This window comes from Miscanthus floridulus, chromosome 10, assembly GCF_019320115.1.
Source record: "Miscanthus floridulus cultivar M001 chromosome 10, ASM1932011v1, whole genome shotgun sequence".
Taxonomy (NCBI): domain Eukaryota; kingdom Viridiplantae; phylum Streptophyta; class Magnoliopsida; order Poales; family Poaceae; genus Miscanthus; species Miscanthus floridulus.
This window is the reverse complement of record NC_089589.1, coordinates 124,267,944-124,339,095: the sequence shown is the minus strand read 5'-3', so window position 1 is coordinate 124,339,095 and position 71,152 is coordinate 124,267,944. Positions and strand designations below refer to the sequence as shown.

The window sequence follows — 71,152 nt, the reverse complement described above, 5'->3', positions numbered from 1 at the left end:
GTCAAAACCGCTCAACGTCGGTCAAAACAGCCTTGTCCCCGTCCAGGTGCTAAAAGTGAATGGTTTTGACAGTTGGGGTACCGGTAGTAGCCGTTTTTATAGTTGAGGGTTAAAATTAGACCAAGACAATAGTTGAAGGGTCAAAAGTAGACTTAATGCTATATAATAACATATTAACACGAGGCAGGCAATGCATGCAACATGGTGGGCGCGTAGGCCCCGTTCATTTCGCTTAAAAAACAAGTTGAAATAATGTTCTGACTCATTTGATAAGAGAAAAAAATACTGTTCTGGCAGATGAAACGAGCTGAAAACGACGATCGCTTCCCCGGACCCCCTCTGAAAAAGACGATCGCTTCCCCGGACCCCCTGTGGTTTTCAAACTGCATCCATGTGCGCGTGTAGTGTGTACTCCGATCCTTTGTGTTTCTATTTAGGTATAGCTAGGCTGGTGATGCTAGCTGCGAGCGCGAACGTACGTCGTAGCTAGGATGGACTGTCGTCGCATCGGGAGACGTTCATGCAGAGACGTTTGTTTGCGCCATGCTTGCGTTGGCAGCAGGCACATGCACGCAGATTCGTCTCTCGCTGCCTCCGGCACCAGCAGCTACACCTAGCGCACCGGGTCTCCCCTCAAAAAAAAAAAAAAAAAACCCAAGCCGCACCGGGTGGCTCCATCAGACGATTCAGACCATGCATGCATGCGGCCGCGGCCGCCGTCGTTGTCGTCGGCACCGGCGGCGAGCGCGGCAGCCGGAGGTGGGAACGAAACCTCCATTCCATTACTTCAGGGAGTGTTTGGCCGGACTGAAAAATAAACCAAAATACTATTCCATTTAAAAACACTGTTTATATGAACAGTGCCCGTATGAGTGCGCGCCACAGCCCCAGCCGAGCTGTCCAGCCAGCCGAGCTGTCGGCCAGCTTGCATTGGCTGCATGCTTTATTTGAAACCCGTTCAGATCGCTCACACGAACAGAATACGGCGGAAGACTCGTACGCGCACTGCCTCTGCCCTAGCTAGTGGCCGGCAAAGCCGAGCCGAGCCGGCCACCGGGCCCGTCCGAGGTTGTGAACCGGAGCCCGGCCACGTCGGAGCCGGCGGACACGCGTCGGCACGAGCCTGGAACGCACAGCTGTCGTCCCCCACGGCCCAGGGCTTCGGTGACGCGACGGCCACGCTGGGAGCAGAGCACTGCGTCGACAGGCGTGTCGGGTCCAGGTCCGGGCACGCGGGTCGTCCGGCCGGTCCCCCTGGGCCGGTCAATCATGCCCCGTTGGCCGTTGCTGGCTTGCTGCTAGCTACTTACTACGGAGTAGTAATAGCCTGGAATTGCTCGCACGCACAGCACACCGCTGTCTTCTCCGCCTCTCAAATTCTCGACACAGCTCCGTGGTTATCAGTTCCCATTAAGGGCCACGGCTAGCTCTACTTCACCGCCGCCGGCGAAGTAACTTGTTTCTTCTTTGGGCACTATAGATAATTTTAGTGACGAAGCAAAAGCTGTTCTACTAACGTTTGCTAAAACATTTTCTTATAGTCGATGAAAACATGACCATATATAATACTCTTTTTCCTTTTCCTTTTCTTTTTCCCCTTTATTTTTCCGTCCTCTTCCACTTCTTTAATTTGGAGATGTTCGGCTCCAACACAAGTTGCTGCAGCTGCTACTGCCTACTGCTGCAGCGTGACGGACAGACGAAGAAAGGGGATATCCCTGCTTTGACCAAATATTCTTCATAGGGGACGGATCTTATCCTCGATGCACACCATATGGCCTCGTTGAACGTCGAAATTAAAGTACAGTCGTTATACTGAATCTAACCTTTAACCTCAAAATGTTGGACATACCGTAAAGATCCAACGTTCTCAGGTAACCCTAAAATACATCTGAAAATGATGAAAGAACAGCGATAATTGCATCACCAGTACAACATAGGTGGCAGATTTATCACAGAAATCTTTGATTCGTCATGTATCCTTGCTTTCCTCTCAGCAGAGTTACTACCCCCCTCATGGAGCGTGCCTAGGAGCACCCCTCGGATAATGGCCATACTTGGTCATTTGCCGATGAAATCAACGTCTATAACGAATCAAAGTCATCGTAGAAAACAATATCCCTACCAAAAATCATCTAAACCCTAAACAAACTAGATTAAAAAAACTGATATAAAAGAGATGTGTCCTCTTTCTCCTTCTTGTCGGTGGCATATTCACTGCAGAGGAAAATAGAGAGGGCCCTAGACTGCGGCGGCAGCGGTGAGCAAAGTCACCTGGGCAACAACTACCTACGAGATATAATGTTGATGAGATGGCATGCATAAAAACTTTCAAGTTGGGGCTGCAGGCCATTATATCATGAATGATATCATGAACATATATAGGACATTAAATAGCCTCCAAAAGTACGTAACTTCCACAAACTAGGCAACCATGCAGCGCTCATGAACTTCCACAGCTAGTTTATTATTCCCACACCCTGATTAAAATCCTTGTAGCCAGAGTATTTTTTTTTGTTTCACAAAATGGCCATGCATGCTGAGGACAAATAAGCATGGGTTTGCAAGCTGCCAATCCAAATGCTGAGGACGAACGTACGGATAATGGTTGTGTAAGACAATAGGTGTCCTCAAATGTTGCCATTGCAAGTGACTTGGGGTGTGCTTGGTTCCCGGTGAGCAAAAAATCATAAGTAATGAACGAAATAGAAATGTTGCCATTGCAAATGACTTAGGATGTGCTTGGTTTTAGGTGAGCTCAAAATCATAAATAATGAACGAAATACAAATGCTGACATTACAAAATGACTTGGGACATGCTTGTTTCCAGGCGAGCTCGTCTCGCCAGAGCTAGGTACGAGGAGCTTGTCAGGTCGTGCGAGCCGATTTGGCTCGCTTGAGCTAGCAAGAGCTAACCTCGCCCGCACAAGATTCGAGAAAAAGTTTGCTCAACATCCAAACCGCTTGGTTCGCTCATTATCCTGGCTATGGCGCTACTGCAATTCACCGGTTTTAATTTTAAAACACATCGCCACAAGTTTTTGAAATAAGAAATATGCCAACGCTATTTCCTTTTTTTAGCCATATATATGCCACGCTAAGTAAAATTATTCTACGGTTCTACCATTCGTGGGACCGTAATTAATCCACCCTGCTCACCTCAGTTAAAAAAATCATTTCAATTTCACGAAAATAGTTTCTATAACACACAATGTGCTCATGATGAGTACTAGCAATATATTGCTCTTGCATCTATTGTCTACTACAGAAAAAAAAAAAACAAAAATGGCGAGTCTTGTTTGCAAGGTTGTTATCTGGGTGTACCTACAGCATGTCCTGCCCTAATCAAGGAGAACATTCTTGGCAACCATTATAACCCACCTACTCTGCTCACCTCCCACCGTGTGATCTGTTGCAGTTGTCATGCACGCCTAGCTGGATATGTGCACACACATCAACTCCTAGCCTTTCCTGCTCCCCTCCTCCAAATCAATAAATGCAGGATTTGTTGCCTGCCAACATGACATTAATCGGAATTAATTAGAGGGCCGCAGTAAAGTTTAACCTTATCAATATTCTCACCCATGCTCCTACTTATTTTTTCAGCCATCATTTTGGTTAATTTGAAGAGCATCATGATTATGTCTCTCTGGGCACTCATCACAGATTGAAGGGGGAAAAAAGGGGTTAATAAGGTTCATGTTTCCTCCTCCTTATAAGCTTGACATTCTGTTAGTGCTGTGGTACTACCTTGTCAACATGATGTCAATCAAATAAAGAAAACTGTTGGCTAAATAGTGTACTTAAGTGCCACTCCAGACTCCAAAGTATCCAAGGAAGGAATTGGACGGGCCCCACGTGTCAGCACATGGACCCACTCAGATGCAGCACATGGACCCACATAAAAGACCCCAGCCCCACCTGTCATCATGATTGCCCCAGCTGCCTTGTGGGTCCGTTCCAAGCCTACAGAACTGTTATTTTGTTTGCGAAAATCTATACAACTATACATTTCTTAAAATTTGAGGGCCACTACATATAAATAATAAAATATGTAGTACCTGGAGTAGTGACCAAGTTTAAGCCTATTTTGTTAGATGAAATCACAAACAATGTATTTTGTAAACTTTAAATTAAACTATACACCCGTGAACGTATATTTAATAAGTATAACAAACACTTGGCAAATTATGAAATATAAGAATTGCTTTTGGATTTGTCTCTCTTGACTACAATCTTTTCGTTAAAAAATGTCAAGGGGCCAAAGTTGATCTCCGTTTTTTTTTCATTTTCATTTTCCACGAAACAGTAGAAGCAGTATCACATTCTCATCACAAAACGAAAAATGTCAATCTCTTCGTTAAAAAATGTCAATCTTTCGCTAAACTGACGCGCTCAAGGTGTAAATAAACAACTTGCAAAATTGCAACACAATTTTTCTTTTTCCTTTTTTTTTAAAAAAACTCCATGCTCCATGCTCCATTTCATTAATTATTTTTGTCTTTCTCCAATGCCCGGTGACCAACAACAGCTCATGCACACATGAGGATATCCTCACCGTGTGACAACTCAACACACACACACAGAGAACAACTACTACACCAAAAAAAAAAAGAAGATTAACTCTTTCCATCTCTAAATCCAATTTGAATTTCACCTTTCCTTTGAATCCCCATCCTATTGGCCAATCATCAACCAGAGCCGCCTTGAAAATCCCAACCCAATTTTCTCAAAACCAAAACAAATAAATAAATGAAATAATAACAAGGATAATCAGAGCATGCCAACTCATTCCAATACACCTTTTTTTTTGCCGAATTTAGTCCCCCATTCACCTCCTTCCGGTTTCAGTCCCCAATTTCAAACCTTTCTCCTTTTATAATCTCTCACTCACATTTGGAAAATATATAATCAGGAGAGGAGACGGAGACTTGAGGCAAGAGGAGGCGAAGCAGAGTATTGTTAGTTTGTTACTGCTGGTAGCCTCCTCTCCTACTACTAGTAGTATCAAGTACAGAGCATTGTAAACATCCCCTCCCCTCCCCTGCCGCCGCAGCAGGCGCTGCAGCTTCTCCCCTCCTCAGCTTCTCCCGGGGTGGCGGGGTATCTATCTCAACCGATTCTCCCGGGAGAAAAAGGAGCCTCGTTTTCGGTGTCCGCGTGTTCCGCTGTGGGGGCGTCTTGCGGCGGCGGCGGCGGCGCCTGGGATCGCCGCTGCTTCAGCTTCACCTCCTCCCTCTCCATCTCCATCCTCCTCTTCCTCAACTCCGGCGGCGGCCAAGAGGGGAGGCAGAGAGACGGACTCATGAAGGGCCTAGTAGTAAGTACGTTCTCCTCTCGTCATTAGATTGATGGCTTGCCTGATGATTTTCCGCCTTCTTCTGGGATTTTTGTCGCGCCAGTAAAGATGGCGCTTTCCATGCTCGCTCCCGAATGGGCGGGCGGTTCTTGGATTCTCGTTTTCGGCTTTATGCGCATGGGGGCGCATAGCTTGGTGATTTCACTGTGGCTGTCGAGCGCCTGGCACCCCGTGCGATCCGTACTGGATTTCGGGATCTTGGTCAGGGAATGAATGGCGGGCCCTCTCGTTGCCTCCCCTGATCGTTCGTCCCCCGCGGAGATCTTGTGGCAACGAAGATGGTTTTGGTTCGAATGATTTTAGCTTCCAATTCAATGCGCCGTGTTTGGTTGGGGTGGACAGATTGATTTGCTAACTCTTGCTGCGGCCATGACGACGGCAATGCCGCTCTGCCGCTCTGCTCTGCAGGTCGTCCTGGCATCGGTGGTGGTGCTGGCCGCCGCCGCGCGCGGCTCGGCCTGCGCCCGCGGCGAGATGCGGGACCAGGCGCCGCCGGGGTCGCGCCCGCACAGCGTCACCATCACCGAGTTCGGCGCCGTCGGGGACGGCAGGACGCTCAACACTGTCCCGTTCCAGAACGCCGTCTTCTACGTCCGCTCCTTCGCCGACAAGGGCGGCGCGCAGTTGTACGTGCCCAGGGGCCGCTGGCTCACCGGCAGCTTCAACCTCACCAGCCGCCTCACCCTCTACCTGGAGCAAGGTGCCGTCATCGTCGGTGTAAAGGTAATGCCGGCAGTGGGGTGGGGGGCATTGCCTTGCCTTCGATTCCGTTTCTTGTCACGGGTTGTTAAGGCAGTAGCAGTTACAGAGATTCTTCTCTCGTTGGCATTCAGAGTGTGTGCCTATCCTTTTCAACCTGCATTGGCTGGATGTGAGCCGGTAGGAAACCAGTATTTTTCTCCCACACCAAACCCGTCAACTGACTTATAAATCAAACCAGCCCAAAAAAACAGGACGTTAGTCTCTTTAGATATGGTTGTTGGATGTACCTCAGGAAGGAGTGATTTTGACATCTGCGAGGTGAAAGTCACATGCCATGGATTTGGACGCCATCTTTCTTGCTCTTATGTTCTTTTTTATTGCTTCATATCATGGGGAAAATCCTTTGCAGGTATCACGATAAGTAGTATTCAAGTTTTGTTCTGGATGAGAGGATTGTAGGTGTTTCTGTTTGCTTTTACTGTATGGAGTGAGTTTTTGGGAGGTGAAACATAGCTATTGCTGCGAGGCAGGTAGCCAAGAATAGGCAATTTCCTTTTGCATAGTTTTGAAGTCAAGCTTACCTCATTAATCTTGTGTCGAAAAAGGCTAGGCGTGTTTCTTAGGTCCTGCCATGCAGATTGTGATCACTTCTCTGTTGTTATTCAACCTTTTTTCTATTTCGAGACATGAACGACTCTTTAGAAACATGTCTGGCATATCACATTGTATGCCACATATATATTTTGGGATTTGGGATGTAAAAAGGCAATGCCATGTTCTTCATATATGAATATTTCTGTAATTTTGCAGTAAAAAAAAATATTTCTGTATTTTTAATTATTAAAAAGGTACTGACATAAGTATCTTTTCTTTGTTTTGTTGCTCATTGTAGGACTCATCACAATGGCCGATCGCTGAACCTTTGCCATCTTATGGCCAAGGGACAGACCTTCCTGGTCCTAGACATCGAAGCTTGATAAACGGATACAACTTAACCGATGTTGTCATAACCGGTAACTGCTTTGTTCTGTCTTGTATATAGATTTTTCAGCTTTGTTGTGTTCTTTAGTCAAAATTTAATGGCCCTTGCATGTCTTGTCCATTTATTCCAGGGAACAATGGGGTTATTGATGGCCAGGGCTTGGTATGGTGGCAGTGGCTGCGCTCCCATGAGCTGAACTATAGTCGACCTCATATTTTGGAGTTTCTGTATTCTGAAGATATCGTGATCTCAAACTTGACATTCTTAAATTCACCAGCCTGGAGCATACATCCGGTGTACTGCAGGTGCAATGCCATTAACTTAGCTTTGTGTGTAAGTTGTGGTTTGGTGAATATTAGTTGCATTGGTACTAATGCATATTGTCTTTGTATTCTCTAGTAATGTAAAGGTCCACAATGTGACGATTGAGACCTCACTGGACGCTCCACTGACCGATGGCATAGTTCCAGGTATGTTCTTTTCCTCTAGTCTGAATACATTTTTTTTATGTTTTATTTTCATATAGCATAGATATTTTAATTCATTCTTGCTGGTAGCATTTAATGCCTTAGTGCTGAATGCAGCAAAAACATCCTGATTCTTGAAGAAACTCTCTGATTCTCTTTTTCCCTTTTCTTGTTTTTTTTTAACATCCAAGCCTGTATAATATGCCCCAACGGTTCCTCCATAGCCTTAACAAAGAATCTGAACTACTCATACTTTGTAACAGTTAAATACACTTGATAGCGATGACAAGAAGTTTTTACTTATTTCACTAATTGTTCATTCTTGCTCCAGATTCATGTTCAAACTTATGTATTGAAGACAGCACCATAAGTGTCAGTCATGAAGCAATTTCACTGAAAAGCGGATGGGACAAGTATGGCATTTCCTTTGGGAGGCCTACGTTTGACATTCGTATCAGCAGAGTGGATCTGCTATCATCTTCTGGAGCTGCTCTTGCATTTGGGAGTGAGATGTCTGGTGGGATTTCAGATATTCATGTTAACCACCTTCGGATACATGATTCCTACAAAGGTATTTCTTTCAAGACATCACCAGGCCGTGGGGGTTACATAGAGGAAGTGGTCATCTCGGAGGTACAAATGGAAAATGTACATGTTGGCATTGAGTTCACTGGTAACTGTTCAACCCACCCAGATGACAGTTTCGACCTGTCTGACCTCCCGACGATCGATCAAGTCACCATGAAGAACATGGTCGGCACAAACATCTCGGTTGCTGGAGTTTTGTCAGGAATCGATAGTGCCCCATTCACAGCTATCTGCCTTTCCAATCTCAATTTCTCAATGGCTGCTGATTCTGGTTCGAGTTCCTGGTCTTGTTCCAATGTTTCTGGCTACTCTGAGGCGGTCTTTCCTGAACCTTGCACAGAGCTCCGTGATCCATCCTCCAGTCCTTCCATCTGCTTCTCCCTTGGTAGCTACAGTGCCATTGCAACAGCATAAATGCATCCTTCCATTTCTTATTCTCCCCATTTCTTGCTGCAGTCCTTGCACGATCCAATCGAGCCTCCATCACCATCTTTTTCTCAATTCTTTCCCAATAAACAACTCAGGAAAAAAGAACAATATCACTGCCCCCTCTCATGGCCCTGAGGCTCGGATTATAAGCTGCATGATGACCTTGAAGGGGAAGAATCAAGTGGGGTTGTGTGGACAGCTAGGTGCTTGCTTGTACAGCTAAATTTCTTTATTCAATCTGTAAGAAGGATTTTTTTTTGGTAGGTGTTTTGTGCAGAACAGTTGCTTCATACTATTGTCATCTGGTTATAAATTATCAAACATCATGATTAAATTATATGTGTATATTCCATCCCCCCCTTTGAGCGTTCATTCAGTCTGATTGATTGAAAGGCATGGCATGTTATCTTGTAAGTTTGACAGGCTGGCTGTGAATGTAGAGCTAGGGTGCTTTGGTATATATAAATAAACAACTTGCTGTCAATTGGGTTGTTAGACTGATGTTCATTGCTGCTTTTGTCCTCTCTGGGGGACATTATTAGCTTGGCACAATTGGCATGGTTTGCTCCAATGAGGGCATGCATGTTAGGTTTGCCAATTGTGCAAGCCTCTTCAACTGCCACCTGCTGCCGAACAACTGATAGAAAGTTGTAGAGACTTGAGAGCCGGTGACCATGTTTGAGCTGTTCATCATGGCCTTCTTCTTGTACCCTTTAGAGGAATCTCTTGGTATCGTAAAGGTTGTTGAAGTTTTGTTATGTTCCTGTAGGGCTGCAGGAACTATTATATTATATATATGAAATATGAACTAAACTTATACAATAGGTTTGTACTTACTAGATTTTCATTCAGTAGGTTTAGTTGCTTACCAGGCAGGGTAGGGTCTGGAGTTATTTTTTTTTCATTTTTTTGGGTGATTTGGTGTGTGTGTCAGGCTGTTTTGCTGTTGTTTTTTCTTATTGATTCCGTCTCCACACAGGTGAACTTATATATATTGCTGTTCTCTAATCCAAGGCACTTTTTGTGTCCGGATCTTCATGCTACCATTTCAGATTATATGTTTTTATTTTTTTTAATCCCTATCCCCTCTACTTCAATTGCTTCCTCTGACGACACAACCTAACTCCTAAACACCGCCACAGCAGCCAAGCCGCCATCTTTGTTTTCCACCGCGATGCAACGCTGAGTTTATTCACGAAACACATAATTCATATAAAAAAAAGACAATACAGTCAATGGTGCAGCATGCCAGAAAATCAAGGGGGCACAATTTGAGTTGCTAACCGGCCAAAACACGGTCTTTCTCGAAGCCACCGCCACGAGAGACAGGCGCCACCGCCGCTTGTAGGGCCCTCTCCTTCCTCTCCGGCGCATTTGCCAGGATAAGAAGGGAGGGGATCCATTCTTTTTTTTTCGTAATTTTTCTATCTAGTTGCTTAGAGTTTAGTTAAATAAATCTTTCGGTAAAATCTGATGATTTTTTGTCGGTATCATGTTTCCTGCGATGACTTCGGTGATTGCCACGACGAGATCGCTGCTGCAGGCGTTGATTTCATCGGCAGACGACCAATTTGTGGCTTTTATCTGTAAGAAGAGAGGTGATTCTGGGAGCCCCTATGAGGAAGCGACTCTAGGTCATCGATCTCATCGTTGATAGTCACAGAGAGGATTTCAATGTCCCCAGGTGATGAATCTGCAGCCTATGTCGTACCCGATAATGCAACTACCGATATTCTTTCAACGATTTAGATGCGCTTCGAACTGGTTCTGAAGCGTTGGATCTTGCTGCTTGCTCAATGTTTTGGAATTGGTCATTGGATTTGGTATAAGAACTGCACTTTGACTCCGGTGTTCAAGGGAAGCCATTGGGGATGAAAACAATGGAATAATCTGGATAGAATATTATGTATTTTTTATTTCAGATTTTTTTCATGTGTAATTTAGAGATAAATTATGTCAAAATTTAATATAAGTCCCCTTCCCTTTCAAAAAAAAATTGAGTTGCTACACTTGCCATGCAGATTCACTTTATTATCCTCTAGCTGCTTGTGATTAGACCACATGTTTGCACCGACTTCGACGCCCTATTTATCTTGTCCAACAGCAGCCGCGTCATCAAACACAGCTGTCGAGGTCAGTAAAGCCACGCGGAGCAAGGAGATAGGAGCCTAATTTTGCTCTACTTGGCTCTACCCTGAATACAGTAAGGCAACACTCCTTAAGTCCACATACATAATTAAAAGTATAAAATTGCATCCCACAAAGTCTAAATCTACATATACTGAAATTAAATCCTAAAAATATTTATTAAATTAATTAATTAATTTTGATGTATGATCTTGATCTATGTGAATCTTGATGGTTGGTACATGGAGTGAAATTCTATAGCTTGACCCTGCGGATACAACTCACATGAGTGGAAGTGGCGAGTAGCGACTCTGGGGACCTCTACATGACCCAGGGGTTAGCACCGTGTCTGTCGAGAGGATAACCCGAGGTGCTAGCCATGTGGGCCAGGGCAGAACCCTCGTGGTGGTTGTTGTGACATTGCATCTCTGTCTCATTTAGCTTTCGCATTTTCTATCGTGTACCTAGGTTGTATATTTACTATTCTAGATAGATAGCAACACACTTAGCAAAACCTTAGATGCACGTGTAGATAGCTTACTTTCTTACATGTGTTTTAATAAGTGGAATTAAAAGCCAAGTTTAGAGTAGAAGTTTTAGAAGCCTAAATCACCCTTCTTAGGCGTCTGGTTCCTTCAAGTAGGATCAAAGCCCATTGGCTAAATTTAGACCTTTGGTTTAACCGCCATTGAGTGAACACTATTTAGAGTGGTTAGGATGATGATTACCCAAGGCCCTCTGCACTGTGACGGCACTAATTTCCTCTATTTGAGTGCTAGAATGAATTGCTATATACGTAGAAGCGGTTGATCTAGGTGTTTGGAGCGTCACTCGTGGTAGGATGAAACACCTAAAAAATCCCCCAAAAATCCACCACGAGTGATGAAAAAGAAATTCTCTAAATGTTTGAGCTAAAAATTGCTTGTTTGAATCAATGAGCATATACATTTTTAACCGTGTTCACTTTAACTAAATTATATAAAATTTGGTTAAAATTACATGACCTCCATGACAGATCAAGCATCATCTGTGAGAAAAAAAAAACATTGCTTAACTTAACAAACCTATGATTCTTTCACTATGAAATAGAAGTCTGTGAGCAAAAAGTTGAATAGGGATTTTCCGCCTCCCATTTCATTAAGGAACATATCTGAACAAACTTCATATGTATGATCTTTCCAATTCTTTTTTCTTAACTGAGCTGTGAAAGTTAGAAGTCCTTGACTGCACGCTCTTGGTGATATTTGATTCGAGTTGGTCATGCTGTAGCGCCTTTTAAGTGCCCAATCCTTTTATGAAAGCTATACCATAGTTTACAGGAGACGAATTTACAGTTACAAGAAAGAATTGGCTACAATCAATAATGTATATTTTACATTGGTAGTTTGCCTATACGTACAATAATATTTCCTACACATTTTGCATTGCTGATTAGTTTAGTGATACGGATATGGTAGCGCCTTTTGGGAGCAATATTGTCTCCGATTTTTACCATAGGAGGATCATCCGATCATGACTTGCTGGTGCTGAGATGGACCGTGATAAACAACGGCGTGATCGAATGAGGCAGTTGCTAGAGTTGTTGCTGCAGGAAGCTGATGGTCAGAGATTCAGTCATGGTCCACACGAGAGACCGAAATCAGTTAAACACATAATGCCAAAGAAAAAAAAACTCATAACTGCCCATTTTTTATAATCTCAACCATGAGGAGATGACATTCCCTGGATTAAACTTATTTAACAATGGAGTATACATCTATCAAAACAACTCAAACTATGAGGCTTGAGCAAAGCCATGTTGATCTATGCACCATGCTGTTAAATGTATTAAGAAAGAAGAGGAAAAGAAAAGAAGTTTACTTTTCAAACCTCAACTATGAAACGATTCCTTTGACACCCTGCACTATCAAAATCGTTCACGTTTGGCTCAAATTTGTTTTTCTAGTGATGTGGAGACATGAGCAACGAAATAGTTTTGGATTTTAGAAAATTAGGGGACATTTATAATTTCTGATTTTGTCTGCACTTGTACACATATAGATTCTATATCCAAAATATTTTATTCACTTACAGTAAAGCATATTTTCTTGAAAAAAAATTAAACTAAAATTTCAAATTGATTTAGGTTTTCAATGCACTTAGCCATATATTAATTTTTGCATGATTACCATATTATAAATACTAATAATTGAATTTAAACAAAGATTGAAAGGCTCCTATAGCCCATAGTATTGGTCAGAACTTAAATCATTTTGATATGGACTACGGAGTGAATTAAATCTTAATCAACATAATGAAAATGGTTTAGTTTTAATTTTAAACACATGTATCTTCGTTGTACTTTAGTGTCACCCATAGCAATTTTTATTGAAGTTAAAAATGTTCCGCAGGTGAGAATTTTTTTGAGTTTTTATAAAGTCGTTTAAACAAGTTCACATATGGCAAAATGGACAGTTATGAAAGTAATCATCACTATAAAAGAATGGTTTGTACTTATGCACTCACTTGTGCAGATGAAGACTGTGGTTGCTGGTGATGCTGCTGCTGCTGCTGATGGTGGTGGTCAAACATGGCTGCGCCACATGCCGCCGCCGACACCCAGTTTTGGAAGCTGGCCTCGTCGCCAGGCCTGGGCAGGTCGAAGTGGCCGCCGCCAACAAAGTCCATGCCGGCGCCACCGTCTTGCAGCTCAACTGCGTCTGGCCTGAACATCCGGCCGTTGAAAAGGCTGGGGTGGTCGAAGCAGGGTGCGTACGGGAACTGCACGCCCAGGTGAAGCGACGTCAGGCACTCGGCCTGGCTGAAGTCAGGCGGCGGCGGTGGCGGCTGATGCACCGCCGCCTGCCCATGCTCGCTGCCACCGCCGGTGTCCGTCTCCTGCTTGGTCATGCCGAAGTAGCCTGGGTAGCCCTGCAGTGACGTGCTCGTCGAGCAACCAGCAATGTCTCTGCACCAAGATCATATCAGTTTATTGGGCCCGAGATCTCCCGCTCGGGTGAGCCGATCGCTCACTGGTGTTCTCGTACACACTATGGCTAAAGGTAGAAGAGAGAGAGAACAGAGCACACATACACAACACAAGCACCAGCGTTGGTCGGAGCTCTGCAGAGAAGATGACAAAACTGAACTCTGTGCGAAGCTATATATACAACTCTACCCATCTAATCCTAATACACAGACATTTCAGTCTGCCATGCTGCTACAGTGACTAATGTGACAGCATGGTTGACTTTGGTGCCTGCCCCTGCTGTGGCTACAGTGCCGCAGGGGAGCCTTACGACGTCTGCCCCTGCTGCGGCAACAATGCAGTAGCAGGGGAGCCCTTTCGGCGCCTACCCCTGCCGCGCGTACAGAGGGAGAGCAGCATATTACTTTACATTTCTTCCCCTACTTCTGCTGCTAACCCTAGAACCTCCACTATACCGATCATCTTCTTTAGCTCCGTTAACCAAAGACGGCCGATCGGCTTGGTGAAGACGTCCGTGAGTTACCGACCAGTTTCGGCGAACTCAATGACGATCTGCCCTCCATCGACACAGTCCCTGAGGAAGTGGAACTTGACGTCGATGTGCTTGCTCCGGTCATAGAGAACCGAATTCTTCACGAGGGCGATGACATGCTGGTTGTCCACCATTAGTGCTGGTCGGTGAGCTTCCACACCGGTCAGCTCGCCTAGCAGCCGGCGCAGCCACATAGCTTTGCACACCGCTATGGCTGCCGCCACTTACTCTGCCTCGCACGTGGACAGTGCCACCACCTTCTGTTTCAACGATAGCCATGAGATTGGAGCCAACCTGAGGAATATGAGCACGCCAGAGGTGCTCCGCCGTCCGTCGATGTCCCGCGCCATGTCTGCATCGCTGAACATAGTGAGCTATAACCCACTTCCGCCGATCTTGGGGAAGACGATCACCTGATCCACCGTCCCCTTGACGTAGCCCAGCAGCTGCTTCACCGCGACCCAGTGATCCTCTCGGGGATCCTCCATGAAGCGGCTGACGTTGCCCACGACGAACGCAATATCCGGCCTCGTGTGGACTAGGTACCGCAGACCGCCGATGATGCTCTGGTAGAGTGTTGCATCAACCTTTATCGCGGTACTAGCCTTCGTCAGCTTCAGCCACTTCTCCATCGGAGTCACGCAACTTGCACTCAACCATGCCGCTCCGCTCCAATAGCTTCGAGGCATACACGCTCTGACCGAGCGTGAGCATCTCCTTCCCCTGTCTCACCTCAATGCCGAGGTAGTAGGAGAGCGCGCTGGGATCGCTCATTAAAAAATGAGCCACCATCTCACGTTTGAAGCTGTCGATATCCTCTGCACGCGCGCCGATGACGAGCAAGTCATCCACATACACGCTGACGATGAGCTCCTCCTTCCCTCGTCGTCGCGTGTAGAGCGCATGCTCGGTTGCGCACCGCGTGAACCCAAGCTTGCCCAGCGTGGCGTCAAGCTTGGCGTTCCACACTCGCGGGGCCTGCCGCAGCCCGTAGAGTGCCTTGCGCAGTCGGAGCACCCTGTACTCCGCTCCCTTGATGGCAAAACCCAAAGGTTGCCTGATGAAGACCATCTCCTCCAGCTCGCGGTTGAGGAAGGTCGATTTTATGTCTGGGTGATGGATGCGCCAGTCCTTCGCTGCTGCCAAAGCCAACAACAGTTGAATAGACTCCATACGCGCTACCAGCGCAAAGACTTCCATGAAGTCGATGTCCTCGTGCTGGACAAAGCCTCGGGCGACGAGGCACGCCTTGTGCTTGACAATGGCGCCACGCTCGTCCTGTTTGACCTTGTACACCCACTTTAGGCCGATCTGATGGCATCCTGGAGGTGGATCGATGAGCTCTCAAGTCTCATTTTCCTCGATCGCCTTCATCTCCTCCAGCATCACCCGTCGCCAATTTACAACGCGCTCGGCCAGCGCGAACATGGGTGGTTCCTCTAAATTGACAAGAAGCAGCTCTGGGTCATTGAGCAGCCGACCAGCTAGGCCTGAGGACCCTGTGCCACCGACGATGTCATCCAGCCTATGGAATCGCACCTTCGCACCGTCGTGGAAGGCATCCACGAACTCGGTGATGTCGCTTGGAGGTGAGACGAACTCGATCAGCGTCGATAGAGTTCCCTGTTCCACCGGAGTGGTTGGCACAGCACCTAGAGTGCTCGGCACCTCGACTGTAGTGCTTGGCACTACTCCTAGACTGCTCATCACCACTCCTAGAATGGTTAGCACCACTATAGGAGTGCTCAACACCAGTCTCGGAATGGTCGGCACTACTGCAAGACCTCTCGGCTCTGCTACGGGAGCGTTTGACACCCGTCCTGGAGTGGTCAACACCACTGTAGGACCGCTCGGCACCACTCCTGGAGTGCTCGGCACCGTCCCAGGAGTGCTCGACTCTGTTGCTAGAGTGGTTGGCACCTCCTCTCCAGCGTCTCCACCACCGTGGATGACTAAGTGCTCGACGACGAAGGTTCTGGTGAAACCACCAGCTTCCCCCATGCCTGGACTGTCCTAGTCCTAGGCTGCCTCTCATCGAACATGATGTCGTGTGAGACAACCTCCTTGCCTCCGCATGGGTCGTAGAGTCGGTACGCCTAGGTACCTTTCTCGTAGCCTAGGAGCACCTTCGGTGTGCTCCTGTCCTCTAGCTTCGTGAGGACTGGCTTTGTCTTCTTGACTGATCGATACAACCGAATGTCCAGAGGAAGGACATGCTCGGCTTGCGCCCATACCAAGCTTCGAACGACGTCATGCCCTTCAGGGCCTTTGTGGGTGTGCGGTTGAGGATGAACACCACCATGGTCACCGCCTCACCCTAGAACCTTACCGGCATGCTCTTGGCCTTCATCATGGATCGAGCCATGTCAACCACAATCTGGTTCTGCTGCTCCACCATGCATTCTACTGTAGCAAGTACGGTGCGGTGTGGTGTCGCACCACACCTCAATCTGTGTAGTACGTAGCGAACTCCACTGAAGTGAATTTGCCGCCACGATTAGTCCGTAGCATGCGCAGCTTCTTGTCGCTCTCCGCCTCCACGCGTGCCTTGAACTTCTTGAACGCTTCCATCGCCTCGTCCTTGCTTGTTAGGAGTTGCAGCCACATATAGCGACTACAATCATCCATGAGCAGGAGGAAGTACCACTGACCACCGTTTGTGGCTAGCGTGATTGGCCCGTAGAGATCGCCATTGACGAGCTGAACAACGTCCACCGCGTGATACTTGACCGCCTTTGGGAATGACAACCTCCTCTGCCTCCTGGCCAGGTAGCTATCACACAGCTCGCCTACGTGCTTGACGTGGGGCAACCCTCGGACCATCTTCTCCAGCTAACCGAGCGTGTTGAAGCTAAGATGGCTGAACCGGGCATGCCATAGCCACGGCTCCTCGGTGTGCTGTGCTGCCAGGCACACCGATTGCTCCACCTTCAAGTTGAGCAGGTACAACAGGTTCCGGGACCTCGTCACCTTGGCAAGAAGCTGCTGCTTCCAGTCCCTGATCCTGAGGACGCTGTCCTTGATCAGTACTTCGCTGCCACGCTCATCCAGCTGGCCAATGCTGAAGATGCTTGAACGCAGCTACGGGATGTAATATACATCCATCAGCGTGTGGTGCTTGCCGTTCGGGCACCTGAAGATGATGGTGCTAGATCGTAGATGAAAAAGAAAGAGTGACTAAAAACAATGTGGTGAAGTTTTATAAAGTTTACTGGCAAAATCACTTAGAGGATGAAGCACCATGGGAGCAAGAAAGCTATATCTTGAAGCATTATCCCCACCTTCTTTCTAGTTCACCAAGGTAATTGTTTAAATTGGGATTTATTTCTTATCTCTTTTCCCACACTAGGCACATGAAATCTTGGGACAAGGTTTTGTTTAAGGGGGTAGATTTGTAACACCCTCGGTGTTACACCGTAAATCATTTACTAAAACATGTCATGAGCATCATGTTTATGTGTTAATGCAAGTGATAAAGTGTGTAGATCAATTTCTGTAACTCGAAACGATCAACTAAAATGCGGAGCGAAAGTTGATTCGATAGTCATGTTATATCACTTAGGGTTTAAAACCAATTTTTATTAAGCAAAAATGCTATAGAACATGTGTGTGATACTTAAATAAAGTTTGAAGTACAAACTTTATATATGATAGTGAAATACTTGCGATCGAAAAATGATATTATTAGCTAATATTTCCACTAGCTTAGAAACCGCAAATGGAAATCAAATTCAGCTATAAAACATAGAAATTTTCAAGTCTGCTGACTGCTAGACATTGCTATGTTTAGCAATTTTTTTGTGAGAGATTGGGTTAAGGAGCAGGGTAGTATTATGGCTTGTTTTAGTAGCCTAATATACCCTTTAAGTTGTAGCAAAAGTGGTTTGGGAATTGGATCAACGGTTTAGACGTCTCGAATGCTTTAAAATCCGAGCATAACATGAACTCACGTCGTCTTCTTATATTGGGCGCAGTCACCGCGCTGTCCTGCCCTGACGTCATGGCATTAATGCACTAGGCACGTGCACACGCGCGCACGTGGCCATGCTGGCCGGCTGCTGCTACCATAGCTTGGCCGTGGTGGGCACGCCGCTAGCCGCCAATCGTAAGTCACCGCGTTTGCCGCTCACCTGTGCCTGGTGATCTTGCCACCGTGCCACACTGCTACCGCTGCCGTCATGCCACCTAGGCTTGGCCGAGGCCTACCGCAGTGAGCCGCTAGCCCTGTGCCCTGCTGCTTTGCCTCGCACTACCGTTTAGGAGCCGCTGCGGCCACGCTGTGCTGCCATCGTGTCCGCACTGCCGGCACTACTCATGTCACGATGCTGCCACTACCGTCGCGTCATTGTCATGTCCACGCTGATCCGCTGTACCTCTGTGCTTTTGCTAGCCCTATGAGTGTCGCCTCTGCCACACGCACATGGGCGAGCCATCGTCGCCACGCCATTTATGGCACTGCGGCGCGCGGGCCACACTGGTCGGACGTGTGCACGTGGTTTCCGTAGCTCCGGCGTGTGGGCCTCTCATGCTCACCGCTCGCGTCTTGCCAAGGCGTGGATGAGCCGAGCCCACATGCCGTGCCATCTCTCTCTTTTCATCTTTCTCCCTCTGTTTTCCACCATCGTTGCGTCATGTCACAGTGAAGCCAGAGAGCGAGCACCTCTCATCAATTCCTCATGCTCACGTCTCTGCCTTCACACCCCCTCTCCAGCCGACCCCACTCCGCCTTGACTCACATCACGCCGAGCTCTAATTTTGGAGCTTTTCCACCACCATGCCGTTAAGGCCCATCGCCTCCCGTGACGTGGCCAGTCTCCACCACTTCATCCCGGGCCAATTCCTCTGCACCACTAGCTAGCCTTGGCTCCCTCTTCGTCATGCGCACACTAGTCATAGCTCTATGCTGCCTCCTCACCACTGACATGACTGTGCCTTTGTGGTCCGCCATTCACCTCGTAACGCACACGTGGCTAGCCTCGCTCGGGTCGTCTCCGGCCGAGTCGGCTTGTCGGTAAGGTCACTAGTGAGTGGTCGTTGCTCACCTACTACCCCTACCACCTTGTTGTTCCTGTGGCTCGCCGGAACGCCATTGCCATTGCCATAGGGTGCCCGCCATCATGGAGAGGTCCCTCTACGGCGTCCCGGCTCATGAAACCGCCACCCATCGTCTCGCGTTGAACCCTAGGTGAGTGTCGGTCTCGTAGATAGGTCAATATGGGTCCCATGTGGTTGGTGCAAGTGCCAGTGCCACCGCTCGCCGAGGACCTTGCTGTTGTAAAGAGGAGAAAGATCCGAGGTTCCATTGCAAAGTCGCTGTCTATAGAAATAGTAATGTGGACTGCGGGTTGTTTTGCTCATAGTCCAAGGGCACTTTTGTAAGAGTGCCAGCATGCGTGGGCTTCCTCGCCATGGGCCACCTCCGCGCGTGGGCCGTGCCTCGCTTGTGGGCCACCGCGCGCTCACGCGCGTGAGCGCGTTGCGCCACGTCGGGTCGAATTGAGTTTATCTTTTTTTGTGGAGAATAGAAATAGCTTTTCATTTTAATTATGAGTTGAACTTTGGTAAATCATATAAAATCATGTAGGTATCCAAAAATTGTGAAACTAATTTTGTTAGTTCCTAAAATTGTGCTCTATCTATTGGTGTATTTAGTTCATATATATTTGTTGATACCAGGAACTATTAAATCATTTAAGAGTGCTTAATATTATTAGGTTAAATATTATTGGAATTTTTGTGGCAATATGGTGATAGCTGTAGCTTTAAAATTTTTATAGTAGCTTCATGGTATTATTATGTGCGCACTATAATATTTGTAGCTTTAGAATAGACTTAACATAAGGGTAGTTAAATGCTCTTTGTTCAAATACACATTAAATCATTAATAGAAATAAAGATATATCCTTCATTTATAAAGCTAAATGTTTGTTAGTTGAACCCAACACTTTACTTGATGAAGATCATAGTTAGCTTAGTATCTTAGTCATTAGATCTAGCTTAGTAGTTTACCATGTGTATTCTTAATTTAGGAGTGCTGTTGCTAAAATACTAAGTGTTGCATCATCATCGCATGCATGTAGAGAATGAGTTGGCGGAGATCGTGACCATCGGAGACCATGAGTTTGAGGAGGTGATCAAGAAGTACGGGGAGGAGATCCTCATGCTAGAGGTCCTGAAGCCACCACTGACTGACTGAGCTGACACCGCGCCTGACCAAGGCAAGCCCCGGCGTATAACCCTTATTTTGAATAATCACTGGATATATATATATATATATATATATATATATATATATATATATATATATATATATATATATATATAGGGAGAGGCTATTCAGTAGCCGGCTACAAAAGAAGTTATTCTGTAGCCACCTCCATTTACTATAATTTTATATACTAATTTACCATAATATAAATACATATTTACGATAGTTGGGTTACTATAACACATGAGGATATTTACCATAACGTTATATTAAACCACTTAGTAAGGAGTTACTATAATCTCGTAAAATAACATAGTAATTATCGTAACTCAAAGTGGCTACAGAATAAGTTATTCTGTAGCCAGCTACAGGATAGTAGTTCTATATATATATATATATATATATATATATATATATATATATATATATATATATATATATATATATATATATATATATATATATATGTGATGTGCATTTACGTTATAGGATTTATATTGAAACTACATGCATAGATATACCTACCCAGGAGTCCTACTAGCATATGTCGAGTAGCTGCTATGCTTAGGCTATCGGTAGCGTGAGTAACCTGCTGTTACTCACAATAGGTGATTATTATTATTAATCTCATGACAAAATGGTGAAAGAAAATAGAGACCAGGCAGGGATATGGTACAGGTATTGGTGGGTGTAAGAGATTGTGTCCCATGGCCAACGGGGCATAGCTTGGTTACACTATTTTCACTGTCCGTGTCGGTTAAGGATCGGCTGTTGCATTGGATTCTAGTTAGGTCACAGACTTATTATCCTGAGCACATACTTGTATATGGGAGTAGGGAAGGCTCATTGCTCTCTTATCGTGGGTTCTGGCTCTTTCTGGACCGACTGATTGGAGGCGAGGATGGTGGAGGTTTAAGCACCACACTGAGTCCGGGACTGAGGAGTGGGGGCTTGGAGTCCAAGTTTGGACGGGGACCTAGACCCCTTGACAGGAGAGTGGTGGGTTGGTTCTGCTTGTGCCTAGGGTACAATTAGGGCATGCATTTCGGGGTACCCAGCTGGGCTATATTGATTCACAAATCGCCTTGTAATACGGTACAACTTGTCTACAATCTAGCACCGTAGTAAGCACTGGAAGATGAAAGATGGTGAAATGGATCTGACTGCTCAACTCTTGCTTGAAAGTAGAATAGGTGCTTACATAGAATGGCTAGATAAATGAACTAATCATGACTGCTAATAAGAACATCCATAAGGATTCACTAATAGTAAGGCTTTTCGCAAAAAGGAAACCCAACAAACCATATAGCTTATCATATCCTTTGGAGTCGGGAAGTTATTCCCAATAGTCGGGTAAGTCTTGCGAGTACATTGTGTACTCAAGGTTTATTTACCCCTATTGCAGGTGTAGCTTGAGGAGTAGCTATTGAGTGGAGAATTCTTCTGGTGGGCACAAATGGATCCTTGTATCTTATCGTTAGAAGTTTATTTCAATTCCGTTGTTTAAATTCCGCACTCTGAACTTGGTATTGTAATAATGTATTTCTAAGAACTCTTGATGTATGAAATGGACTAAGTATTGTAAACTCGTTCTCATTATTGGATCCTGGAGGAAAAATGTGGATTGTTCAATCTCTCCCTTGGGGTGTGCTCGATGGAACCGTCCGATGTTGCTTGCTTTCGGGGTGCTTAGTGTCTAGTAAAAGACAAGCGCCTCTGAAGGTGTGTTATTTCAGGCGGTTCTACCACAGGTTGTACTAGAGCCAATAATGACTTATGAGTTTCATAACTCTTTTCAAAACCTAAAATTTGACCAACAAAAGTTTTGCGAAAAGTAGGATGCGATAAAATTATGTAAATTAGTATAAGCCCTAGCAATATGGTCTATCTAGGATAGCAACACTGGTTTTATCTAATCAAGTTTCTGTAGGTACACTAACTTATGCTGTGTAAGAATCGTTTAGCATACAGAAAGTGAGTGTGTGATGTGCCAAAAATTTTTGCGAATGCCGCTATATTCTGGCTTGAGTGAACGAGTAGGTCGATGCATGCATCATGAAAAGAAAATGTTGCTTAAACTAAACTTCCCCCACACGTATAAATGGATTAGTGAATCGATAGGATAACTTAAAACAATGCCTTAATAAAAACCTTATCATTTCTCTAAGTCTCTTGTTCCTAATCTGGAGGGTTGTCCCTAATGGTTGGTTCGTATCTGTTTATAGATGAACCTGAGGTCGGGTCATGGGAGTACTAGTGCTGGGGCGAACCTGGGCGATAACGGCCACGGTGAGGGCAATGACAACACCAACGGGGAGAGCTACAAGGCCCCACCTCTGGCTCCTCCTCCGCCACCACCACCTCCGATGACCCATGCAGAGATGATGGTGGAAATGCTGGCTGCTCGGCGCGAGTCAGCCCGTGCCTTGGAGATGCTAGCCCAGGCGAATGGTGGCTTCAGCCGTGGGGGCCACGGAGGCAATGGCGGGAACGGGGGTGGTGCCCATGGTCTCAAGGGGCCCTGTTCTTACTAGGATTTCTTGAAGACGCACCCACCCACGTTCACATCAACTGCTGAGCCTCTGGATGCATAGCATTGGCTTTATATCCTAGAGCAGAAGTTTCAGCTGCTCACTATGACTGAAGAACAAAAGGTGCACTTTTTAGTGTAGCAGCTATTGGGTTATACCAGTGCATGGTGGGACACGTTCAATGCCATGTAGCCGATGGATCACCGTGTGACTTGGCAGGAGTTTACCACCATTTTCAGAGAGTACTACATTCCTGCTGGTGTGCTGAACAGGAAGTTGATGGAGTTCCTGAACCTGAAGCAAGGGAGCATGTCTGTGATGGATTATGTGAACAAGTTCAACCAGCTTGCACAGTATGCTAGGACCCATGTCGATACTGATGAGAATAAGAGGGACCGTTTCTATCGTGGCCTCTCTTGCAGTCTGCAGAAGGAGCTGTACACAGGGAACTATCAGACTTTTGGTGCTATGATGAATGCAGCTATTGCCATGGAGGGACTTTAGCGTGACTCTCAGGCTGAGTGGAAGCGCAAGCGGGAGATCACTGGATCTTCTAGTCACCCCTAGGCTCAGAAGGTACATATTGTCAGGCGGGTGCCCTATCAGTCTTTGGATGGGCAGTCATTCCATTAGCCTCAGCAAACCTACCAGACACCTCCCACTCAGTACCATGCACCTACTCAGCAGGTGCAACCACAGCTTCAGGGACAGTAGGTTTTGCCTCATCAGGGGTAGGGGAACAAGCCTAGTGCTTGTTTCAAGTGTGGCAAGAAGGGCCACTATGCTCGAGAGTGTCCATAGAACTAGCTTGCGCAGTCTTCCCAGCCTTCAGCCAACTCCCATCTGGTCAAGAGAACAATTATCAAGAAGAAGGTGCCCATAAGCCGCTCTAGACAAGTCAACTTAACTGAGACTGAGGAGATCTTGCAGAATGAACCTGTGATGGCTGGTATGTTTACCAGTGATTCTCGCCCAACATATGTGTTGTTTGATTCTGGTGCATCACATTCATTCATGAGCATGGGGTTTGCACAAAGGCACAATATATCTCTTATGGCTATTTCTATTGCCTATAGAATCAGTACCCTGGGTGCATAGTTGTGCGTTAATACTTAGATGGACACAGTTAGATTAGTGCTAGCCACTCACACTTACCGCCTCTAATTCATGGTGCTGCCTGGGCAAGGCATAGATGCAATTCTGGGCATGAACTATTTGCGAGTTTATGGGGTAGTCTTGGACCTAAAGCAGAGAGTTGTTGAGTTATGACTTCCTTGTTTTGAGGATAGGATGTCTCTTCTTATGCCCTCAGATCCAGCCTTACCAGTTGTTGCTCATGTTGAAGCTTCTATTGATCTTGCCTCTATTCCTGTGGTCTGTGAGTTTCTAGATGTTTTTTCTGAAGATCTACCTGGGTTGTCACCGGATAGAGATGTGGAGTTTTCCATTGAGTTAGAACCTAACACTACTCCTATTTCATGTTGTGCCTACCCCATGGCTCCTAAAGAACTAGCTGAAATGAAGAAGCAGTTAGAGGAATTATTGGAGAAGGGCTTTATCTGTCTTAGTTCTTCACCATGGGGTTGTCCAGCTATTTTTGTGAAGAAGAAGGATGGTACTCTACAGATGTATGTGGATTATCGCTCTCTCAATGTAGTAACCATTAAGAACAAGTATCCTTTGCCTCGTATTGATACGTCATTCGATCAGTTGGCTGGTGCCAAGGTGTTTTCAAAGATTGATCTTCATTCTAGGTATCATCAAATTAAGATATGGCCACAAGATATACCAAAGATAGCTTTGTCTACTAGGTATAGACTGTATGAATACCTAGTCATGTCTTTTGGTCTCACCAATGCTCCTGCATTCTTCATGTATCTCATGAATTCAGTCTTTATGCCGGAGTTGGATAAGTTTGTAGTGGTGTTCATTGATGATATTTTGATATACTCCAAGAACAATGAAGAGCATGCACACCATCTTTAGATAGTACTGACTCGATTAAGGGAACACAAGTTGTATGCCAAATTCAGCAAGTATGGGTTTTGGTTGGATTGAGTGTAGTTTTTGGGACACGTTCTGACACTTGAAGGTATCTCAACAGACCCAAGCAAGGTGCAAGATGTGTTAAATTGGAAATCTCCAAAGTTAGTGCATCAGATTCGTCAGTTCCTTGGTCTTGCTGGTTATTATCAATGCTTCATTCCTGACTCCTCCAAAATAGCCCAACCAATGATCAAGTTGCTCCAGAAAGATGTCAAGTTTGTATGGAGTCTGGCTTATGAATAAGCTTTCCAAGCCCTGAAGGAATCTCTTACCTCTGCTCCTGTTCCTTCCCAACTAGATATTGACAAGCCATTTGATGTGTATTGTGATGCCTTAAGGACTGGATTGGGATGCGTGCTTATGTAGGATAGATGTGTGATAGCTTATGCTTCACGCCAGCTGAAAAAGCATGAGGTGAATTATCCCACCCATGATTTAGAGTTGGCTGCTGTGGTGTACACTCTAAAAATTTGGAGGCATTATTTGTTGGGAAATAAAGTGCATATTTATATGGATCATAAGAGCCTCAAATATATTTTCACTCAGTCCGAGCTGAACATGAGGCAACAGAGATGGTTGGAGCTAATCAAGGATTATAATTTGGAGGTTCATTACCATCCTCGAAAAGCTAATGTGGTAGCTGATGTTTTGAACCGGAAGTTGTATCAAGTTGAAGAAGCACCTTTGTCTCTCAACCATGCTGAGGTGCTAGCCCATATTGCTTGTCTTGGATTTACTTGAGAAAATTATTATAGAGCAAAGGCAAGATGTTTCAGAAATCCCGCATATAAAGGAGTTAATTACCGAACGGCGTGGTCCATATTTTATTATTGATGATCAAGGAGTGGTGAGGTTCAAGAACAGATTGGTTGTTCCGTCAAGTGAGGAGCTTAGAAGAAAAATTTTGGATGAAGCTCACAACTCCAAGTTGTCTATCCATCCAGGAAGTAACAAGATGTACCATGATTTGCGCCACTTGTATTGGTGGTCAAATAGAGTTAAGGCAGACCATATGCGTACACCGGGATTTTTGTAGCCCTTGCCTTTCCCTGTTTAGAAATGGGAGGATATTTCCATGGCCTTTGTTGTGGGTTTACCCCGCATAGCAAAGGGGTATGACTCTATTTGGGTCATTGTGGATCACCTTACCAAGTCCGCTCATTTCCTTCCGGTGGATACAAGGAATTCAACCAAGAAGTATGTCAAGTTGTGTTTTGACCGGATTGTGACCCTGCTTGGAGTTCCTCTTACTATCGTCTTTGATAGAGGGTTAGTCTTTGTATCTCATTTTTTGGAGCAACTCCAGGAGTGTCTTGGTACTAGGGTCCTCAGAAGTTCAGCTTATCATCCACAAACTGACGGCCAAATAGAAAGGGTAAACCAGGTACTTGAGGATGTGTTGAGAGCTTGTGCCATTTCTTTTCCTGAAAAGTGGGACGAATGCTTGACTCTAGCTGAGTTTTCTTATAACAATAGTTATCAAGAAAGCATTCAAATGGCTCCATTTGAGGCCCTGTATGTCAAGAAATGTAGAACACCACTTAACTAGGTTGAAGTGGGTGACCGTGGTTATTTTGGGCCTGATTTTATCAAAGAAGCTCGAGAGTAAGTTAGCATTATTCAGAGCCATTTGAAGGTAGCTCAAAGTTGTTAGAAAACTTATGCGGACAAGCAAAGAAGGCCCTTGCAATTTGAAGTTGGTGATCATGTGTATCTCAAAGTGTGACCCATGAGAGGGGTGTATCGATTTGGTGTCTGTGGGAAGCTAGCCCCTCGCTATGTTGGACCTTGCAAGATGTTGGCTTGTTGTGGTTCTGCTGCCTACCGTATCTAGCTCCTAGATATTTTGTCAGCAGTGCATAATATATTCCATGTTTTCCAGTTAAAGAAATTTTTGCAGGTCCCTGATGAAGTGGCGGAAATTGAAGGACTTCCTCTCTAGCTCGACTTGTCTTATATTGAGCATCCTGTTAAGATCTTAGATGAAAAAGAAAGAGTGACTAGAAATAATGTGGTGAAGTTTTATAAAGTTCAGTGACAAAATCACTTAGAGGATGAAGCAACGTGGGAGCAAGAAAGCTATATCTTGAAGCATTACCCCCACCTTCTTTCTAGTTCACCGAGGTAGCCTAATATACCCTTTAAGGTATAGCAAAAGTGGTTTGGGGATTGGATCAATGGTTTAGACGTCTCGAACACGTTAAAATCCACGCATAACATGAACTCATGTCATCTTCTTATATTGGGCACAGTCTCCGGGCCATCCTACCCTGATGTCGCGACATCAGTGTGCTGGGCATGCGCGCACGTGGCCATGCTGGCCAGATGCTGCTGCCGCAGCTTGGCCATGGTGGGCACGCCGCTAGCCGCCAACCGCCAACCGCCGTGCCCACTGCTCACCTATGCTTGGTGATCCTACCACCGTGCTGCGCTGCTGCCGCTGCCATCGCGCCGCCTAGGCTTGGTCGAGGCCAGCCACAGTGAGCCACTGGCCCTATGCCCTGCTGCTTTGCCTCGCACTGCCATTTGGGTGCCGCCGTGTCCGCGCTACGCTGCCGTCGCATCCGCACTACCGGCACTACTCACATCGCAATGCTGCCGCTGCCATCGTGTCATCGTCACGTCCGCGCTGACCCACTGCACCTCTACGCTTTTGCCAGTCCTATGCGTGCCGTGTCTATCGCGCGCATGTTGGTGAGCCACTATTGCCACGCTATTTATGGCACTGCGGCGCGTGTGCCACGCCGGTCGGACGTGCGCACGCGTTGTTCATAGCACCGACTCATGGGCCTCCCGTGCTCACCTGTCACGCCATCTCTCTCTTTCCCTCTGTTTTTCGCCGCTGTCGCGTCTTGTTAGGGTGAAGCCAGAGAGCGAGCACCTCTATTCAATTCCTCATACTCGCGTCTTCACCTTCACGCCCCCTCTCCAGTCGACCCCATCCCGCCTTGACTCGCGTCACGCCGAGCTCCAATTTTGGAGCTTTGTCCGCCACCATGCCTTTAAGGCATATCGCTGCCCGCGTCGTGGCCAGTCTCCACCACTTAATCCCGCGCCAATTCCTCTGCACCACTAGCTTGCCTTGGCTCCCTCTTCATCATGTGCACGCTAGTCGCAGCTCTAGTGCCGCCTCCTCACCGCTAACGTGGGCATGCCTTTGTGGTTCGCCATTCACCTCACAGGGCGCACATGGCCAGCCTCACTCGGGTCATCTATGGCTAGGCCAGCTTCTCGGTAAGGTCACTGGTGAGTGGTCATTGCTCACCTGCTACCCCTACCACCTTGTTGTTACTGCTGCTCACCTAAATGTCGTCGTCGTTGCTGCAGGGTGCCCACCATCATGGAGATGCCCCTCTATGGCATCCCGGCTTGTGCAACCGCCGCCCATCGTCTCACGTCGAACCCTAGGTGAGCGTCGACCTCGTAGATAGGTTAGCATGGGTCCCATGTGGCCGGCGCAAGCACCAGTGCCACCGCTCGCTGCGCTGGCATGCGTGGGGGAGGCCGAGGACCTTGCCGTTATAAAGAGGAGAAAGATTTGAGGGTTCCGTTGCAAAGTCACTGTCTATAGAAATAGTAACATGGACTGTGGGTTGTTTTGCTCATAGTCCAGGGGCGCTTTTGTAAGAGTGCCGGCATGTGCGAGCTTCCTCGCCACGGGCCGCCTCTACGCATGGGCCGCGCCTTGCCTATGGGCTGCCGCACGCTCGTGCACGCCCGCACGTTGCGCCGAGTGGGCCGCATTGGGCCAAATTGAGTTTATTTTTTCGTGGAGAATAGAAATAGCTTTTCATTTTAATTCTAAGCTAAACTTTGGTAAATCATATAAAATCATGTAGGTATCCAAAAATTGTGAAACTAATTTTGTTAGTTCCTAAAATTGTGCTCTATGTGTTGGTATATTTAGTTCATATATATATATTTGTTGATACTAGAAACTATTAAATCATTTGAGAGTGCTTAATATTATTAGGTTAAATATTATAGAAATTTTTGTGGCAATATCGTGATAGTTGTAGCTTTGAAAATTTTACAGTAGCTTCATGGTATTATTATGTGCGCACTGGAATTTTTGTAACTTTAGAATAGACTTAACATAAGGGTAGTTAAATGCTCTTTTTTCAAATATACATTAAATCATTAGTAGGAATAAAGATATATCCTTCATTTATACAGCTAGGTGTTTGTTAGTTGAACCCAACACTTTACTTGATGAAGATGATAGTTTTCTTAGTATATTAGTCATTAGAGCTAGCTTAGTAGTTTACCATGTGTATTCTTAATTTAGGAGCTGTTGTTGCTAAAATACTAAGTGTTGCATCATCATCGCATGCATGTAGAGAACGAGTTGGCGGAGATCATGACCATCAGAGATCACGAGTTTGAGGAGGTGATTGAGGAGTATGAGGAGGAGATCCTCATGTAGGAGGAGGTCCTAGAGCCGCCACTGACTGACTGAGCTGATACCGTGCCTGCCCAAGGCAAGCCCCGGTGCATAACCCTTATTTTGAATGATCAATGGATATATATATGTGATGTGCATTTATGTTACAGGATTTATATTGAAACTACATGCATAGATATACCTACCCCGGAGTCCTACTGGCATAGGTCGAGTAGTTTCTATGCTTAGGCTATCGGTAGCGTGGGTAACCTGCCGTTCCTCACAATAGGTGATTATTATTACCACCCTCATGACAAAATGGTGAAAGAAAATGAAGACCGGGCAGGGATATGGTACGAGTATTGGTGGGTGTAAGAGGTTGTGTCCCGCGACCAACGGGGCATAGCTTGGTTATACTATTTTCCCTATCCGTGTCGGTTAAGGACCGGCCATTGCATTTGATTCTAGTTAGGTCATAGACCTATTATCCTGAGCACATATTTGTTTATGGGAGCAGGGAAGGCTCATTGCTCTCTTATCGTGGGTTTTGGTTCTTTCTGGACCGACTGATTGGAGATGGGGATGGTGGAGGTCTAAGCACCACACTAAGCCCGGGACTCAGGAGTGGGGGCTTTGAGTCCAAGTTTGGACGGGGACCTGGACCCCTTGATAGGAGAGTGGTGGGTTGATCCTGCTTGTGCCTGGGGTACAAGCGGGGTGTGTGTTTGGGGGTACCCAGGTGGGCTACAGTATTTCACGAATTGTCGTGTAATATGGTACAACTTGTCTACGATCTAGCACCGTAATAAGAACTAGAAGATGAAAGATGGTGAATTGGATCTAATGGCTCAACTCTTGCTTGAAAGTAGAACATGTGCTTACATAGAATGGCTAGATAAATGAACTAATCATGACTGCTAATAAGAACATCCATAAGGATTCACTAATAGTAAGGCTTTTCGCAAAAAGGAAACCCAACAAACCATAAAGCTTATCATATCCTTTGGAGTCAGGAAGTTATTCCCATAGTTGGGTAAGTCTTGCGAGTACATTGTGTACTCAAGGTTTATTTACCCCTGTTGCAGGTGTAGCTTGAGGAGTAGCTATTGAGTGGAGAATTCTTCTAGTGGGCACAGATGGATCCTTGTATCTTATCGTTAGAAGTTTATTTCAATTCCGTTGTTTAAATTCCACACTCTGAACTTGGTATTGTAATAATGACTTATGAGTTTCATTACTCTTTTTAAAACCTAAAATTTGACCAACAAAAGTTTTGCCAAAAGTAGGATGCAATAAAATTATGTAAATAAGTATAAGCCCTAGCAATATGGTCTATCTAAGATAGCGGCACTGGTTTTATCTAATCAAGTTTCTGCAGGTACACTAACTTACGCTGCGTAAGAATCGTTTAGCGTATGGAAAGTGAATGTGCGATGTGCCGAAAATTTTTGCGAATGCCGCTATGTTCCGGCTTGAGTGAACGGGTAGGCCGATGCATGCTTCATGAAAAGAAAATCTTGCTTAAACTAAACTTCCCCCGCACGTATAAATGGATTAGTGAATCGATAATATAACTTAAAATAATGCCTTAATAAAAATCTTATCATTTCTCTAAGTCTCTTGTTCCTAATCCGGCGGGTTGTCCCTAATGGTTGGTTTGTATCTGTTTATAGATGAACCTGAGGTTGAGTCACGGGAGTACCAGTGCTATGGCAGACCTGGGCGATAACGGCCGCGGTGAGGGCATTGGCAACACCAACGGGGAGAGCCATGAGGCTCTACTTCTAGCTCCTCCGCCACCACCACCTTCGATGGCCCATGCCAAGATGATGGCGAAGATGTTGGCTGCTCGGGGCAAGTCAGCCCATGCCTTGGAGATGCTAGCCCAGGCGATTGGTGTCTTCGCCCGTGGGGGCCACGGAGGCAATGGCGGGAACAGGAGTGGTGCCCATGGTCCTGAGGGGCCCTATTCTTACTAGGATTTCTTGAAGATGCACCCACCCATGTTCTTGCCGACTGCTGAGCCTCTAGATATGGAGAATTGACTTCGTATTCTAGAGTAGAAGTTTCAGCTGCTCACTATGACTGAAGAACATAAGGTGTGCTTTGCAGCGCAGCAACTGTTGGATTCTGCCGGTGCATGGTGGGACACGTTGAATGCCATGCAGCCGGTAGATCACCATGTGACTTGGTAGGAGTTTACCGCCATTTTCAGAGAGTTCTACATTCCTACTGGTGTGTTGAATAGGAAGTTGACGGAGTTCCTGGACCTGAAGCAAGGGAGTATGTCTATGATGGATTATGTGAACAAGTTCAACTATCTGGCACAGTATGCTAGGACCCACATCGATACTGATGAGAAGAAGAGGGACCGTTCCTATCGTGGCCTCTCTTGCAGTCTGTAGAAGGAGCTATACACAGGGAACTACCAGGCTTTTGGTGCTATGATGAATGCAGCTATTGCCATGGAGGGACTTCAGCATGACTCTCAGGCTAAGTGGAAGCACAAGCGGGTGATCTCTGGATCTTCTAGTCACCCCTAGGCTCAGAAGGTATAGGTTATCAGGCGGGTGCCCTATCAGTCTTCGGGTGGGCAGTCATTCCGTCAGCCTCAGCAGACCTACCAGGCACCTCCCACATAGTACCGTGCACCTACTCAGCAGGTGCAACCACAGCCTCAGGGACAGCTAGTTCCGCCTCGTCAGGGGTAGGGGAACAAGCCAGGTGCTTGTTTCAAGTGTGGCAAGGAGGGCCACTATGCTCGGGAGTGTCCATAGAAGAAGCCTGCGCAGTCTTCTCAGTCTTCAGCTGACTCCCGTCTCGTCAAGAGGACGATTATAAAAAAGAATGTGCCCATAAGCCGCTCTGGACAAGTCAACTTCACTAAGGCTGAGAAGATCTTGCAGAATGAACCTGTGATGGCTGGTATATTTACCGTTGATTCCCACCCAGCATATGTGTTGTTTGATTCTTGTGCATCACATTCATTCATGAGCATGTGGTTCGCCTAGAGGCACAATATATGTGTTATGGCTATTCCTATTGCCTATAGAATCAATACCCCGGGTACGCAGTTGTGTGTAAAGACTCGGACGGACACAGTCATATTAGTGCTAGCCACTCACACTAACCGCCTCTAGTTCATGGTGCTGCCTGGGCAAGGCATATGTGCTGACCACTCCAGCAACAGAGCCGAGCACTCCTGGGGCGGTGCCAAGCACTCCGGGAGGGGTGCTGAGACTCTAGGAGTGGTGCTGAGCGGTCCTGCAGTGGTGCCGACCACTTTAGGACTGGTGCCAAATTCTTCCGTAGCAGAGTCGAGAGGTCTTGCGGTGGTGCCGACCACTCCACGACTGGTGCCAAGCACTCCTGCAGTCGTGCCAACCACTCCAGGAGTGGTGACGAGCGGTCCAGGAGTAGTGCCAAGCACTACAGCCGGGGTACCGAGCACTCCAGGTGTTGTGCCGACCACTCTGGCGGAACCGGGGACTCCATCGACGCCAATCGAGTTCGCCTCGCCTCCAAGCGACATCACCGAGTTCGTGGATGCCTTTCCACGATGGTGAGGAAGTGCGGTTTCGCAGGCTGGACGACATTGTCGGCGGCACATGGTCCTTAGGCCTGGCGGGTCGGCTTGCTCAATGACCCAGAGCTGCTCCTCGTTAGTGCAGAGGAACCACGCACGTTCATGCTGGCCGAGCGCGATGCAAATTGGCGACGAGCGATGCTGGAGGAGATGAAGGGGATTGAGGAAAACGAGACTTGGGAGCTCGTCGATCCGCCTCCAAGATGTCATCCGATCAGCCTAAAGTGGGTGTACAAGGTCAAGCAGGACGAGCGTGGCGCCATTGTCAAGCACAAGGCACGCCTCATTGTCCGAGGCATTGTCCTGGGCGAGGGCATCGACTTCAAGGAAGTCTTTGCGCCGGTAGCGCGCATGTAGTCTATCCGACCGATGCTGGCTCTGGCAGCAGCGAAGGACTAGCGCAGCCATCACCTAGACATAAAATTGGCCTTCCTCAATGGCGAGTTGGCGGAGACGGTCTTGGTCAGGCAACCTCTGGATTTCGCCGTCAAGGGAGCGGAGCATAGGGTGCTCCGACTGCGCAAGGTGCTCTACGGGCTGCGGCAGGCCCCGCGAGCGTGGAACGCCAAGCTTGACTCCACGCTGAGCGAGCTTGGGTTCACGCGGTGCGCAACCAAGAACGCGCTCTACACGCGGTGACGGGGAAGGAGGAGCTCGTCGTCAGCGTGTATATGGACGACTTGATCGTCACTGGCGCGCGTGCGGAGGACATCGATAGTTTCAAGCATGAGATGGCTTCCCTGCTGTTGTACTGTAGCCACGGCAGGGGCATGTGCCAAAGTTAATCTTGCTGTCACATCTAGTCACTGTAGCAGCATGCCAGCCTGACATATCTGTGTACTAGGATTATATGAGTAGAGTTATATATATAGCTTTCCACTGCACCTCAGTAAAGAGAGAGAGTTCAGTTAAATATTTTTTAAAGAATAATCCAAAAAAAAAAAATTCAACCGAAACAAATTCATCAAAGAGTGAAACAAAAACTAATGAACTAGCAAGAAGCTTTGCTCCTGCATTCGCTTGGCTTGGTCCACTTGCTTCCTGCACAAAAGCTAGCGCACCATTTTTTTTCTTCCTCCATGATTGGATCCCACGGTTGGTTTCCTCCTTCGTCTAATCATCCAGACAGCTCAGGGCGATCCTCCCGCGAACAAGTCACCAAAATTCTTAGCGCTAAACACCTATCCGATGATGCGGATGCTTTGCTACCAGAAAGATGCGATTACGGTGGCAGGCGGATTCCCTGCTCAACGTCATCGCCAGCCAGCTTACTGTGAACTATTGTTGCCGTTGTTCTCTTCGGCGCTGTCGTCGCCGTCCTCATCGCCATTGCCCCCGCCGCCGCCTTCGCCGCCGTGCAGCTGCTCCCCGTCGGGCTGCTGGTGCTGCTCCTGGCTCCCACCGCGGTTGTACGCATTCAGCACGGCGAGCATGCCAAGGTTGGTGTTCGACATAGCTACGGGATGTAATATACATCCGTCAGCACGCGGTGCTCGCTGTTCTGGCACATAAAGATGATGGTGCCGCGCCCTTGGATCGCCACCCTTGAGCCTCCACCGAACTTCACCGTGCTGGTCATGTTGCCGTCGAGCTCGAAGAAGGCTGCATTGGAGCCCGTCATGTGGTTGTTAGCGCTGGAGGTGAACTTGGGCAAACGGTTCATCGAGGTTGACAGCCTTCAGAGCCTTGTCGTGCCCTTCCACCGCCATCATCTCTCCCTTCTCCTTGGCCTCAACGTCGTGCAGTGCACATAACGTCGCCATCAGGAGAGTGACCTCATTATCCTCATCAGCCTGCACTAAATGAGCCTCACCCTTCTTCTCCTGCTTGCGATTTGGGCACTTCTTTGTCCAATGGCCCATCATCCCGCAGCACCGGCAGGCGTTGAGGTCGACCTTCTTCTTCTTCTTCTCCGAAGAAGCCTTGCCGCGGCGCTTGCCATCTCCTCCTCTGTCAGCAGCAGCTTGGCGCTGTCCATCGTTGCTGTGGCCTGCTCCATGCGCTCGTTCACCGCCTGTAGACAGCCTGTCACATCCTTAATGGTGAGGGTGGACAAGTCCAGCATCATCTCTATGGAGACAGTGATCTGGATGTACTTCACCGGCACGGAGTGGAGGTCTCTTCTTCGTCGATGGTGACGTCGTGGTTCCTCAGCTTGCTGCTGAGCGACTGCAGGCAGAGGGAGAAGTCCTCCACTGACTCACCATCCTTGAACTTGAGGTTGGCGTACTCCTGCTTCAGTAGCTGGGCCGTCGCCTTCTTTGCGCGGTCGGAGTCGACGCACATCGCTGCAATGACCTCCCACGCCTCCTTAGCAGAGTTCTTCGTCCTCAACGGCTCCCTGTACTCTACTGGCACAACAGCGAGGATAGTCTCAAACGCTGACATGTCGTCTTCTTCGTTGTCGGTGCTCTTGTCAATGGCATTCTAGAGCTGTCGGGCTTTGAGCTTGATCTTCATGATCACCGCCCAATCGCCATAGTTGGTGCGAGTCAGTGTCGGCCAACTAGTGCCGCTGACCTCCCGCACCGTACGCACGACGACCTCCTGTCATGGCTGGGCAGCCACAGCAGCGCCACTGCTGTCGACCATCTCTGAACCGTCCATCATCGTCGGCGGTTAGTCCGACGACGGCGCTTGTACGGCTCCGATACCACTTGTTGGGCCCGAGATCTCCCGCTCGGGTGAGCCGACCGCTCACCAGCGTTCTCACACACACACTATGACCGGAGGTAAAAGAGGGAGGGAGAACATAGCGCACACACATAGCACAAGCACCAGTGTTGACCGGAGCTCTGCCGAGGAGATGGTAAAACTGAACTCTCTCTCTTCACTAAGTTGCAGTGCGAAGCTATATATACAACTCTACCCATCTAATCCTAGTACACAGATATGCCAGGCTGCCATGCTGCTATAGTGATTAGATGTGACAGCAGAGCTGATTTTGGCGTCTGCCTCTGCTGTGGGTACAGTGCGGTAGGAGAGCCTTTCGTCGCATGCCCCTGCCGCGGCTACAGTGCAGCAACAGGGGAGCCATTTCGGCTCCTGCCCCTGCCGCGCGTACAGAGGGAGAGCAGCAGATTACTTTACAAGTTTACATAAGATGAGTTTGTTCATGAGAGAGTAATATGGGCATTTTGGATCTTGAATTCACCTCTGATGGAGCAGGCTGGAGTCGTCCGGTAGCATCATGGCTTGTTGCCCATCGGCACAGCCGTTTTGGAACCACGACGAAGGGCCCGGCTCACCGGTCAGTCCTAGAGGCAACTGCATGTCGGTCTGGAACTGAAAAATGGCAGGAGGCAACATCTTGATCAGATATCCAAGCCTGAAAAACGTCTCACATGCACCTGAAGCTGAGGTTAGTTAGTTACCTGGGCAGCAGCACACTGTAGGCCGATCAGATGTTGCTTTGCAAAGTTCTCCTGGAGAGATCCAAATCGATGCAGAAGTCAGAACTAATCTGAGCAACTGATTTTCTTTTTTACTTAAAACGGCACTATCTGACTTGATATTCAAAATTCAGATATAGTGAATTGTTGCTAGATATTGCGATTATAAAGTGTTAATATATTTTTAGACCAAAGGCCCATTGGCCCAGCTTCTCTTGAAAGCTTAAACGAGAGATAAAGTGTTAATATATATCATCTGAAGTCAACCATAAGGTTACAGATGCGTACCTTATGGATTTGGATGCGGTTTAGAGATTCTCTGAGAGATTGCTCCATTGCTCTTATATGGTCGATATTCTCAACTTTCTCAGGATCGCTCCAATAACTGAAGAACAAATCGTCTAGCTGTTACCCTTCTCTCAATTTTTTGCCCATTATTTTTGTGATAGGCTATTATGAATTTTGTAATCAATGCCATAGATGTATAACAGGGCCACCTTTAACAGGATCATGTGTCATGAAAGGAAAATCACAGCAGCACTGAATGGAAAGATTTCAAAAGATATGCATGCTCAAGTGAGTTGATGCTATTCACCTGAGACGCTTTTGAACCTCCGCCATTTGACACTGCAATGAACCAAGATGGCCTGATAACTCCTGTCAAATTATTGAAACCAAACAACATTAGAAACATGAAGAAGGAAAGAAGAAATCACATGACTTGCTTGTTCTAGTTGTCGATTCATCATACTCTACCTCGACTGTCTGACCCCTGCGATGGATTCAGAAATAGTAGTATGTCAGTGATTTCTATGTAATTAGGCATTTCTGTTTGCTATGAGCAATCTAATTAAAAAAAATGGCAGAATTACCCAGAGCCTAAGAAGTCATGAATATTTACATCGTGGTCTAGCTTCTTGAAAGTCTTCTTTAGGGCCTTTTGAGTACAACAAAGGGAGATCATTGAGGTCATGCATTCTGAAAAGTGGTAAGGTAAGAGAGTAACCGTGTCGATAAACCTGTTGGTTGAGATAACTTACTTCTAAGCTCTCCAGTTTCCTGTTCAGCGGTAGGAAAAGAACACTAGTTAATTAGTATGTTTTTTGTAAACATGTATGCTTACAAGATCAACATATAGGACCAGAATTACCTTTTAGCTCTCTCTTGAGGGGTTAGCTGCACATATTTTGCTATGACTTCCTCAATGTTGCTGCAAAGACAACAATGTGTAAAGGAAAGATTTAGTGCAAATTAATAATTCAAATTACCATCTCAATTGTTTTGACAAATCATTGGACGAGCTACTTAGGTAAAAGATTACTTGAATAGAATAAGAAAAAAAATCGTAAAATGGAATGGCGTTTCAAAAAGGACAAAAAAGACACATTAATAATTTGCAATGGTGATCCCGATTTCACCACAACATTCACCAATTCCGAAATTCAGTAAGAAAAAGTCAATCCATGTTCACAAAACTTGTGCCTGAAAATTGAAAATCGTACTACGAACATGAATGTGTAGTCAATGTGATCGAGCAAACAGGAAAATCAGGAATGGATGATCGATGCATGCATGTACCTTCTTTCGCCGATGCAAATGGTGGGTTTGCCGGTGGGCGAGAACATGAGGAGGATGAGATCGATGTCACACAGGATGGAGAGCTCCTTGGCCTTCTTGAGGATCCCCGACCGCCGCTTGGAGTACGTCACCTGCCTCCCGCTGTTGTTCTCCAGCCTCTTGATCTTGAGCTTCACCCTCCCCATTGCGGAGACGACGAGACTGGTGAGAGGTGCCGCCGCAGCCGCCCCTCCTCAAGACCACACCGATCCCAGCCGCCGCCGCCGCAGTCTCTCTGTCCCAATCCCAACGGATCGCCGAGCTCTTCCTGAACGGATCCAACGCCAGCAGGCAATTGGATTGCGCGAGCTGAACAATTGATCCGTGCAACTGGGAGCCTAGCATATGTGCGGCTTGTGAATGCAGAGGGGAGGGGAGGGGAGGGACGGAGGAGGAGGAGGATGAGGAGGGATCGCGCCAAGAACCAGCCGGCGAAATCGGCAGTCGACCGGACCGGCGCGGGAGAGGAGGAGGAGGAGGAGGAGGAAGGAGCGGCTGTGCATGGAGGGAGAGGAGGGCAGAGAGGGAAACGCGCGGGAGGTGGTTCGGCTTCCCTCGCGCGCGCACGCAACTGACGCAACTCACTCGCTCACAAAGCGGAATTACCTACTCCTACTACCTGCTTGTCTCCTCGTTTTTACGGCGTGCGTCCAAGAGCCGTACAGAAGTACTACTACTCGGAAGAAGACGTCATCTTTGTCTCCCTCAAGTATCGCTCCAGTTGACGAATCCTTGTTGAATTGTAAAGACCGAGTATTTAGGGTCACTCAACTTGCAAAACCGTGTGCTAAACTACCATTTGTTATGGTTATACCTGACACATGATAGTGGTTATGACCGGTCAACATATGACTTGGCAAATGTTCAACATATGTAATCGGTAGTTCATGTACAAAATGATGGTAAACGGTAGTGCATGTACATACAAAATGAAAAAAAGGTACCAGACCCCACATGTCATCCTCTTCGACAGAGGTTAAGACAAGTGGATTTATACGCACAGTGGTGAACATGGTTCATGTGAGCGATGTATATATAGGCCTCATTTCATAAGGGCGTGATTGGTTGCTGGACAAGGCTTGCATCGTATATCCGGATGAGTGGATACAGGTTGAGTGGAACAGTGTTTCAAAAAAGCTGACGTTTGGTAAGATTGCATGAGCGGATGCAAAAAGGTTGAGGTGTTGTTCGACTGACTATACGAGCGGATGCAATCCATTTAGTTTGAGAGTCTGAGCAAGGGATCCTAAAAACTCGCATGGTTGAGGAGGCGTTGGACAACCGGGTTTGGGTAGAGGACATAGGCGGTGGTCTTTCTCTTAATGGTATGATAGAGTTCCACAAACTTTGGGATGCACTTCTGAATTTTACCCTCGCAAGTGACGGTGATCAGCATATCTGGAAGCGGTTCTTTCTCATCCAAGACGGCATACAAGGCATTCTTTTATGGGTCAATTCAGTTTGAACCATGGTGCCAGTCTTTGGAAATCTTGGGCACCAGCAAAATGTAAGATGTTCCTTTGGTTTGCCATAAAAAATAAATGCGGGATAGTTGATCAGCTAACAAAGACAGGGCTTCCTCATCAGATAAATGCATACTCTGTGACTAAGAAAAAGAAACTGTCCAGCATATTCTTACAACATGTGTGTTTTCAAGATAATTTTGGCATAGTGTGCTCTCTCCACTTAATTTATAGCAGCGGGTACCTAATAGAAGGGAACACAATGCAACTTTGCCACTTGGTGGAGGAAAATCACTAAAAGAGTTGGTAAACAACACAAGAAAGGAGTAAACTCTCTCGTCATTTCGGGGGCTTGGACCTTATGGAAGCATCGAAATGCCTGTGTGTTCGATGGTGATTCACCAAGTGTCATAACCTCTATGAGAAACTTGGAGCTGTTGGGTCATCTCTAGGTTCTGTGTCATACCCGATTTTAAGGATAAAATGGGATGCAAAATCTTATGTGCGCCCAGAGATCAGTCACACACATAAGCCGACAAATTATAAATAGTATCACCACAAATGTTTATTACATCACGAATAATAAGACAGAGTGTTCACATAAATGTAGCGGAAGTATAAAGAAAAGATCTCTCGCGGAAGCTCTATTTCACAAGGACGTCAACTGGTTGACCACAAGTCTAGTAATCCTTAGGAAAGTCGTCATTACCATAGCCATCTGTTACCCATCCGGGATTTTTATCCAAATAATAAAAATAAATAAGCGTAAGTACATGTCGTACTCAACAAGTGTAACATGAGGTTCATGAGGCTCAAAAGGCTTGACACAGGTTTAACAACATTCAGCTTTTAGTTGTCACAATTTTAGCATAAGAATAGCAACAAGTTATTTCAATCCCAAAGTAAAACACATGATCAATGTAAACATGAATAATGAATAGCATAAACGAATAATTCTTAGTGATCGTCTATTCTATAAATGTTCCAAGGCCGTTCGTGACCGTGAGTATGACTGATATACCAGTTTTACACTCTACAGAGGTTGTACACTTTCACTATGAGTCGTGATACCCATATGCCCGAGTTAATTACTCTCAAAACACTTTCAAGGTGAGCAGGCAGGGGTCATTATGAAGCCTTTTAAAGGTTCGTCTAACAAGTTAGGACCATTAGATTCACTCGACAAACAGATGTAGGAACCCCCTGTCGAATGGCACAATTCCATCGCGGCTATACACATAAGAGTAGAGGCTGTCCTATACCCGATTCGGCAAGCCATTCTTACACCAATAAAGGTAACCACTAACAAGCTAGAAAAGGTCCTCACACTGAGCTAAAGCCAAAGCCATGTAGCCCTCACAGCTGTACTGTAAGTCTCAGATGATCACTTATAGATAAGTCCTTAGGGAGAGGAATATGAAGTATTTAGAAAGTAGCTAAATACTCCACCCCCCTGTTTCCAAGTTGCTAAAAATTCATATTTTAAAGTTTATTGCATATACCATTAGTCAAGTTATAAGATCATGGTTTAATTGAGCACTAGCAAAGCTACACAATGCATATCCCATTGGAGACAAGGTATAAGTTCAATTCTAGGGAATTCCTATCAAGGTGACACATGCAACATGAATTAAATGTATTAAAGTTGATAGATAACAAGGATAATCCCATGCTATACTTGCCTTGAACAAAATTCGTCTTCATTTGTGTTAATCTTGCCAAAAATCTGATCGAGGTGTGGGACTCGAAGAAAAAACCATTTCATCATCTGGATGCACTGGTGGCAATGCTGAATTAGTAAGCGATCCTAATAACATATTATTTTCTAATCACACATACTGCTTTCTAATGTTTCTCCTTTTAATATTGCTCAGTGTCCGAAGAAGACATATCGGTGGGACGTAGGTCCCATTCAAGGTTGTCAAAATGGAGGGGAAGTACCTATCGACAGAATATCATCGGCAGTCCTCCGAGGGGTATCCCACGAAGGTAGATTGATCGGCAGAGGAGCGTGAGATCAAGAACAAGAAGGCAACAAAGACACACGAGTTAGACAGGTTTAGGCCATCAGTATGACGTAATACCCTACTCCTATGGTCTGTTGGTTTGTATTAGCTATCGTATGATATGCCGTGATTTTAGAGGGGGTCCCTGTCCGCCTTATATAGTCTGAGAGGCAGGGTTACAAGTCGGTTAGATCTGAGAGATAACCGAAAAGTAATAACTGATTACAGGAATCTTGAGATCATACATATCCTAACAGATCTCGTAGTATCTTCAGGATATCTTCCCGATGTCTTGTGGAAGGCGCCGAGCAGAGTCGTGCCCCACAAGGCTTCTTCTTGTGGGCTGGGCCACCCCTAGGGGCGCAGCCCATGTGGTCTGCCATGGGTATCCTAGGTTGTACACCCCACAGCTAGTCCCCGAGCACCTTGTACCCGTTGTGCAACGTCGTCTTGAGCTCGTCTGAGCAGGTGCGAATGACGCCGAGCAGTGTGAACCATTGTCGAGCAGCATGACCTGTCATCGAGCAGCGTGACCTATCGCCGAGTAGAGTGAACCGTCACCGAGCAGTGTGGCCTGTCGCCGAGCAGTGTGACCCAAGTATGGCTTGCCATAAGGGTGTAAGGAGCTCAAGTTCAGAATCGAAAATTCCTCCGCAGTGGACCAAGTGTGCCCACTTAGAGTCCGAACAAAGTTGTAGGAGTCAATCTTGCTCTATAGGCATATAGTCTTCGAGAAAAAAATCTCGCACACTCACCACGAGGTGAAGTGTGCCCACTTAGTCCCCGAGCCTGACAGCAGATGATGTAGTCATGTGGTGCCAGGGTCAGAAACTAGAAGAATAGTAGAAAACCAGCCGAGCAGGCAGCCAGTCCCTAGGCATGGCCCAAAAAGAGACAAAGCACATTCACCGCAAGGTGAAGTCTGCCCACTTAGTCCCCGAGCCTGACAGTAGATGACGCAGTCATGTGGTGCTAGGGTCAGAAACAGAAAAACAATCAAAGACCAATAGAGCAGACCGCCAGTCCCCAAGCTACAGGCGGAGTCATTGGAGAAATCGAACCGTGGAGAAAAAACTAGAGTAATGGCTGTACAGTGTCAGTTACTGAGCCTCAATAAATGGCAGAGAAGTCGGCGATATTTCGACGAGGAGCAACTGATAGCAGCGACAAATGAGCGACATGGGCTGCGGTTGCGCAGAAGCCTAGGTAATGGCCCCATATGCCGCATCGGAGAAATCAGAGCGGCACAGATCGCAGGAACGATTCCCAAAAAACCCTTGAATGCGAAACGGTGGGGAAAATCCTATATAATAGTGCCACCGCAGACCCCGTTCCCACCTTTTCCACTTCATCTTCCTCCTCATCTCTCATGCCATTGAATCCGCAACCACATTTGCCTCCGCCGCCAAACCCTAACCAGATCTGAGAGATGGCGCCGAAGAGAGGAGCTACGAAATCGAAGAAGACTAGTCACAAGAAGGCGGACGCCGTGGCCCAATGCGACGAGGAGTGGGTGCCGTCACAAATAGGAGAAGCTGAGCTGAACTGATTGGTGGAAGCCAGCGTTCTCCCCGACCGTGCTACCGCCAGATGGCAGCCAGCCCTCGGTGAGTCCATTCCGACGCCTCATACTGACGAAGCAGTGGTATTCAAAGACTATTTCTGGCATAGGTTAGGGTTTCCTGTTCACCCATTTCTAAGGGATTTATTGGAGCTCTGGGGGTTACTCTGTGCAATCTCCACCCTAATACCATTTTGCACATCTCAATCATCATCCACTTTTGTGAGGCATGCCTCAGAATCCTACCCCACTTCAATCTTTTCCGTCACCTATTCTGGCTGAAGAAGAGAGGCGGCGCTGGTTCCAAGGTGGTCGGTGGGGTGTATCTCTAGCTTCGGGATGGAATGGTGAGTGAATACCTTACTGTACCGCTGAACACGTCGTTGAAGGGGTGGAACACCAGATGGTTCTACATGAAACAAAGCCATCCAGTGGTTCGTTGTAACACCGACCACATCCCAGAAAGCCAGAGGAGTTGGTCGGAGCTACCGAGCAACGACGACATGGATCAAGTGAATGAACTCCTCGGCTTGATAAAGGGCGTAAAGACCAATGGCGGATTGGTAGAGGCAAGTTTCATAGTGCGCCGCATACAGCCCTATAAAGAGAGGGCGCACCCAGGCTTTGAATTCAAAGGGGAGACCGACGGTACCCAAGAGAGGCTAGAAATACTGTCCAGGAACGACGTCAAAGAGCGGACTGCTGAGCTGTTTGCTCTGCTAGCCTCCTTCAGGTTGTCAGGGTACACAAAGGCCTTCAATTGCAAGAATCTACCTCCTCAGGTGAATATCCCAACTATGTGTTTCCGAGAAGTATTTTTTTATATGTTGTCATTTGCCGAGCAATAAACTGATCCTACTCATGTGAAGATCCATTCATAGGACATGATAGTGTATTTCTCGGGTGTGCCAAGAAAGGATTGGCCGCCGTCAGTGGATGTACGACGACCAGTTCAACCTGAAGAAAGCTCCGTTGTTGTCTCCTTGGAGTTTGGAGGTATGGATACTGGTCGGACGGAGAGTCCTCCCCTGGTGTCAGAAAAAATCCAGGGAAAGAGGCCAGCGGCAGATGAGCCAGCCCAAAAAAAGAGAAAAATAGCGGCTACTGCTCCCCGCAAACCAGGCAGCATCTCACTTGACGATGATCAGACCAATCGAACACGAAGGACCGCGGTGTTCGATTGGTCTGACGATGATGAGATTATCGCAAACCCTCCCCTGAGCACGAAAAATCCTCCACGCAGTCCCCACACTAAGGAACAAACCGGGGTAGGCGAAGAAATCCATGAAGCTCCGACAAGGAGAGTCCCCAAGCAACAAGCGGTGGGAATTTCCGTGCAGCAGACGATGGAAGTCCGCGCGGGGCGAACAATGGAAGTCCCCGAGCAACAAACGGAAGCAAACCCGAAGCAGCAGGCAGAGTCGAGGCCAACCAAGGAAGAGCCTAGAATTCCCCCGCCGAACACGGGAGTCGACCCTGTGGCTGCACTAGGAGGCTCAGGCTGGCACTGTCGGTTCAAGAAATTGAACCGTCAGACCAAACCATAAGTGTCCTTGTGCTGATGTTACTTTGCTGTATTTTCCTTACTTTTGTTGTGACTGAATAGTTGATTTGATACAGTGCAAGGCGAACAACAGATCCAGCCCCGCCCGCTCAGACTGAGCAACAACCAGAAACTAGCCCTAGAGCGGTGGAGATGCCAATAGACCACATCCTAGAGTCCCCGAGTGCTCAGGAGCACGCGAGGGAGCCAATTGCTGCCCCTGGTGGGCTTGATGGTGGCAAGCGACTGTCTACAATGGTGAACGAGTCGGTGATAGCACCTTTGGCAATAGTAGAATCAGGAGCGAAAAAGCTTTCGGCGCCAAAGGAGCAGACAACAATCCCCGATGCTTCAGAGGGCATGGTCGGACCGGCTATCCGACCACCGAGCCCCCAGGTGATGTCCTCGGCTACAACGGAGGAGGACGAGGTGGAGGAGATCATGCGTGATGAACCTCGACCCCAAGTAGGCCGGATCCTCCGAAAGCGCGGTGATGAAATAGTGATTATCGAAGAGGAGGACACCACCAAAGAGTTCCAGAGACTAGAGACTGCCCTTACCGGTGTGATGAAACAAATCAAGGTGAATACTTCGTCTGGAAAGGTCCGGGTTGTTTATTGGAATTGGTTAACGATACTGTCATCGTGCATTTTGCAGGAAATATCTTGTGTTGCCGAGCAGCATCGCCAGCTGATAAAGAGAATGGAGCCCTTTGCTAAGGAGAATGAAAAACTCAAAGAGGCCAGGAACCTCTTGGAGAAGAATATCCAGAGGGCCCATCGCGAACGAGACCTTGTGGAGTCGAATGCGCGGGACCTGGAATACCAGAAGGGGGTCCTGACCGAAAAGCTGGCGGCTGTGTTCGAGCAGATGCGGAGCCAGTCCGAGCAGCTGGCCGCTGTCTTCGACCAACTAAAAAGTGCTTCCGAGCACCTACAAAGGAAAACCGAACAGCTCGACAGTGTATCCAAACAGAAAGCAGGTACGGTACACCAACGAATGTAGTTTTGTATTGCCGAACAGCCGTAGTTTCGTTGACAACTGTTGTGTTTATAGAGCAAGATGCTGAGCTCAGCCAGATGCATCAGGCCATCGATCAACTTCGCCAGGAGAAGGCAAAGGAAGCAGAGCGGGCGAACAAACTTGCTGAGGAGCTAAAAGTCGAATTCCTCCTTGTCGGAATTACTGTTGAAGTAGCTTCCTTGTATAATGGATCATTGTAACGCTTGCAGGCTATTGTCATAAAGCCAAAGCACAGTTCGACGTGCTGGTGCAGGAGGCCAAGGTCCAAAAGGAGAACTTCGACGCTGTAATCGCCGCAATTAAGCCGGTACTTGACTGCGTCGACCTAGAACCGGCCGCTCAGCACAACGGCAGGCGGCAACATCCCGACACCATAATCCAGAGGTGCAAGGCAACATGGGAGAACTTCAAGATCTTCAACCATGACACCATTACGACCGTCGCTACCCATGTCCTCGCAGTTGTTCGGTCCCATTACCCGACCATCGACCTTCAGTCGATAGGGGGTGGGTTTGTCGAAGGACTGGACGACGCGGGGACACAGTAGCTGGAGGACAAAGTGGAGGACGCAGCGAAGATGCTGGCAGGCGATATAGACCTGTTTGGTGAGACGGATGGTAACGGCGAAGCTCAGTAATCTGCTCAGAGATTATCATCTATAAAAGCTTAATAGTGTAATTAGAATGCGTGAAAGCGCAAGAAACAATTATTCATCGAATAAATGTGATAAGGTGCATGTATATGCAATATATGCAGTTTGCTTGTAGTTCGGTGAAAAAATCTTCGCAGTTTCAATCCTGACGCGATTATGTGTAGTTCAAATAACGTCCGAACAATTGGTCTACTACTGATCCTTATGGCCTTGGCCAGCCCATAGTCCATAACATCGAGCGCGGAGCCCGTGCACATGTATGAGTAACAGACATGACCCAGGAACCGCAGCTGACCACCCATGACGCAGAGTGCAAAGCCCGTGGCACGTGTAAGGAATAATTGGTGACTGGGTCTTTTCCATAAAAAACAACGCGGAACGTGTGCTGCTCGGTAGTTGTTATACGAACTTGGAGATAAAGGCAGCATAAGCGGCGTCCGAGCATTGTATTCTATGTTGAACTCTCGGCCTTGGCTGACCCATAGTCCATAACGTCGAGCACGAAGCCCATAGACATGTAGGACAAACAGGTGTGACCAAGGGACCGCAGCCGACCACCCATAACACAGAGCATGGAGCTCGTAGCACGTGTAGGGAGAGATTGGAGACTGGGTCATCTCCGAAGAGAACAGAAAAGAAAGGATGTTGCTCTCCAATCAAGAAAAATGTTTGTCGATTTGGAGAAAACGTGTTCGGTGATTTGGAGAAATCGTGTTCGGCGATTTGGGAGAAAACATGTTCGACGATTTGGAGAAATCGTGTTCGACGATTTGGGAGAAAACATGTTTGGTGATTTGGAGAAATTGTGTTCGGCGATTTGGAGAAAACATGTTCGGCGATTTGGAGAAATCGTGTTCGGCGATTTGGAGAAATCATGTTCGGCAATTTGGAGAAACGTGGTCGGCGCAGTTACGGCGATTACGTATTGGAGTTCGTCATGAAGTAGCATGGAGCTTAGCGACCACAAGTGGGTGTTAAACCACAATAGAGACAAAATGGAGACAAGTTATGGAGACCAAAACTTTACTGAATATAAAATTGTAGAGTATATATCTGGAGTGTTTCAAGGATAGAAACATATAAGGTGTTCGATGTGCCACGAGTTGGGAACATCGACTCCTTCTAAGTCACTTAGGCGATAAGAACCCGGTCGAGTAACCTCTTTGACGACATAAGGCCCTTCCCAAGGGGAAGAGAGCTTGTGCAACCAGTCAGTTTTTTGTTTTCTGCGGAGAACGAGATCGCCGACAGCAAATGAACGATCTTTGATGTTTCGGTTGTAGTACCTCCGCAAGCCTTCCAGATATTTAGCTGTACAGACATAGGTGATTAGGCGTTCTTCCTCAGCCCTGTCGATGTCCTCAGACCGAGCAGCCTCGGCCTGCTCTTCATTATAGTTTTCCACTTTAGGTGCTCGGAAAGTAACGTCCACTGGTAGTATGGCTTCTGAGCCGTAGACCAGAAAGTATGGAGTCACACCGGTGCTATGACTAGCTTGAGTACGCAGTCCCCAGACTAGCTGGAAGCTCCTTGAGCCATCTGCTCGGGTGCTTTTCTTCTTTCTGATGTAGGTGCTTTTTGAGGGCATCAAGGATCATACCATTTGCCTGTTCGACTTGGCCGTTGGCTCTTGGATGGGCAACGGAGACATATTTGACAGAGATGCAATGGTCTTCACAGAAGTCCCAGAAGTGATGGCCAGTAAATGTAGTTTCGAGGTCAGTGATGATGTTGTTTGATAGACCAAATCTGTGGATGATATCTTCGAAGAGCACAACTGCCTTCTTTGCAGTAGCCGAGACAAGCGGTTTATATTCAATCCACTTGGAGAACTTGTCAATGATGACATATACATACCAGAAACCACCTGGTGCTGGCTTGAAGGACCCGATCATGTCCAGTCCCCAGCATGCGAAGGGCCAGGAAGCTGGGATGGTTTGCAGCTCTTGCGCCGACACGTGGATTTGCTTAGCGAAGAATTGGCACCCTTCACAACGTCGGACGAGGTCTTCTGCATCGGTGATGGCTGTGGGTCAATAAAAACCAGCTCGGAAAGCCTTGCCGACCAGTGTTCTTGAGGCCGCATGGTTGCCGCAGGAACCAGAGTGAATTTTGAGAAGTAGCTTTACTCCCTCCTCTTGGGTGATGCATTTCTGCAGTATCCCTTCCTTTGCACTTTTCCTCTTCAAGCTGCCATCCACCAGCACGTAAAGCTTGCTTCAATGAACTAGACGTTCAGTTTGAGTCTTGTCTGTGGGTACCTCGGCACTGGTGAGGTACTTGATGAATTGCTCTCTCCAATCGATCACCGGCAAAGGTACCGCAAGTACCAACTGCTCGGCAGGGGGAACCTCTTCGACTTCCTTATCTTCTTTGATGGATGGCGTCGGGAGATCTTGAACGAAGACCCCCGGTGGGATCACGGTAGCTTGGATAAGTGGTCGGCGAGTTGATTTTGGTCATGTACCACATGGTGATACTCGATGCCATAGAATTTTCCTTTAAGCTTTCTGATTTCAGCGCAGTAAGCATCCATCTTCTCGCTAGAACAGGACCAGTCCTTGTTGAGCTGGTTGATAACCAGCGCAGAGTCCCCGTACACCATGAGACGTTTGACGCCGAGCTCGATAGCTATACGAAGACTGTGGAGACACGCTTTGTATTCCATGGCATTGTTGGAGGCCAGGAAGTGTATCCGGAGAACATAATGTAGCTTATCCTTGGTTGGTGTAATGAACAGAATGCCCGCACCAGCACCATTGATGTTAAGGGCGCCGTTGAAGTACATCACCCAGTGTTTGGGGCAAGCAGCGGCGATGGGCTCTTGGATCTTGGTCCATTCAGCGACGAAGTCAGCAAGCGCCTGTGACTTAATGGTAGGTCTGCTTCTGAATTCGATGGAATAGGTGCCGAGCTCAATAGCCCATTTAATGATGCGGCCATTGGCCTCTTTTTTGCGGAGAATGTCCCCCAGAGGGAACTTAGTGACCACGGCGATCTTGTAGTATTCGAAGTAATGTCTGAGTTTGCGCGACGTAATAAGAATGGTGTATAACAGCTTTTGTACCTGAGGATAATGAGTTTTGGGCTCATTAAGTACCTCGCTGATGAAGTAAACCGGACGTTGTACTTTATAAGCGTGCCCGGCCTCTTCGCGTTCGACAATAATAGCTGTGCTCACGACGCGAGAAGTGGCGGCAATGTATATTAGCAGAGTCTCATCTAGTCTTGGCGCTGTCATGATCGACGGCGTTGTTAAGAACAACTTGAGCTGCTCGAAAGCTGAGTTTGCCTCCTCCGACCAGGAAAAGCGCCCGGAGGCCTTGAGAAGCTTGAAGAAAGGTAGCCCTTTTTCGCCGAGGCATGATATGAAGCAGCTTAAAGTAGCCATGCAACTTGTAAGCTTCTGTATATCCTTGACGCATGTTGGCCATTTCATATTGGTGATGGCGGAGTCCTTGTCAGGATTAGGCTCGATGCCTCGAGCACTGATGATGTAACCCAGCAGTATACCGGATGGAACTCCAAAGACACACTTTGAAGGGTTCAGCTTCCATTGGTACTTGTTCAGGTTGGCGAAGGTTTCTTCGAGGTTGGCGATAAGGTTGTCGGTTGTCTTGGTCTTGACGACCACGTCATCGATGTAGGCTTCGATGTTGCGGCCGATCTGTTGGTCGAGGCACATCTGGATGGCCCTTTGATAGGTAGCCCCGGCGTTCTTGAGTCTGAAGGATATAGTTTTGTAGCAATATGCACCGAAAGGCGTAATGAATGACATCTTGATCTGGTCTTCTTCCTTGAGGGAGATCTGATGATAGCCGGAGTAACAGTCGAGGAAGGAGAGTAGTTCACAGCCGGCGGTAGAGTCTACAACCTCGTCTATCCGAGGCAAGCCGAAGGGGTCTTTAGGGCAGTGTTTGTTAAGATCAGTATAATCAACGCACATTCTCCATTTTTATTCTTTTTTCGAACAAGAATAGGGTTTGCTAACCAATCTGGATGATACACTTCTTTTATAAACCCGGTAACTAAGAGCCGTTTTATTTCTACCCTAATAGCATCCTTTTTGTCTGGCGTGAATCGATGGAGTTTCTGCTTGATCGGTTTGGCGGTCGGCGAGACATTCAAGGAGTGCTCGATCTTCTCCCATGGTACCCCCGGCATGTCTGTAGGTTTCCAAGCAAACACATCGGCGTTGGCACGTAGGAAGGAGACGAACACGCTTTCCTATTTGGGGTTAAGGTGAGCCCCTATCTTCACGGTCTTGGAGACGTCGTCGAGGCCGAGGCCGAGCTCCTTGATTTCCTTGGACTTGGTGGAGGCTCGAGGAAGCTCTAGCTCTAGAATCTCCATGTCATTGGTGGGCACTATCTTGGCTTCGGCCACCACGCTGGCCATCTAGATGGAGAGGTCAGTGGCTTTGGCGAGAGCAAGACTCTCTGTCTCGTAGGCATAAGCAACAGAGAGGTTGGCCCGCAGAGCCAGGACTCCTGTAGGCGAAGGCATCTTCAATACCAGATACGCGTAGTGCGGTATGGCCATGAACTTGGCCAGGGTTGGCCGGCCAAGTATGGCGTGGTAGGCGGTGTCGAAGTCAGCGACGTAGAAGTTGATATGCTCGACGCGGTAGTTGCTTGCCGTGCCAAACTGTACTGGTAGGGTGATCTCTCCAAGTGGTCTGGATGCCCTTCTAGGTACCACACCCTAGAAGGAGGAGTCCAAGGGTGTGAGATCTGATATCGCGAGGCCCAACTCCCTTAGGGCCCCGACGAAGAGTAGGTTCAAAGCACTGCCACCATCAACAAGGACTTTTCTGAAGAGCACCTTCTGGGCGGTTGCATCGAGGACGAGGGGGAAACGCCCTGTGTAAGGTATGTCTACCCACTGGTCGGCCCTGCTGAATGTGATGGGGACCTCGGACCATGGGCAATAGCTGGGGTCGGCGGTGGTTTCCTCTGAAGTGATGGCGAGCACTCGTTGGGTGGCGAGCTTCCATTCCCTTCTACTCTCAGTGGAGGCGAGGCCCCCGAAGATGGTGGCGACCACCTTATCATGGTCCTGGAAGGCATTGTTGTTGCCCTCAGGTGGTCGGCGACCTCCGGCTCTGTCGTTGGCGTCATCATCGAGCCTCTTGTCCTGGAACTCCCTAGCTAGACCAATGCAGTCCTTCATCTTGTGTTTGGCGTTCTTGTGAAGAGGGCATGGACCGTCGAGGATCTTTTGGTACTGTTTGTCGTAGTTGCGCTTGGCGCAAGGTTGACTGATGGTGGCAATGATGTGTTCTAGCTGGTGGCGGTGATTTTGGCTAGGCCTGTGTCCTCCTGTCCGATCACGGCCGCTATCGCGATGGTAGCTGCGGTTGTCGGGGCGGCGGTCGCTGTGACGTCGGTCGTCAGGGCGATCGTCGTAACGGTGAGGCAGGCACTGAGTGCCTGCATCCTCGTTGAAGTGTACCTTGGCTTCCTCAGCATCGGCGTACTGGTCGGTGGTAGTTATCATTTCGCCAATACCAGTGGGCGGCTTGCGGTTGAATTTGGAGCGAAGCTCGCGATGTTGGAGTCCTTGGATGAAGGCAGTGATGACTTTAGCTTCCGTGATGTTGGGAATAGAGTTCCTCATCTCAGAGAAACACTGGATGTAGCTGCGGAGGAGCTCGGATGGCTTCTGGTTGATGCGGCTGAGATCATGCTTCGTGCCGGGTCGAGTACACGTGGCCATATAGTTGTCAGTGAAGACTTTCTTTAACTCTTCCCATGACCCAATGGAGTCCGATGCAAGGCTGGTGAACCAGCTCATGGCGGGTGGCATGAGCATGACGGGGAGATAATTTTCCATGACGCTGGTGTCTCCTCTAGCGGCGCGGACAACAGTGCGTAAGCCTGCAGCCACTGAGTTGGGTTCATTCTTCCTTCGTAGGGCTTGACCCCGGTGATCTTAAAACCACGGGGCCACCAAAGCGTTCGGAGTGCCCTTGTGAAAGCTGGAGGCCACTCAGGGTTGTTGACACCGTCGTCTATGGCGTTGCGGTCAGGGATAGGCTCGAGGGCTGAGTCCGGGTTGCCATACTCCTTTTCGTAATCCTGGCGGCGATGCACTTCGCCTTCATGGCAACCAAAGCGACGTTGCTCGATATGCCGCCACGCATCCCGGAGGTTGCTGAGATGTACTCTAGCATCCTGTTCGACCTCCTGGTCGTGCTGGCGATGGTGTTCGGCGTGATGCCCCCAGGGTCCCCCTGGGAGAGGTAGCGACTGGTCAGCAAAATAGCTTTGACTAGGGCGGCGATTGGATCTCGGCGCAGCTGATCGGTGAATCGTGCTAGTAGAGCACGAAGGTCTCTGATCCTCGCGAATCTCATTGACCTGACAGTGAGCCACTTTAAGCATGGCGATGATCTTGGCGAGCTCAGGCGTTTGAGGGAAACGAACGAGCTCATTGGCGACTACTGCCAAATTGGCGCTTGGAGTCTTGAAGACGTCGTGGCCGTCGATGCGGAGAAATTCTTCGTCGAGGTCACGGTGGAGCGGGAGCGGTCTTCCTTGAGAATCGAGCCAATTATTCCGAGCAGCCTCGGCCCTCGCAATGGCTGCCTCATTTTCTCGCCGTTGCGCGCGGTTGACGTTCCGGTTCTCCCGAGCAACGCACTCCTCCTCGGTTTCGCCATTCCAAGGAGGGCTGTCGATGCTAATGTTGAAGATCACACCACCCTGAAAGGGTGGAAGGAGAAATTGATCGGAGAAGGTTTTGGCGAGTGTCCCCGTAGAGCCCTGAGACTCGAAGCCCGGAGTTTCTTCTAGGATCATCTGGAGGGGCACCCCGGGGATCCGGCCTAAGTGTAGCGTGTTGATAGCTGGCGGAAGCTGGATAGCGACCTGGTCGGCGAGTAGACGGGCATAGTCCACCTGGTCGGCGAGTTTGCCCCTTAGGGCTTGTTGGTAAGCGGCGACGACGTTGGTGAATCCGAAGGGTAGGGCCATAACCCCTGCAGTTTCCCGAGCAGCCTCCGATAGATCTGGATCAGAGGGTGGTCGACGCTGAACCAGAGTGTCTAGTGCCAATTCGGCGACGGGGAGACAATCGACGAGCTTTAGTCCGACCCGATCGATGGATTCGATCAGATCGTCATTGTTGATCTACCTCCTCTGGTAGCAAGGAAGTGGACGGCGAGTCGTCGCCGAAGGAGACCTCGGAATTGACTCCGAGATCGGATCTACAGTTGCAGGTGCGGGGGTGGCCAGCGCAGAACTGATCTGCCCCAGCTCGAGGAGCTCTTCGACTCCATCCGCGTTGATGACCCATGAGATGGATCCGATCGTGAAGATCTGGCCGAGCTACGGAAGGGACGAAGAGCCTACAGAAAAAGCCATCTTGTTCGACAAGGAAAACATCACGCACACCCCTACCTGGCGTGCTAACTGTCGACAGAATATCATCAGCAGTCCTCCAAGGGGTATCCCACAAAGGTAGATTGATCGACAGAGGAGCGTGAGATTAAGAACAAGAAGGCAACAGAGACACACGAGTTAGAAAGGTTCAGGTTGTCAGTATGACGTAATACCCTACTCCTGTGGTCTGTTGGTTTGTATTAGCTATCGTATGATATGTCGTGATTTTAGAGGGGGTCCCTGCCCGCCTTATATAGTCCGGGAGGCAGGGTTACAAGTCGGTTAGATCTGAGAGATAACCAAAAAGTAATAACTGATTATAGGAATCTTGGGATCATACATATCCTAACAAATCTCATAGTATCTTCAGGATATCTTCCCGATGTCTTGCGAAAAGCGCCGAGCAGAGTCGTGCCCCGCAAGGCTTCTTCTTGTGGGCTGGGCCACCCCTAGGGGCGCAGCCCATGTGGTCTGCCGTGGGTATCTGGGGTCGTACATCCCACAGTACCTAAAACAGCCGGCGGGAAACAATGAATGCGGGTTTTATGTAATGTGGGTAATGCTTCGCTATATCAGCGGAAAATCAGAAGAAGCCGATAAGTTGGTGTGTATAATCCCCATTTCATTTATGTCTGTTAATCATTCAAAAAATGATTTACTGATTCCTCTTTGGGTATCATCTTTTTTGAACGACAACGCAAGAAATATAACCACGAAAGGCTGTTAGACATGGAGATCGTCGCGCTGCAATCGGAGCTAGCAAAATTCATCTTAACCGAGGTATTGGAAAAAGATAGAGTAATTTTCATTGCACAATCCGTGAAGTTCAAGGACCAGTATGGCCCAGAGCGGCTCACCAGATTATTGTAAGAAGTCCGAGAAGCATTGCACAATCTGTGAAGTCCGATAACATTTCTTTTTTATTTTGAGGGATCGAGATGTTGATAAGAACATTTGAACTGTAACCGTAACACTTGTAATGTTTAATATTGATGGATTTATCATCTACGTAGCGTATATAAAGCGAAACCCGATTCCACGAAAAAATATAAATTAAAATAAATTATAAAATAATAAAATGCGAATGTGACATCACTGCCGGTTAGCAGAAAATCGGCAGTGTAGTCGTAAACATCACTGCCGGTTAGCAACAAACCGACAATGATGGCACTGTCGGCTGGAGCCACAAACCGGCAGCGTTGGCTTAGCAATCACTGCCAGTTCTTGTCACAAACCGGCAGTGATTCTTACCACAACACTGCCGGTTGAAACAAAAACCGACAGTGTTGGTGGAACTGAACTCTACCGGGTGGTCTTATAAACCGACAGTGTTGGTAGAACTGAACGCTGCCGGTTGTGTAAAGAACCGGCAGTGAAGTTGAATAACACTGCCGGTTTGTAGGAATCGACAGTGATAGCTTACCCTCATCACTGTCGGTATGGTTGTGCTGGTTCTAAATTCGACAGTGATAGGGTATTTTGAACCAGCAATGAAGTGCTATTCTTACGTGTGAGAAAAGTACATCCGGCAACTCATTTGGAAGATCGGGGGATGCAGCAGCTGGCTCCATGCTTGACATTTGTCACGAAATAGCACCTCCGATCCCATCGAAAGTGACGGCATTTCTATTTCTGAAGGCTGCTGAGCACCATCATGGTTTGGCAGGCACACAAATTGGCTTGGAGCTGCTCCAGGGATATGACTCAAAGTGTATTCCTGATAACTCCCATACCCAATTATTGCTCATCAGTCCTCAGTGAGCAAGCACGTTTGCCATATATATATATATATATATATATATAGATATATATATATATAGATATATATATATATATATATATAGATATATATATATATATATATATATATATATATATATATATATATATATATATAACTACTATCCTGTAGCTGGCTACAGAATAACTTATTCTGTAGCTGGCTACAGAATAACACTTTGAGTTATGATAATTACTATGTTAATTTATGAGATTATAGTAACTCCTTACTAAGTGGTTTAATATAACGTTATGGTAAATATCCCTATGTGTTATAGTAACCCAACTATTGTAAATATGTATTGATATTATAGTAAATTAGTATATAAAATTATAGTAAATGGAAGTGGCTACAGAATAACTTATTTTGTAGCCGGCTACTGAATAGCCTCTCCCTATATATATATATATATATATATATATATATATATATATATATATATATATATATATATATATATATATATATATATATATAAGAACTGACATAAAGGGATGACATATAACACAGAGGCATTTTTATGAGCATATATATATATATATATATATATAGGGAGAGGCTATTCAGCAGCCGGCTACAAAATAAGTTATTCTGTAGCCACCTCTATTTACCATAATTTTATATACTAATTTACCATAATGTCAATACATATTTACGATAGTTGGGTTACTATAACACATGGGAATATTTACCATAACGTTATAGTAAACCACTTAGTAAGGAGTTACTATAATCTCGTAAATTAACATAGTAATTATCGTAACTCAAAGTGGCTACAGAATAAGTTATTCTGCAGCCAGCTACAGAATAGTAGTTCTATATATATATATATATATATATATATATATATATATATATATATATATATATATATATATGCTCATAAAAATGCCTCTGTGTTATATGTCATCCCTTTATGTCAGTTCTTTTCGATATCCCAAGCGCTACTCTACGGCACAATGACTGAGTACATATATGGTATCTATGCAGCATGTGTGGGTAATGCTTTGATCCACATATATATTGATCTTCATAAGCCATATCGTCACAGGTACACAGCGGTAGGTGTAATTCTATAAGTGGCTTTCATGAGACAGAAATAAGCGTCCACATGCCCATGCCCAAATTTAATTTAGAGCAAAAAATCCTCTTTCGCCTTCATTAATAGGCTATGTTGTAAGAGCCTGGCAGGGAGGGGGCTCTAGGTGGCGGCTAGGGTTAAGGAGGTGGGTTGTGGGCGGCGGCACAGGGAGAGGGCGACGGTGTTAGGGCAGAGGGAGAGTAGGAGTTGGCACAGGAGAGGGAGAAGGGGGAGGAAAGATAAGCCTTAAGGTTGTTCTTTCTAGATTGCAATGATTACATGGCCCCTCTACTTATAGTCCTAGGTAGACTTGTCTCCTAAGTAACCTAATGAGGGAAGTCCTTATAGATATGGACCCCTTTCTATCTTAGCTAATCATATTCCTATTGAAGATCCTTCGGTTATGGATAGTGGAGCGGCGGGGAACCCGCCCTTGCTGTGTGCACCTCCTCCATGGGCTGTGCTGCTGCTGCCTAGGCGGAAGCCCCCTTGGGGGCGGCACCGACGCTGCTGCCGGCACCTAGGCCCGATGGGCCTTTAGCCCTCATTGGATGTATGACATCACTCCCCCCTTCTCCGATCAGTGCGTCCTCGCACTGAATAATTGTCCAGTCTTTAATAGCCTGTGGCGGTGGTCCGGTATCCCCGGGTAGTTCTACAATTTGAACAGTGAGGTTACCCAAGGTGTCGTTGAACTGGTTGGTGTTGATGTGATAGTCGGAGAACTGGAAGTAGTAGCGATAGGCGCCAAAGTAGCCGGAGATGTAGTAGGTGTTGGTTCATTAGCCATCAATTGGTTTATGGATGCAGCGGGCTACGTAGATGGCGGCGCCGGGAAGCGCTCCCGGAAAGTGTAGTGTCTGCATCACCTGTGGGGGTTGTGGCAGCGACTGCACCTGTCCGGCATCAACTTGTCCCCTTATGCGCCGGCATAATGCTGTAGCGACGATTGTTGATGGTGTCATGGTGAAGTGTTGTAGTGTGCCGAAGAGGAGGTCGCCGGTGTTGCAGTTTGCTGGAGAAACCCATAGATTACCATTGACGTGTTGCCTGCTGATGGAGAGGAACTGCTGGCCATTGTTGTCGAAGAAGATGATCATTGCAGAGGGAAGGATGCATTGTGGCCATGCCTCGAGGAGTAGGATGCTTGAGGGGAATGGTTGTGTTGTCGGTGTAGATGTTGCTGTGTGGACGCCGACAACGAGGAGATGTAGAGATGAACTGCCAAATGACTCGAGCAGGTCCTATAATAGAGGTGAAGTTACCGGGATGTAGTATCTTTCGTTGTAGAGGACGATGCCTTGTTGTAGGGACCAAGCTGGTGCTGCTGCCTAGACTTCAATGGTGGCGGAGATAATCTGGAGTTCGCGCTCTTCTATGGCGGCGACACGGAGCTGGGCGAGGATCTCCTGGTCAGACTCGATGCGGCTGGCTATTGTGGCATTGGTGCCGGCTTGTTGGGGGTGAACCAGGGTGTCAGGCGGTGTAGGGGCCGTCGTGGGAGGTGGGGGTGGCAGTCCCTCGGCCGACCCAGTGTTGGAGCTGCATGTATCTTGTTGTGGCGTGATGTCGAGGCTGTTGTTGAGAGCAGAGGTGGATCGACCTGTATTGGTGGGGGCAGGTGCCGGGGTCGCCATGGTACGTGCAAGGTCGATGGCCTTCTCCATCGTCCATGGGTGGTGGCAGATAACCGCCACTCAAAGTACATCCTGAAGGCCGACGACGAAGGGGCTAACTTGGTGTTGCTCGCTGGTGATGCCGATGCGCAGAGCATAGGCGATGAAGTTGTTGATGTAGTCATTGATGGGGTCGATATGGCATGGTGGTGCGAGGTCGCTGGTGATGTTGTGGTCGGGGCCAAAGTTGCGGATGATGCTCTTGGTGAAGTACGCCCACTCGGTCATGGGTGTATCCTTTATCACGTGCATGTACCACCGGTGTGCTTCACCTGTCAAATGATAGGTTGCGTAGTAGGGTTGTTGTGTCTCTGACAAACGGTATAAGTTGGAGATTTGTTGTATGCACGAGAGCCATGGCCTCGGATCCTTGGAGCCATCGTATGTTGGAGTTGTGAGTTGTGCCTTGACGGGGACATGTCGTCGTGGTGGTGCCAGTGTTGTTGGTGGCGTTGGAGGCAGATGTGTTCGTGGCACCCAATTCTCCCATGCTAGCGGCCAGGAGGCCGGCTGCTGCTCTAATGATGCCTGGAATTATGGTGCAGCCACCGGGTTAGCTGGGAGCCGGCTGGCCAAGTCCCTTGTCAGCGGTTGACGCCGAACTACTGGTGGGGTTGCCGCCGGTGGCGTCTCCTGCTGGTTGACGTCCAATGCTTGCTGGTCAGTCGACAGTTGTGGTGGGGTCATGGCTGGTGGTGTTCTCAGTGGAAGCTCCCGCTAGTGGTTGTCCGGGGCTTGGACTGTAGTCGACCGTATGATCGGAGGCCCTTCCAGTGGTGGGAAGAGCGGCGACATTAGAGGCTGTGGTGATGGAGGTGCATCCGACAGCAGGGTGTCGGAGACTGCCAGGATGATCTCTAGGGCGCTAGAAGACTGGGGTTCATCCATCTTGCGCTTGAGGTAGGATTTACCGGCGGTGATCATGACTCGCTTGGTTTCCGCGGCGAGATCGTCGATGGTGACTTCGTGGTCCAATCTGGCTTGGACACCGGTGATGGCGGCGGCGTCGTGGATGCTTGCATGCTCCATAGCGTGCAGATGTCTATCAAGGTTGATGACTTGGCGATGCATCTCTCCGAAGTTCTTGCGGAGATTGGCGGCGAGGTTCTCGATCAGCTGCTGCATGGTGGTGGTGGTAGAGTCTATGGATCGTCTGGTCTCCGAATACTAGTGTAAGAGCCCGGAAGGGAGGGGGCTCTAGGTGGCGGCTAGGGTCAAGGAGATGGGTTGTGGGCGGCGGCACAGGGAGAGGGCGGCGACGTTAGGGCAGAGGGAGAGGAGGAGTTGGTGTAGGAGAGGGAGAAGGGGAAGGAGAGATAAGCTTAGAGGCTATTCTTTATTGATTGCAATGATTACATAGCCCCTCTACTTATAGTCCTGGGTACACTTGTCTTCTAAGTAATCTAATGAGGGAAGTCCTTATAGATATGGACTCCTTTCTATCTTAGCTAATCCTATTCCTATTGAAGATCCTTCGGTTATGGATAGTGGAGCGGCGGGGAACCCGCCCTTGCTGTGTGCGCCTCCTCCCTAGGCTACGCTGCTGCTGCCCTAGGCGGCAGCCCCCTTGGGGGCAGCACCGCCGCTGCTGCCGGCAACTGGGCCCGATGGGCCTTCAGCCCTCATTGGACGTATGACATATGTACATTTACATGCTTTAATTTTTCTTTAAACAAGAAATTAAGTTAACAGTTGAAAAACATGGTATAAATGGGTATAATGTATCTCAGGTTGTTTCGTGCAATGTTTTTTGGAATTTGAATCGATCAACAGCAATGCAGATGGACCAATGCTGCAATAAACTCAAATATTTGTGGAAAACCAATGATTCAACACATTTCAATAAACCAATCTCTCTAGCTCTCACACACACACACACTAAGTGACTACTAGCATTGAAACCAAGCAATGCAAGCAAAGTATGTCCAAGAACGCAAGCAGACCAGGGAGACCATCCACTAAGTTTTCCTTTGTGAGACTTCATCTGGAACATGTCTCGATCATCAGGCAGCCATAAAACACATTGACATGTGATGGAGTATTATTTTTCACCACACACGATGAAATCGTAGAAGCTGCATGCTATGCATATGAGGACTAACATGTTGTGGAGGTCTGGGTAACGGGAGGAGCCGAGCGCACGAGGCCAAACGATTGATGATGTACCGACAAGTACTACTCTCCAAGTGCAATAAAAAGAGAAGAGGTTGTTCCTGATGACTCTCATGTCCAATTGCTCATCGATCCATATGTGTTGTTGTGTACTTAATGTGTATGTCATTTGTGTAGTCTACTTGCTGTGTATATGCCATATATATTGTGCCGACGCACAGGCAAGCATGCTTGATCTACATTTTCATTTTCATGGGCCTATATATTACATAGGTCATATATATATAAAATCAGGTGCGAAGCTACATATGTAGTTGTGGATACAGATGCACCCCCTCAAAATATAAATTCAGTGATGATACCTAAATTTTCATCTTATATGTACTTTATAGTTTATATACACTCTACGTCCATACACTCATAAGGCTGTTGTGCCCTACTTTAAATCTCTAATTTGCTCTAGCTAGCTAGCTTCTCCACTGTATAAAATGCTAGTGGTTCTAGTACGTCTTCACGGCCTTGATGAGGCGGGGAGACGAAGGAAAGGACATGAGCATGCCCCCAATTGTGTCTATTACATTAATTAAAAATAAAAAAGAGAATATATAATTTAATATAGTATTTTTTTATTAGTAATATGTATTAGACAATAACAATCTCTTAAAGTTCTAGCCCGTGTGAGAGCACGAGTTGATAGACTGGTGTCCTCAACTAAAAATGGGCTAGAAATTAAGGTGAAACAAAGTTGAGGTAAATTTACAAATCTTTTTGACGTTTGCCAACAGTTTTTGCACAAACAGCCATGCATGCCAGTTCAAGCTTTCACTGGCAAGTCACGGTACCATGCATGTATATTTTGGGCTTGCACGAGGACCAGCACGACCGCTCGCACGCTTCCATGCATGCAAGGGCAGACCCTGAAACACGGGGCCGACCAGAGCGGCAGCTCCACCGAGCGCGGGCCGGCACCCTGCTCCTCCTTCCTCTCCTGTCGTCGTCCTCGTCCGTCCGTCCCTGGACAGGCGAGCAGGCCGCGAATGCCGCGGAGCCAGCAACCGGCCGCCACCGTCCACCACCACCACCGGCCTCACGCTCACCGCACGCATGCAACCGTAGGCTGTTACCGCCCCCCGGCCTCCATAAAGCACCACGGCGACGGGGGGTGTCAACCTCAGTGTGCACGTCCGGCCACCGCTCGCTCCCTCCCTCATGGACCCTCCTCTGCGGCTCCTGCCCGACGGGCACCTCATGGCGGCGCTGCTCCTCCTCGCCGCCTGCCTGTCCGCGTGCAGCGTGCAGGCGGTGACGAGCGCGGAGGCCTCGTACATCGCGCACCGCCAGCTGCTGGCCATGAAGGAGGCCGGCGGCGGCGAGGCCGGCGACCTGCCGGCGGACTTCGAGTTTGATGACCGCCTCGGCGCCGGCGCGGGCACCTTCGCGAACCCGCGCCTCCGCCGCGCGTACATCGCGCTGCAGGCCTGGAAAAGAGCCTTCTACTCCGACCCCAAGGGCTACACCGCCAACTGGGTCGGCAGCGACGTGTGCAAGTACAACGGCGTCATCTGCGTGGAGGCGCTGGACGACCCCAAGATCATGGTGGTGGCCGGGATCGACCTCAACGGCGCCGACATCGCCGGGTACCTTCCCCCCGAGCTCGGCCTGCTCACCGACCTCGCCTTCTTCCACATCAACACCAACCGCTTCTGCGGCATCATCCCCAAGAGCATGTCGCGGCTGTCGCTGCTGCACGAGTTCGACGTCAGCAACAACCGCTTCGTCGGCGTCTTCCCCTACGTCTGCCTCGAGATGGTGTCGCTCAAGTACCTCGACCTCCGGTTCAACGACTTCGAGGGCGAGCTGCCGCCGGCGCTCTTCGACAAGGACCTCGACGCCATCTTCGTCAACACCAACCGGTTCGTGGGGTACATACCGGAGAACCTCGGCAACTCCACGGCGTCGGTCATCGTCTTCGCCAACAACGCCTTCGTCGGCTGCATCCCCAAGAGCATCGGCCGCATGGTGAAAACGCTGGACGAGATCATCTTCCTCAACAACAAGCTCGACGGGTGCCTGCCGCTGGAGATGGGACTGCTGGTGAACACCACCGTCATCGACGTCAGCGGGAACATGCTTGTCGGCACCATCCCCGAGCAGCTGTCCAACATCGCCAAGCTGGAGCAGCTCGACGTGTCCCGGAACGTCTTCACGGGCATCGTGCACGAGTCCATCTGCGAGCTCCCGGCGCTCGTCAACTTTAGCTTCGCCTTCAACTTCTTCAACTCGGAGGCCGCCGTGTGCATGCCGTCAGACAAGGCGCTCGTCAACTTCGACGACAGGGACAACTGCCTCGGCGCGCTGCGCCCGGCGCAGAAGACCGCGCTGCAGTGCGCCCCCGTGCTCGCGCGCCCCGTCGACTGCAGCAAGCATGTGTGCGCTGGGTACCCGACGCCCGGAGGAGGGCCGCCGTCGTCGGTGCCAGGGAAGCCGCCATCGGTACCCGGGAAGCCGTCGGTGCCAGGGAAACCTGCTGCGCCTGCGCCCATGCCGTCCCCGCATACACCGCCGGATGTATCGCCAGAGCCGCTTCCAGAGCCATCGCCGGTGCCTGCACCCATGCCGATGCCGACCCCTAAGCCACCGCCGGCGGACGATTATGTACCAACACCACCTGTACCCGCGAAGTCACCGCCAGCGACCTCGCCGCCGGCAGCACAAGGTGCTCCACCGCCTCCAAAGTCAGCCTGGCTCCCAGGGACACCGGAGCGGCCCAAGGTGCCACCGCCTCAGGTGCAACCTCCTCCAGCTGCCTCCTCCCCGCCTCCGGCACCGGTGAAGTCGCCTCCTCCGCCGGCACCAGTGGCATCACCACCGCCACCTGCAAAGACTCCTTCTCCACCGGCCCCTGTTGCTTCACCACCACCACCTGTGAAGTCTCCCCCACCACCAGCACCAGTGAGCTCTCCACCACCTCCCGTCAAATCACCTCCTCCGCCGGCACCAGTGGCCTCACCACCACCACCCGTGAAATCACCTCCCCCACCAGCGCCGGTGGCATCACCTCCGCCGCCTGTGAAATCACCTCCTCCGCCGGCACCAGTGGCCTCTCCACCTCCACCGGTGAAATCTCCACCACCGCCGGCTCCCGTGAGCAAACCTCCTCCTCCGGTGAAGTCCCCACCACCACCAGCTCCGGCGAAATCAACCCCACCTCCAGAGGAATACCCAACACCACCTACTCCGGTGAAGTCATCGCCGCCTCCGGAGAAGTCTCTACCTCCACCCACTCCGACTACCTCTCCACCAGAAAATGAGAAGCCTACTCCTCCATCAACTCCGTCTAAGCCACCTTCACCTCCAGAGAAGCCTACTCCACCATCAACTCCATCTAAGCCACCTTCAACTCCAGAGAAGCCTACTCCTCCATCAACTCCGTCTAAGCCACCTTCAACTCCAGAGAAGCCACAACCGCCACCATCTCCAGTTGAGACACTACCTCCTCCATCAAAGTCTTCTCCACCTCCAGCACCAGTGAGCTCACCACCGCCTACACCTAAGTCATCACCTCCACCAGCTCCTGTAAGCTCACCGCCTCTAGTGAAGTCTTCTCCACCTCCAGCACCAGTGAGCTCACCACCACCTACACCTAAGTCATCACCTCCACCAGCTCCTGTAAGCTCACCGCCTCCAGTGAAATCTTCTCCACCTCCAGCACCAGTGAGCTCACCACCGCCTATACCTAAGTCATCACCTCCACCAGCTCCTGTAAGCTCACCACCTCCAGTAGAGAAGACTACTCCACCACCAGCACCAGTCAACTCACCACCTCCGGTCGTAAAGTCTTCTCCACCACCAGCACCGGTTAGCTCGCCACCAATGACGCCTAAGTCATCAGGCCCACCTGCACACGTGAGCTCACCACCTGAAGAGGAGGAGTCATCCCCACCACCGGCACCGGTCAGCTCACCATCACCGCCGGCAACAGTTAGCTCACCACCGGCGACGCCTAAGTTGACACCTCCACCAGTTGTTGTGAGCTCACCACCTCCAGAGGTGAAGTCTTCTCCACCGCCGGCACCAGTCAGCTCACCACCACCAACGCCTAAGTCGTCACCTCCACCTGCTCCTGTGAGCTCACCACCTCCAGTAGTAAAGTCTTCACCACCACCGGCACCAGTCAGCTTACCGCCGCCGGCGCCTAAGTCGTCACCTCCACCTGCTCCTGTGAGCTCGCCGCCTCCAGTGGTAAAGTCCTCTCCACCACCGGCACCAGTCAGCTCACCACCACCAGCACCTAAGTCGTCACCTCCACCTGCTCCTGTGAGCACGCCGCCTCCAGAAGTGAAGCCACCACCAGCGCCAATTAGCTCACCACCGCCAGCGCCTAAGTCGTCACCTCCACCTGCTCCTGCGAGCTCACCACCTCCAGTGGTGAAGTCTTCTCCACCACCGGCACCAGTCAGCTCACCACCTCCTCAGGTCAAGTCGCCACCTCCACCTGCCCCTGTGAGCTCGCCTCCTCCCCCTGTGAAGTCTCCACCACCACCGGCACCGGTCAGCTCACCACCGCCTCCAGTGAAGTCACCACCACCACCGGCACCAGTCAGCTCACCACCACCTCCAGTGAAGTCACCGCCACCTCCAGCACCAGTGAGCTCGCCACCACCCCCAGTGAAGTCACCACCACCACCGGCACCGGTCAGCTCTCCACCACCCCCAGTACAATCTCCTCCTCCACCGGCACCGGTTAGCTCTCCTCCGCCGGCACCGGTGAAGCCGCCATCGCTACCACCACCGGCCCCAGTAAGCTCACCTCCTCCGGCGGTCACCCCTGCCCCACCGAAGAAAGAAGAATCAACACCAGCACCACCGGCAGAATCCCTACCTCCACCTTCATTCAACGACATCATCCTTCCACCTATCATGGCCAACAAGTACGCATCTCCGCCTCCCCCTCAGTTCCAAGGGTATTAAGCGCCACTGAGAGATGGTTGACGAATAGTGAATGGAGCAGTATATAAGGTCACATGCGCAGACAAACAGCAGCATGTACACTGCAAGCGTGTGTGAAATTGTTTCTTTTTTTGCATGTGCACGCGATGTTCGAATGTGTGCATGTGTGAACTAACTACATGAGGCGAGACAAGGTGTAAGAGACATGCCTGGGGAGTGTGATTTTTGTGCCTTCTGTGTCGCTTTAAATTTTTTTTTCTTATATATAGAAAAGGAAATGTTTTCCTTAAAAAATGGAGTACAAGAGATGACGGAACAAAGTTAAGGGATTATTATGAACTGCTTTTGTCCCTGTTATTGATATACTATTAAAATGGTTATGGTCATATATGATGAATACTTCTTGCAGTTCCATTTGTCATCCATGTGAATTATTGAGTTCTCACATAATGCTCCATTCAGCTTACCTTATATCCAGTTTGTTCGGCTTCTTTTTTCAACCGGAACAGTATTTTTCTCTCACAACATTTCAGCCAGAACAGTGTTTTTTTAGCCACTTTCAGACACGTTTCAGCAAGCCGAACAGGGCCAATACATGTGTTTTGAATCATTTGTCCTGAAAGTGATTATGCTATATTTAAATTTAACTCAGTGTTTCTCTTGATCAACACAAATCGAAATTAGTGGGTGGCCACGCATAGGGTCTGTAATTTCAGAGTGCATGTACTCTTCTTTCTGTCACTACTACTTGTGCTCTAGACATCAAATTGGATTGTTTGTTTAGACTCTACTGTTGTCACTTTATTATGTTTAATAATTTCTATTCATGTGCACTTATTTTTATTTGTTTCTATTCTCACTTAATACTATTATTTAGACTAAAATGCCACTTTCTATCAACAATATATGGTTATGCCATTCACTCTTATTTTCCCTTTTATAGTGCTGAAATCTTTATCAAGATTTTCAAGCTACACGCAACTTTTATTTGACACCGAGCAAATTTTTCCATTTTCTTTATTACCATTTACATAAAATGTTCATTTCAAATGTTAATTGTATGTATACCATGCTCAATGAACTTTCTCGTAGCTCTTACTCTTCCTTACCCCATGTTCGGTTGCTGTCGAGCGTGGAGGTGGTATTAGGTAGCATTTGCTTCAGGAGAGGAATAAGGATAAAGTGGGATATCCGAATTTGTCCTAGTGTTTGACATTGTGGACGGTCATCCCCAGAAACTAATATTCCCTCGGATTCAGGGACAACCCCGTCCTAGAGTTCGAGGGATACGCTCATCCTCTTTTGACACTGGGTTGTTCCATCTGTGCATCCTTCTCTTCCTCGTCTGCCCCCATCAAGCTCCTGATGATGCTCTTGTAAGGAGTAGCGTCCACCAGCGGTGGCTCAGTACTCTGCTTGCTCAACTTTAGTCGTGCCTCCATGGGAACCTGACTGGGATTGCACCCGACCATGTCGCTTCTCACGAGGAGCTTAACAGTGTAGGCTCCTTATTGAGCAAGATCCCACTCGTGCGCTACTTCACTTCAATGCCGAGGTAGTAGTGAAGCAGAATGAGATTGCTCATCTTGAACGTGGCTGCCATCACTTTCTTGAATAGCCTGAAATCATCGCACCTGGTGCCGGTGATCACCAGATCATCGATGTACACACCGACCACCAGCTGCGTGTCAGCGTTCCGCCTGATGTAGATGGTGTACTTCGACATACTACTGCTGAACCCAAGCGACACCAACATGTCATCCAGCTTCACGTTCCAGACTTCTGTAGCTTGAGCATCTTGTGCTCCTTCCTTGCGATGAAACATACTGTCGTCTGCTCCATGTACACCTCCTCCTATTTGTCGCCGTTCAGGAATGCAAACTTGGCGTCCATGTGGTACACCTACCACCCTTCATGCACCGCAAGGGCGATGAGCAAGCGCACCGAGTCTAGCCGCGCCACCAGAGCGAACACTTCATCATAGCCGATGTCGTGCTACTGCCACTACTATAGTAACTGTTTTCCTAGGAGACCAAAAATGATTTTCAGAGGCGGGCAAGAAGTCCTCCAAAGCAACGCCTACGTAAATCGGTATTTTGGAGGTGGCCAAGTGGCTCCCTACGAAAATAGATTAAAAACAAAAAAAGGTGTTCCCTACGAGCCCACCGAGCCCATCCACGAGTCCTGCCAAGCCTATCGACGCACTGTCGTCGCTAGATCCGAGCACACCATCGATGCTCTTTGCTGGATCCAAGCCCCCACAGCTGCCGGGAGGCCTAGCCGCCACAGATATGAGCCTCCACCGCTGGATTCAAGCCACAGCAACCACCCGAGCCCCGGCCACGACGGAAGAGCCATTGCCGTTGCTGCTGCCATGGAAGAGCCCCTCGCCGTCGGCGCGAGTGGTGCATCCGTCCTTGATCCACCACCATGGCGTGAGCGGTCCCTGCTGCTACCGGGGCATGAGCGGCCCCCGCCACCGGTGGGCGCAAGCAGCCCCACTGCCAGGGTGCGAGCTATCCTCCGCCGCTGGGATCTACCACTAGATGACGAGCCCTTGCTTGCTGGAGCCGTTGTCATCGTCATCAAAAGAGAGAAGTGCATCAGTGGGAGAGCTAGCAGAGAGAGAGAGAGAGCAAGAGAGTGGAAGCGATTGAGTCTCTAGGGTGGGAGGAAATAGAGAGCTAGTGCTTCTCTTCTTATATACTACAAACCAGATGCTGGCTGAGATGGGATCACACACAGGACAGTAGTGAGCTTGACCACATTAATGAAGGCGGGTCTCTTAAAAGGTCCGCCTCTGAATATGGCCACCATTTTCAGAGGCGACCTTTTAAGAGGTCCGCCTCCATAAATTCATTTTAAGAGACGGTCAATTTTTTACCGCCTCCATAAATAAAACGTCTACCTACGTAAATCAATTTTAAGAGATGGCCAATGTGACTGCCTCTGCAAATAAAACGTCCGCCTCCCAAAGTCCTGAGGTATTTTAAGAGACAGGTGAGTTTTGTGACCGCCTCCGTTAATTGTTTAGCAGTGTCTCACAAAATCATTGTGGGACATAGTCCCCGGGTACCCCTTAAGGAAGGGAGAAGATCTAGTCCGACTAGAATTCCCCACATGTAATCTAGTAGCATTGCTATCCTATAATTCTACTAGAACTCCTCTATTGTAACCGATTAGGAGACTTGCCTCCTGGACTATATAAAGGAGAGCAAGGCTCCCTAGATTGGCAGGCCATGAGACACCACAGATATACAATCATACAAACCAATCCAACGCAAGGCCTCACGTTGCACTAGGCGTAGGGTATTACACTATTCAGCGGCCTGAACCAATATAAATCGTTGTCTCTGCGTTTACCGTCGAGTTCTGCATACGTCGAAGCCCACCAACCATCGTCCCGGATAACCCCAGGACGAGTTACTGGTCCTCAAACACCGACAATCATTTATGTAGTAGTGTGTGCATATTCCTTCACCAAGAGGCATGCCTTGTCCTTGGGCACCGCCCCATGCTCATCCCTCTTCACCTTGAAGACCCATTTCAACCCGATCGCCTGGAATCTAGGTAGGAGGTCCACTAGCAACCATGTCTCTGGTTGTCCTTGATGTACTCCATCTCTTCCACCATCGCCTTCCTCCAACTCGGGCTGCGTTCTTCTTCAGCAAATGAACTAGGTTCATCGGAGCTCACCACACAGCTCCACTGCAACTAGTGCCCTTGGTGTCAACTTGATAGGCGATGCCAGTCCAAGGATGTTGTTGATCATCTAGAACTGAAGCGGGGCATCCTCGTTAATGGGAACGGGGGTCCCGATCTTCAATCAGGTAGAGGTAACTATCGTTGTGGCGGAGAATGACACACCGATCTGGCTTCAGATCAAAAGATCGAACCCTACAATCTTAGCACCACACACTCCTCTAGTTATCAACCGAGACACAGATCCGGTTGACCTCGTCAAGAAGGCTAATCCCTACCTATGCAACGAAGAACACAAACAAGAACAAGAAAGAAAGCAACCAAATTGCAGATGAATGATTAATCTCACGAAGTTGGGGTCTCACAAACCGATGAACGGCGAAACTGTTCTTAACAGATTAATCTAAGCAAAACCCCAAAACCTAATGATGGCGGCGGCGTATGATTATAAAGGTCTTAGGGTCGTCGCCTACCCTGGTCGCGCCCCCTAATGGGCCCAAACACGATACACGGTCCAATGGACCAAAAGACGGTGTTGCAGCACCCTGACAGATTCTGGACGCTGACTTGTTTCGACGATTCTCGTTGATTCTGAAGGGCTTTTGATGTGATACCACTTGGATTGGCTTCCTTATCAAATTAGCTTTCCAACCATATGTGGATTGTCAAAAACGGAGTCTGGATGAGTCCTGGGTGATCAGTTTAAGGCAGACTGGTCCTGGAGGCCGAGGCAGACTCGAACTTGAGTTGCTTTGGGCCTCCACCTCGGGGACTCGAACCGAATTAGCCTCGGGCCTCCTTCTTGACTTGGACACCCTTGCTGACCTATTACCCCACCATACCATGCGCCAAACATGGTCATATGCATGGGTGTCATGTCCTTATCATCCTCCCCTTCTTGACGAAAAGTCGTCCTCGGCGTCGATTGTGCTTGAAACTGATCCTGCACAACACAATGGAGAACAGGGTTGCGGAAATAAAGGGAACTAAAATAATTGTGAGAAGGAACATGATCATGTTTCCAAGTTTCTAGCATATCATCTCGCATAAAAAAATCAGCAAACATGTAGACTCCATGATCCGAATGCACACGATGTATGTCAACACTGTCCTGTAAAAGATTAGAACTAACCAAAGACAATGCATGAATAGATGGTCTAGCAGACATAGGCAGCAACCAACAATGCTCCCCTTCTTGGAAGTGAACATGTTTCTTTGAGGAACATGAGAAAATGTTTGTATTATTATGGCTGCTCTCTAAACGGTCATAATCTTGTGCAACAAAAGGAGAATTCATATTACTACGAACGTATACTCGATGTATCATATATTGTCCTTTGTTGTTATATTTGCCAATAACATGATATGTGTGTTTAGAAAACCAAGGCAAATCAGCATATTTAAAAAGGCTCTCCTCCAAACAATCTAGGTTACACAAAACATTAAATTCAATGTAACCCACAGTATGTAAAGAAGACAACAGTTCGAGCTCATCAGTTTTAGTAGCAATATGAATAACATGTTTATTTGTAGCACAAGTGACTAGTTCTAAAACATGTAAAATTGAAGTATCATCAACCAATTCATCTTTATCACAAGGAACATCAAGCAAATTATCATGGGACAAAGATAAATCAAGAGAGGGTTTCACTAACAATTGCTCTATGATAGCATGGCTTGTGGAAAACTTTAGTACATTAAGACAATTTTCACCTTCCGTGAGTGTAGCACCATGAGCATTACCTATGTTCTCAGCAGGAGTAATAGGCGCATTGTGAAGTGATGGTTCTGAATTTGCATATGAGGTTGTGAGCTCCTCATTTTCTTCCATGTCATCCTCTCGCTTATGTACATTATCCTGCAGAAGGTTAGTCAAAGCAAGAGGCTCTTCCTCTAAATAGTGCACCTCATCATATGAAGTCAAAATCGGAGATGGATTAACAAAGGTTTCTCGCATAAGAAGTTTCATATCATTCTAAGTTTGAGGCTTATCAGAAGGATCTAAAGACTCCCACCAAGATAAAGCAGAATGTCGCAAAACACTAGCTGCATTTTTTATCTTCCTCCTTGGACACTTAAAGCGAGTAGCAAATATGTTATCTATGGCAATTTCTCACTCCATGTACTCATCAGCACCTATACCATCATAAGTCGGTGGATAGGAACAACCTATCATTGTTAGAAGACAGCAAAAGACAACACAAAAGTATTATTCCTATCAAATGACTATGTGGTTGTAGTGGTGTCACTTTTCACAGCAAGTGGAAGCGTCTTACCAAGCTTTTACAAAGTTCTTACCA

At 48.1% G+C, this 71,152-nt stretch overlaps 3 protein-coding genes across 6 annotated transcripts; 2 read left to right on the top strand and 1 right to left on the bottom strand.

Moving 5' to 3' along the window:
* The first annotated feature begins 4,965 nt into the window (after positions 1 to 4,965).
* LOC136485597 (probable polygalacturonase) lies at positions 4,966 to 8,878 on the top strand. 3 transcript variants are annotated; one of them, XM_066482447.1, is made up of 6 exons: positions 4,966 to 5,320; positions 5,768 to 6,082; positions 6,954 to 7,074; positions 7,174 to 7,348; positions 7,443 to 7,513; positions 7,842 to 8,878. In XM_066482447.1, the coding sequence occupies exons 1-6, from the start codon at positions 5,306 to 5,308 to the stop codon at positions 8,510 to 8,512; spliced, it is 1,368 nt and encodes a 455-aa protein (XP_066338544.1). In that variant the 5' UTR covers positions 4,966 to 5,305; the 3' UTR covers positions 8,513 to 8,878. The 3 variants fall into 3 exon arrangements, with proteins under 3 accessions (XP_066338544.1, XP_066338545.1, XP_066338543.1); XM_066482448.1 differs by having other exon boundaries at positions 4,966 to 5,324; XM_066482446.1 differs by lacking the exon at positions 4,966 to 5,320 and having other exon boundaries at positions 5,333 to 6,082.
* Positions 8,879 to 11,752: 2,874 nt separating this feature from the next.
* Positions 11,753 to 38,329, bottom strand: LOC136485596 (agamous-like MADS-box protein AGL65). Of its 2 annotated transcripts, none has more exons than XM_066482444.1 (11): positions 37,880 to 38,329; positions 37,452 to 37,511; positions 37,342 to 37,360; positions 37,174 to 37,238; positions 37,058 to 37,073; positions 36,897 to 36,958; positions 36,590 to 36,686; positions 36,284 to 36,334; positions 36,064 to 36,194; positions 13,160 to 13,601; positions 11,753 to 12,249 (listed from the first exon to the last, which is right to left on the bottom strand). In XM_066482444.1, the coding sequence occupies exons 1-11, from the start codon at positions 38,062 to 38,064 to the stop codon at positions 12,157 to 12,159; spliced, it is 1,221 nt and encodes a 406-aa protein (XP_066338541.1). In that variant the 5' UTR covers positions 38,065 to 38,329; the 3' UTR covers positions 11,753 to 12,156. The 2 variants fall into 2 exon arrangements, with proteins under 2 accessions (XP_066338541.1, XP_066338542.1); XM_066482445.1 differs by having other exon boundaries at positions 11,753 to 12,239.
* Positions 38,330 to 61,390: 23,061 nt separating this feature from the next.
* LOC136487124 (pollen-specific leucine-rich repeat extensin-like protein 3) lies at positions 61,391 to 65,515 on the top strand. Its single transcript, XM_066484252.1, has one exon. The coding sequence runs from the start codon at positions 61,410 to 61,412 to the stop codon at positions 65,169 to 65,171; it is 3,762 nt and encodes a 1,253-aa protein (XP_066340349.1). The 5' UTR covers positions 61,391 to 61,409; the 3' UTR covers positions 65,172 to 65,515.
* The last annotated feature ends 5,637 nt before the right edge of the window (positions 65,516 to 71,152 follow it).

Bases quoted from the DNA above. Each gene is read 5' to 3' on its own strand.
- LOC136485597 (XM_066482446.1), top strand. From the start codon at position 5,729: ATGACGACGGCAATGCCGCTCTGCCGCTCTGCTCTGCAGGTCGTCCTG. The intron at 6,083-6,953 runs GTAATGCCGGCA...TGCTCATTGTAG, and splicing joins CCGTCATCGTCGGTGTAAAG to GACTCATCACAATGGCCGAT. The intron at 7,514-7,841 runs GTATGTTCTTTT...TTCTTGCTCCAG, and splicing joins GACCGATGGCATAGTTCCAG to ATTCATGTTCAAACTTATGT.
- LOC136485596 (XM_066482444.1), bottom strand. From the start codon at position 38,064: ATGGGGAGGGTGAAGCTCAAGATCAAGAGGCTGGAGAACAACAGCGGG. The intron at 36,335-36,589 runs GTACGCATCTGT...GGATCTCTCCAG, and splicing joins ACCGCATCCAAATCCATAAG to GAGAACTTTGCAAAGCAACA. The intron at 36,195-36,283 runs GTAACTAACTAA...GCCATTTTTCAG, and splicing joins TACAGTGTGCTGCTGCCCAG to TTCCAGACCGACATGCAGTT.
- LOC136487124 (XM_066484252.1), top strand. From the start codon at position 61,410: ATGGACCCTCCTCTGCGGCTCCTGCCCGACGGGCACCTCATGGCGGCG.